General features: G+C 43.0%; 3 protein-coding genes and 3 pseudogenes across 7 annotated transcripts; 4 read left to right on the top strand and 2 right to left on the bottom strand.

Annotated features, from left to right (window-relative positions):
• Positions 1–3377: 3377 nt before the first annotated feature.
• On the bottom strand, positions 3378–19735 carry Trim6 (tripartite motif-containing 6). 5 transcript variants are annotated; one of them, XM_006508365.4, is made up of 9 exons: positions 19647–19726; positions 17232–17325; positions 12550–13023; positions 11626–11721; positions 10154–10384; positions 7780–7802; positions 6641–6741; positions 6391–6417; positions 3623–6163 (listed from the first exon to the last, which is right to left on the bottom strand). In XM_006508365.4, exons 3-9 carry the CDS (start codon positions 12970–12972, stop codon positions 5598–5600), a joined length of 1467 nt encoding a protein of 488 aa, XP_006508428.1. In that variant the 5' UTR covers positions 12973–13023; positions 17232–17325; positions 19647–19726; the 3' UTR covers positions 3623–5597. The 5 variants fall into 5 exon arrangements, with proteins under 5 accessions (NP_001013637.1, XP_006508428.1, XP_006508429.1 ...); NM_001013616.2 differs by lacking the exon at positions 17232–17325 and having other exon boundaries at positions 3378–6163; positions 19647–19735; XM_006508366.4 differs by lacking the exons at positions 17232–17325; positions 19647–19726 and adding an exon at positions 19337–19631.
• On the top strand, positions 15749–16197 carry Gm8667 (annotated as a pseudogene).
• On the bottom strand, positions 31524–32501 carry Olfr650-ps1 (olfactory receptor 650, pseudogene 1; annotated as a pseudogene).
• Olfr649 (olfactory receptor 649) lies at positions 48325–49263 on the top strand. The gene has a single exon (NM_147055.1). It carries the CDS (start codon positions 48325–48327, stop codon positions 49261–49263), a length of 939 nt encoding a protein of 312 aa, NP_667266.1.
• Positions 49264–58123: 8860 nt separating this feature from the next.
• Positions 58124–59074, top strand: Olfr648 (olfactory receptor 648). The gene has a single exon (NM_146751.1). The coding sequence runs from the start codon at positions 58124–58126 to the stop codon at positions 59072–59074; it is 951 nt and encodes a 316-aa protein (NP_666962.1).
• Positions 70188–71152, top strand: Olfr647-ps1 (olfactory receptor 647, pseudogene 1; annotated as a pseudogene).

The raw sequence follows: 71657 nt of genomic DNA, 5'->3' as shown, positions 1-71657 counted from the left end.
AGTTCAATGGATGACTAGGAGCATCCACTTCTGTATTTGTCAGGCACTGGCAGAGCCTCTCAGGAGCCAGCTATATCAGGCTCCTGTCAGCAACCACTTGTTGGAATCCACAATAGTGTCTGGGTTTGGTGATTGTATATGGGAGAGATGTCCAGGTGGGGCAGTCTCTGGATGGTCCTTCCTTCAGTCTCTGCTCCATACTTTATCTCTGTAACTGCTTTGAGTGGGTATTTTGTTCCTCCCGAATTAAGATTTCTTTACATTGAATTATTTTATTCTTGAGGCTCCTTTTAACTAGCCATTTGTATTCAGTTTCCATTTTGCTCATAAGGTGTAATCAAGTTGAAGTTCTCAGACTCTACTTCCCAGAATTAATTTTCCATAGCTGACACTAAAGAATGTTACTAATAAGCCAAAAAAGTTATGGTTGAATTACTTGTACCCTGTTAACTCAATGTTCTGAAATTCCTCTGTTCCCTACCTGCCCACCACCTCTTACCTCACTTAGGACCAATCAGCTAAGGTTGGCTGATAATACTTTGTCTAGTTAGCCAAAAAGCATTGTACCACTTCACTGCTTGCCTCCTAAGTTTTGAGCCTCCTTTTCATATAAAAAGCTTACCCCAAGGACAGTCTGGTGCAACAGTTAAGTTTTTTTCTTCTTGTTGTCCTAGATGTCCCATATTATGGTGCACATTCAATAAACTATGCTTGCTTAACTGAGATTGGTCTAAGTATGGTTTGTGTGACAATTCCCAGACCCCCAACATTCATGCTTTAGAAAAAATGTAATTGACACTAAAATGAAGTAACTCTTCTTCAAATAATACGCATGTAATAAGTTTTTTTTTAATTATTTAAAAGTATTTATTATTGAGAAAGGGTCTTACTATGTAACCCATGGCTGGCTTGTAATTTCTTATACAGACCAAGCTAGTGTTGAATCTAGAGATCTGTTTGCCTCCCAAGTGCTGGAATTAAAATCAAGGGGCTTTTATTTTTATAAATGTGTGTGTTTGTGTGTAGGCAAGTACATGAGAATGCAGTGTCTAGGGAGGCCGGTGGAAAGTGCCAAGTCCCCTGGGACCAGCAACAGGGGATTGTGGTGTTGCAGGATATTTGATCACATTGTGAACCCCAAAATTGTGAACTGGAAAATCCTTGTTGTGGTGTGGCTCAGCCCTAGTACACACCTTCACCCTAAGAACTTTCTGCAAACAAGAGCTAAATAAAGTCAAGGATAGGTCAAGAAGCAGAGCAAGCAACCAGTTGAGAGGGAGCAAAACTAAGGAAGCAAAAAGGAAGGCCTGCCTGTGATTTGAAGGGTGTTTAAGAATGCATGGAGGAGGAGCTTCCTCCTGGGATGCCCATGGAGTAGGAAGGTCAGCTGGGTGCATTCTCTGCATCTCTGAGCTAGGAGGCTTTCACCACAGCATCTGGCTCCTGAGTCTTAATTGGTAAAATGAATGGTTGGGATTTTTGTTTTAAAAATATGGGGCTGAAGAGATGGCTCAACAGTAAAGAACACTCATTGCTCTTTCAGAGGTCCCAAGTTCAATTCCCAGCAACCACACTGTGGCTTACAACCAACTGCAATGTCTTCTTCTTAGAGAAAACTAATTTCTATTCTAAAAATAAGTATGTCAAATCAAAGAACTAAACCCAGAATAAAATAAATGACAATACTGTGGGCCACTACTTATGAACTACATATTCTATTATTTAATCTCTTTATACCTCAGAGAAACATCACTGCATGACACAGGGGTTAGTGGAGAGCAAACAGAGCCTACTGGAGATAAAATGAATGAGCAGGCTAGGACCTAAAACAAACTCTCATATATAACCAAGTCTGTGGCCAAATAGGTTTTCTTTTTTCTTTTTAAAGATTTACTTAATGTATATGAGTACACTGTCACTGACACACCAGAAGAGGGCATCAGATCCCATTACAGTGCTCTTAATGCTGTCCAGCCCTCACAAACAGGTTTTCAACAGCAAGCAGTTCTGGAAAAAAAGTATCTATATAGACAAAGAAAGTGATTTTAGGCCACACCTTGCACCATTTATGAAAGTTATCTCAATGAGGATCCTGGAGTTAAAGTGAAATTTAAAAATTTTAAATATATTTTTACAAATAAGAGATGTTCTTGATCTTGAATTAAAGACTTTTCTGTGACTCATTCTTTCCTGTCTTTATTTCATTTTTAGTTTTTTGAGACAAGGTGTCTTTATGCAGCCCTGGAGCTATGTACACCAGGCTGGCCTACATAACCAGGAAATCCACCCTTCTCTCTCTTTTCATTTTCATGTAGTAAGTTCCAGGCCAAAGGAGTTAGCCTAAGCCCCTCTAAACCTTATTGCTTGAAGATTCCAAAGATGCATCCAGAAAATAAGCCTAGCTCAAGAGATCCACATGCCTCTGCCTTCTAAGTGCTGGGATTAAAGGTGTGTGCCACCATTCTATGCTGCTATACTTATCTTCTATCTTTTGAATTAGATTCTTGCTCTATTGCTTGAGCCACCACGACACTCACATTAGATTTTATTGAGAAATAGCATTCCTTTAGTATTTCATCTACTTCATGCATTTCATCTTCACAGTAGCTTAACTTACTCCATAAAGAACAACATGGGACAATTTCTACTTTAAGAGTCCTCTGGAAAAGGTTGGGGCTGAACACTTGTTCTAGCTGTCTGTTTAAGCAAGCCTTCCTGGAGTCTTAGAGAATTACTTGGTTATCTTGGGTCACTTTCTGGATGCCTCTTTGGAGCCTTCAAGCAAACTTAATTACAGTCTAGAGGCTTTGACCAACTCCTTTGGCCTGGAACTTACTGCAAGAAAAAAACAAGAAGGGAAGAACTTCCTGGACAGATCTTTCTTCTCTCTGAACTGTGCTGGCCCATCTGCTCACTCTTCAGGGCAGGGCAGGATGGGAACCTGTACCTTGAGATGCCACAGAGGTCTCATGTCTCAGAACAAACCCGTACTAGGCTTTTACCAGAGTCCCTCAAGAGCAGAAATGTTCTCCAGACATGATACCTCTCCTCCCCAAGCCCATGTTTCCCAGCTGTGTTTAATCATGGTCTTTGATGCCACACCCTCGGGAGTCTGGAGAGATGGCTCAGGAGTTATGGGTATGCTTTATTTTCCAGAGGACCCGAGTTTCATTCCCAGAACCCATGTCCAGTTTCAGAGGACCTGAGGCCTCTGGCCTCCTCACTTATACAAACACATATGTACTCGATTGAAAATAAAAGTTTAAAGCAATCTGCGCCCCCTCCCCCAACAACAACAACAACAAAAAACCTCAGGGCTTGGGGGTGAGTGTGCAGATAGGTCCTTTTATAAACAGATGCACCTTCAAGTCTCCCTTGGTTCTCTGGCCAAGTCTTTATTATTCTAGGGTTCCCCCAAGAATAGAAAGTTCATCTTGACAGTAGAAGTGTAACAGAAGCCAGTTAATGTATAACTGAAAATTTCCTAGTACCCACATTTAAAACATACAGGGAAAACTGCCTGTGGTGGCTTATGCCTTAACCCCAGCAGTTGAAAGGCTAAGGCAGGAAGCTACCACTACAATTTGATGGCGAGCCTGGGCTACAGAGTAAGAAGACTCCATCCTGAAATAAAACATTTTATTTAAAATATATCCAAAATACCATCATTGTAAGATAATAGATTATTTTACATTGCTTTTATGGAAATTCAGTATTTCACTGTTACAGTACATTGGAGAGTACCAAAAGCCACGAGTAGCCCTTGTCTGCAGTGTCAGAAGTCCAGCTGCACCTCCCCCGACACTCATTTCCATCTTCACAGCTATAACTTTTTTCACAGTTGAATATGAAAGTTTGTTGCACCTTTCCAGCAAAGCCAAAGCGGTTCACTCATTTGCAATTTGAATATGAGCACAAAGAGAAGGTCCAGGCTAAGATGAAAAGTCAGTATTACCCTAAACACCTAGTTACTCAGGATGCTGAGGCAAAGCTTAAAGTCAGCCTGCACTTGATAGCAAGCTCAAGGCCAGCCTGGGAAATGTGTTAAAACCCTGTGTCAGCAAAACAAAACAAACAAACAAACAAACCCCAATAATAACAATACAAAACACAAAAATGGGGTTAAGCTTGGTGCTAAAATGTCTCTGCTTGAAGTAAAAAGCCGAGTTCAGTACCTAGCTCTACAGAAGAAATAAGAGGGGCTGGGGGGACCAGAATAACTCACTGTGAGAATGGGTAACTGAATTTCTTCCTCCTCCTAAATAATAACTGATACTGGTTGATTGAAGTCTTCTCCTTATCTTACTTTATCTCCCTTTCAAGAGCATTTTCTAGTTTTTATTACCACTCTTAAAATTTTATGCTGAAGGCTGAAGGTTGTGGTAGCATTTATTGTTAAAACCAAAGCTACAATCTCTTCTTGAAACCATCCAAAGATTTTATTATTTTTACTGTAATCCTAAATATACATACTTAGGATTTATTGTGATCCTAAATACACATACATAAGCCCTTCCCCATAATTTCTTTCTGATATGCCTTGACAGATAACAAAGAATGCAAACTTAGAGGTAGTTTGTTTATAAAGAGACAAAAACCAAACCTAGAGTCAGCAAACATAAAGTGCTGAATGTAACACATGACAGTTTTGCTTCAGGAATCAGTGGTAAACGTAACAACTGAGACAACTCAGTGAGGCTGACCCAGGAGCAGAATAGAAAGGATACACAAGTATCTCAGTAACTAGAGAAAAAAAATTACTGAATTCAATATTTATTAAAAAATTCCTATCTAATTCAGAGGTTCTTTACATTTGACCACAGACATTAGTAAAGAAAAAAGTCGTCAAATGTGCTCAGTCAGGCGCTGTGAGGTAGAGCTATAATCAGTATTTGAGAGCTCAGTCAGGCGCTGTGAGGTAGATCTATAATCAGTATTTGGGAGCTCAGTCAGGCACTGTGAGGTAGATCTATAATCAGTATTTGGGAGCTCAGTCAGGTGCTGTGAGGTAGAGCTATAATCAGTATTTGGGAGCTCAGTCAGGCACTGTGAGGTAGATCTATAATCAGTATTTGGGAGTGAGGCAAATGGACTGAGTCTGTGGCCAGTTTGGGCTATTTATGGAGACCCTATCTCAAACAACACTAAAACAAATTCACAGCCAGGTATGGTGATGTCCACTTGTAATCGGGACTCTGGATCAGTTCTCAGTTAGTTTCTCAATCACAGAGTTCAAGGCCAGCCTGTTTCAAAAATACAAACAAACAAAAAACAAACAAACAAACAAAAAACCCAAAACCAAAACACAACTAGACTGGTGTCCCAGCACTCAGGAGAGGCAAGCGGATCTCTCCAAGTTTAAGGCCAGTTTGACCTACAGAGTTCCAGAAACCCTATCTCTAAAAATAAAAAACAAAAAACAAAAATAAACAACCCAAAAGCAAAAATACAAAAACCCCAAAACACTAAATGCTTTTCCATGAGATGGCTTAAGGGTGCGCACTCTTAGCAATGGAAGGTATCCTACTAGGAGAACAGAGAATGGAGATTCATGTGTTTGAAGGAATCTGCTTAGTTGTGGGCAGGGGTAACAGACCTCAGGAAGTTGGCCGCCGCAGGGTCATCGGGACTATACAGCTGCAGGGATTAAAATAGGGACAAAGGGCAGAAGGAAAGTAATACTTCGAGAAGGTGTAGATGGGCAAGCCGTGGTTTGTGACATTATAAAAGGAGACCGTGCCAGCCTCACAGTCTAAGAAAATCCCTATGCGTCGAGGTGGCACGGTCATGGAGAGGAGCAGGGACGGGGAGGAATCCTCATAGGCTCTGTACTCGTGCTTACACTGCAAGCCAATCACCCAGTATCCACACTGTGGCTGATACCTGGAGTAGGCGCCCTGCTTGCTGGAGTACTGGCTGAAAGAGAACATGGGATCCACCGGGGTACTGCATACACCCAAGATCCATGCCGTCTTCTTGCTCACGTCCACTTCCCAGTAGTATTTTCCTGAGGAGAAGTGCTGAGAGCCCAGGACACTACAGTCATAATGTTCTTCCAGACTGGATGGCTCGGACAGCTGGGCACCCACAAACCTCACCTGTCTCCGATTTTTCGACAGGACAAGATTTAAATTAGCCGTCTGTGGATTCAGTGTCACGTCCACTGTAGGAGAAGGTACAACAGTAACCGATAAGAATGGGCACGTGGGTCCCATGATTCTGCGAGGAGGGCACAAAGGAAATGGCTGTAGGGGGACCAAAAGCATTAGGTAGCAAGGAAAGGAGAGATGTGGACACCTAAGACCTGAGCGAACATGCATGACTGCTGAGCAGAAGCATGTGAAAGGGGCTCACGGTTATCACTTCACAGAGGGCATAGATTCTACTCACCCCAATAGCTTTGGACATCTGTCAGCTCTGTAAGAAAAGGAAAACATGTAGAAGAACACCATCCCTGATACAGGGACTACATATCATTCTCAGCGCAGCGCACTGGTCCCTCTGTGTTCGTTCATCAGCACTGTTCTCTACATTACTACATCCTTTACAGCGATCCCACATCCACTTCACCTCATCAGCACTGTTCTCTACATTACTACACCCTTATAGCGATCCCACATCCACTTCACCCCAAACTTACCTCTAAAGACTTTTAGCATCTTCCTCAGATCCGGTGCTCGAAACAAACTTTTCAGCTTGGTGGGGAGAGCTTGGGGCTTCCTCAGGGTCCAGAACTCACTCCTAGTGAGGACAGACCTTATGAGAACTCAGGGTGCTGACTAACTACTCTGTCTCCCCCAAACTCAGACCCATGGATGAACTTTAACATTCTTTCTTGAGGAAAGGCAGCATCTGCAAAGAGCCCTGCCTTGGACCAGAAGACCTGGATTAGAAACTAGCTGCTCACTATCTCCATACATTTCAGTAAATGCTAACTTTTTACAGCTTTGTTTAGTTTCTTTTCTATTGTAACTTTTACAATATATAGTGGCTTTTCCTTTTCTATCTGTGTTCTAAGAACAGGTGGCTGTAGATTGCTTTGCTGCAGTGTGGAAAAGAAACAAAAATGTTTAAAAATGTCAGTGCTGCATCAAAATGTCCACCAGGAGGCGCTGGAGATGCCCACACTGATCAGGAACCCTGCTGTCACACTAAAATACCTATAGAAGGGCTTGCTTCAAGGGTGTGGGCTTAAGTTTCACCACCAGAAACCCAGGTCCACTATCTAAGAGGCCTGAAGGGTCTGTGGGCAACTTCAGATGTCAACTCCGTAGATGACTTTGGAGATTTGATTATTAAAGAGACCTTGTTCTATCCCAGAGCCAAAGCCATTTCCCTGGTGACTCAGGTCAGTGTTTTTACTGGAACTGACATATAAGGAAATCTGAGCCCATGGAGCAGTAAGACCAGAATAGGAGAGCCAGGGAAGGAAGAGAAAGTTACAGCCAGCCTGTGGAAAGACAGCTCTCAAGCCAATATATTGATGGTGATTTCCCTCTAAGACACACAGGCAAGAATGGGAAAACCAGGGTCAAAGGCGTGTAGAGAAGTTGGTAAAAAAGAATCATGCCTCCTGTTAGCGTTCTCTTACCATACCAATTCTTCTACCATGGATGCCAGCCTGCTCCCTTATTTTTGAGATCCCTAAATTCACATACAACTCAACATTACCAGTCTCAAACCTCTCTTGCCTGTGACTTTCCCCTTCCCACGGGATTATTCTACAGGGGCCAAGAACTTTTGGAAAGCGCAAGGGCATTAGCTAATATTAACACATACCTTTTTGTAACATCACCCACATCCTAGGAAGGAAAAAAGACAGATTAAGGACCGTGTCTTCCTCCACCTTTACCATCCCATGTAGTGAGTAGGAACAAAGAAATAAAGGCCCAAGGACTACAAAGTAGAGATGAGAACTCGGAGCAAGCCAGATACAGCCTGCATGGGGCATGCCTGTGATCCTAGCACTTGGGAAGTTGAGGCAAGAAGACTGTAAGTTTGAGGCTAGCCTAAGTTATACAACAAGAATTCATCTCAAAAGAACTAAACACAAAACCCCCAAACTCCATCTCAGAGCAAAGTTCCTAACGACCCATGTACAAATTTGGGTAAGTTTCTTTATTTTTATAACTGTGGGTTTTGTTTGTTTTTTCTTTTTGGCAATGCTTGGGATTGAAACCAAGGCTTTATGTAGACAAATGTTCCACCACTGAGCTTATCACAGGGTGTGTGTGTGTGTATGTTTGTATGTATGTATGTATGTATGTATATATGTATATGTGTGTGTGTATAACCTGTAATTCAGTGTATGTATGTATGTATGTATGTATGTATGTATGTATGTATATATGTATATGTGTGTGTGTATAACCTGTAATTCAGCATGCAGCACCTGGCCCTACATTTATGATAGAGTAACTTTTACCCTTGAGACAGTTACAGGTTTTAGTTTATCTTTTTGGTTTTTCGAGACAGGGTTTTCCTCTGTATAGCCCAGGCTATCCTAGAACTCGCTCCATAGACCAGGCTGGCCTCAAATTCAAGAGATTCACCTGTCTCTGCCTCTAGTGTGCTGGGATTTAAGGCCTATGCCACCACCTGGCTTTGAGACAGTTACAGGTTTTAAACATGGTTCTCTCAAACGTCATCCCTTAGATGGTGCCTGCGTACAAAAGCAGACAGTATCTATTGCTACAGCACACTAGGGGACTGACTGTACTGAAGAGAGGAAAAGCAGAGAAAGGCTGGTAAGTGCTGACTAACTTGGTTTTGATGTGTTTTCCTGTGATGAAACAGAAAATTCCCATCGTACTACCGGAGGATCCCGCAATACCTCTCCTGGGCATATATCCAGAAGATGTCCCAACCGGTAAGAAGAACACATGCTCCACTATGTTCATAGCAGCCTTGTTTATAATAGCCAGAAGCTGGAAAGAACCCAGATGTCCCTCAACAGAGGAATGGATACAGAAAATGTGGTACATTTACACAATGGAATACTACTCAGCTATTAAAAAAATGAATTTATGAAATTCCTAGGCAAATGGATGGACCTGGAGGGTATCATCCTGAGTGAAGTAACCCAATCACAAAGGAACTCGCACAATATGTACTCACTGATAAGTGGATAATAGCCCAGAAACTTAGGATACCCAAGATATAAGATACAACTTGCCAAACGCATGAAATTCAAGAAGAACGAAGACCAAAGTGTGGACACTTTACCCTTTCTTAGAAATGGGAACAAAACACCCATAGAAGGAGTTACAGAGACAAAATTTGGAGCTGTGATGAAAGGATGGACCATCTAGTGACTGCCATATGCAGGGATCCATCCCATAATCAGCTTCCAAATGCTGACACCATTGCATACACTAGCAAGATTTCGCTGAAAGGACCCAGTTATAGCTCTCTCTTGTGAGACTATGCCGGGGCCTAGCAAACACAGAAGTGGATGATCACAGTCAGCTATTGGATGGGTCACACGGCCCCTAATGGAGGAGCTAGAGAAATTACCCAAGGAGCTATAGGGAACTGCAACCCTATAGGTGGAACAACAATATGAACTAACCAGTACCCCGGAGCTCTTGACTCTAGCTGCATATGTATCAAAAGATGGCCTAGTCGGCCATCACTGCAAAGAGAGGCCCACTGGACTTGCAAACTTTATATGCCCCAGTACAGGGGAACGCCAGGCCAAAAAGGGGGAGTGGGTGGGTAGGGGATTGGGGGGGTGGGTATGGGGGACCTTTGGGATAGCATTGAAAATGTAAATGAGGAAAATACCTAATTAAAAAAAAAGAAAAAAAAAAAAAGAAAATTCCCATCACAGCATCAGAGACATGAGAGGCCTAGTGAACACAAGTTTTCAGCTAGGGTTAGCGCTGGGGACATAGGGCAATCTTAAAGGGCTTTGGGATGCTTTGTCTAGATTAATACTGTTGACTCCTAGTGGGAAGGGGCCAGGAATTGTCCCTCACAGCTAAGGTTTATCTGTATCAGAACAAAAAGGCTCCTGGAGAACAATGCTTAATACAACAGATCTCCGAAATTCCAGATAAACTTCTGGGCTACTCTTGTTTAGGAAGGAATAACACTGGTATTTGCACCTGAACTGTCTTAGACTTCCTGTGGCCTCCTCATAGCTCAATACCTGCAGCAGTTCTACGGTGGACCCCTGGCACCGGTGCTCCAGGTCTGAGATGAGGTCCTTCAGTGACTGGCTCTGGTGGATCAGGTCACCCTCGGCCTTTTCTATGATGCTCAGCCCCTTCCTCTCTTCCACTTCCAGTTTCTTCAGTTCCCGCTGCTCCTCCCTGTCCAGGATGCTTCGGAGCTGCTTAAACTCTGTCTGGATCCGGCGTTTCTCAGGCTCCACCTGACTCTTCAGCACCAGAGAAAAACAGGCAGTTGGTTGCTGGACCAAAGGTTCTCCCTGGGGGAGGAGGGAGCAGGAAGCAGCTGCATACTGCTTCCCTGAGCCTGAGAGTAGAGGGACACAAGCCTGTGGGAACTGTTCTCAGGCCCTAAGCCTTAGGCTGTCTATCTAAAGTTAAGTAGTCTTGGGTGAGCTTAGACTCCAGGAAGCTCATCTACCCTCTTAGGCAACTAGATCAGAGTCTGCTTCTAATTTTGAGCCCTGAGAGGAATAGCTGGCTTACAATTATCATTTCCAGGAGGTCAAGTTGGAAATAGATTAAGATTCAGAATTACAAATTACAATTACAAAGAAGGCCATCGGACTGATTGGCCTTCTTTTTTCTTTCCTTCCTTCTCCTTTTTTTTTTTTTTTTTTTGAGACAGGGTTTCTCTGTGTAACTCTGACTAGCTTGGAACTCACTTCATAAGTAACGATGGCCTTGAAGTGCCAGAATTAAAGGTGTATATCACTAAGTCTGGGAAGACATCCTTTCTCTTACAATTGCCTTAAAAATCTGGGAGGGCCTGGAGAGATGGCTTAGATGTTAAGAGCCCTTGTTGCTCTTCCAGAGGACCCAAGCTTGATTCCCAGCAACCAATGGTGGTTCATCGTTGTCTATAAATCCAGAAGAGGGAACTTCTGGCCTCCTTATGCACCTGGCATACTTATGGTTCATAATAATGCATGTATGTAAAACAACCATAAACATAAAATAAAATAACATGCATTTTTTTTTAAAAAAAGCAGAACAAGGGCTGGTGAGATGGCTCAGTGGGTAAGAGCACCCGACTGCTCTTCCGAAGGTCAGGAGTTCAAATCCCAGCAACCACATGGTGGCTCACAACCATCAGTAACGAGATCTGACTCCCTCTTCTGGAGTGTCTGAAGACAGCTACAGTGTACTTACATATAATAAATAAACAAACAAACAAAAAAAAAAAAAAGCAGAACAAAAAACATAAAAAGCCCCCAACAACAAAAACACAAACCAAACCCCAACCAACCAAAACAAATAAACAAAAACAACAACAAAAGACTTCATTGACATGTTTGTTACCTAACTTCCACCCCAATTCCCCTGGCACAGGAAAAAGACCAGATCTAGGGAAGCAAGTCTACCAAGGAGGAGACACTGGGGCACCCTGGTCCTCAGCCCCACGGTCCCCTCTGTGGTCCCAGATCGCTTTCAGGAGACTCCCACTTGCCTTCCAGGATTCCCTCTTCTCCTGGATAAGAGCTTTTAGCTTCTCGGCTTCCTGCTGCTCCCTCCTCAATTTCTTCAGAGACTCCTGGAACATGTCCTGGAATAAAAGTATCAGGTTAAGAGGGGCCAGCCTCAAACTGTCTTAGTACCTAGACATCGAACAAAGTAGGCTGAGATGATGCTGACCCCAGGGGAACCCTGCCTTGGTTTTGAAGTACCTTCTCTATACAGGGAGTGCAAACACAGGAGTGGTCAATCGTGTACAGCAAATAAGCAAGGTGGCAGCAGGAAAATATTAGTACTAAGGAGCTACTTTCTAGGCTCCCAACTTCCAGGTAATCGTGAGTTCAACAAAGAAATCTGGGCTTCACGTATAGTTTCAGTTGGTAGAGTGTTTGTCTAGCATGCAAGAAATACTGGACACTTGTAATCACAGAATTCTGGAAGTGAAGGCAGTAGGATCAGAAGTTCAAGGTCATCATTAGTTATACAGTCAGCTTGAGTCCATACTGGAGTATATGGGATCTTATTTTAAAAAGAAGAAAATCTTAGCCAGGAGTGGTGGTACACCCCTTTAATTCCAGCACTCGGGAGGCAGAGGCAGGCAGATTTCTGAGTTCAAGGCCAGCCTGGTCTACAAAGTGACTTCCAGGACAGCCAGAGCTATACAGAGAAACCCTGTCTCGAAAAACCAAAAAAAAAAAAAAAAAAAAAAAAAAAAGAAGACGAAACAAAAATGGGCAGTGGTGATGCACACCTTTAATCCTAGCACTTGGGAAGCTGAGGCAGGCAGATTTCTGAGTTTGAGGCCAGCCTGGGCTACACAATGAAATTCTCTCTTGCAGCTTTTCCAGAAGAAGACAACAAACCCAAACTATAAAGCAATCAGATGAGGACATGAAGTAATGTTAAGCTTAGGACCGACCTGGTACTCCTGGGCCACCTCCTCCATGAGGAATGTGTGATGACCACGGTGCTCCTGAGATCGTTCACAAAGCCAGCAAATTAACTTCCCATCCTCCTTGCAAAAGAGCTGGAGTTTCTCTCCATGAAGCGCACAAAAAATGACCTCGAGTTGTTTTCCAGGGCACAACGCAACCTCTCTGAGCCTCTTCACTATGGCGGCCAGGTGCCGATTAGGACGGAGGTTCCCAGGCTGATAGGAGGTCCGGCACACAGGACAGCTGCTCCTCCCTCCTTGGCCGAACACTGAATTATTACTGTTTCCTATGATGCAGACCTGGCAGAAGCTATGGCCACAATCAATGCTCAGGGGTTCTGTCAGGAGCTCCAAGCAGATAGGGCAGGTTACTTCATCTCGGATGTCCACCAAGACTGTTGAAGTCATTGTAGCCACTCTCTCGTCTCCTACCTTCCCAGCTTGCTTAGAAAAAGAATCCTGGGTAAAAAGAAAGAAAAAAAAAAGGCACAGGCTAAGTTAGGAGAATGGATACTCTCGCCCCAGCTCCAACACTTTACCTCAGCTCACATCTAACACCAGCTTGCCCTCTTGTTATAATGCTTATCAGTGCCTTTACCTCCTATTGGATAGAAAGATAAATGGGGACTCTGGAGAGGCCTGGTGTGACTTGCATTTGACGGGCATTTCTTCAGCCCACCTGAGTCCTGTGCCAGGACTTTTGGATTTGGGGCTCCTGTTGCAATTGAGACCCTCCGATCTGGCATGTACACCAATGACCTCTTCCACATTGTCTTATCAGAAGGCAAGCACCCACTAGCTTTGATTTTCTTATCATGACCTACTTATCTTTGATGCTCTCAATCCTCTGAAGAAATGATAAGGCAGAGACTTTTGTGTTCTGTTCATGATTGTACCCACAGCAGTTAGACCTCGGTGAACGAAAAGCCAGAGCCCTCCTTTAGCTGACGATTCATCCCTTCTCTTGAGCTTTTCACCTCTGGCTATCATCCCCTCAGGCCTGGTCACCAGGATCACAGCTATCAAAGCTTGTGGACACCTTCACCCTGTGAGCCCACTTCACTCACGTCTTGCTCAGCTTTTTTCCAGGAAAACCAACAGACAGGAACATCCACAGCAGACACAGGTAATAGATTTTATAATATGGGGTTTTGCCTGAATGTCTCTCTGGGCCCCATGTGTATGCCTGGTGCCCATAGAGACCAGAAGAGGGGATTGGATCTCAGTTGTAAGCAGTGAGTGCTGGGAACCAAATCTGGGTCCCCAATAGAATTTCGACTTTCCTTTCAGGCAAAACCATATTTTGCAAACCACTAGTGTCTTGAGGAAATCCCTACCCCTTGAGGGAATTTATGATAATGTTAACTGCCAAAAGAACAATTGTAGTATACCCACACAATGGTATATTACTATCAAAAGACAAAACTACAGGGGTTGGAGAGATGGCTCAGTGATTAAGAGCACGGGCTGTTCTTGCAGACAACTGGGGTACATGGCTACTCACAATGGTCTGTAACTTCAGTTCCAGAGGATTTGTCTGACACCCTCATCTGGCTCTGAGGGAACCAGGCACACTAGAGGTGCACAGACATTCATCCACATTAAACTAGTTTAAAAAGACAATTGTAGTTGTATATATCTCCCCATCATGCTGTGGCCACAATCCCGGGCCTCCACTTGCTAGCATGGGCTTTATTACCCAGCCACACCCATACCCAGTTCTGCAAATCCAAAAGGAGTTTATGTGCAGTCTTAAAATCCAACACCAATCTGGACCAAAAAATAACTCACAAAGACTCTACCTTACCACCCAGGCCAGCTGTTAACATCCAGAGAAAAGAAAAAGACACTAGAAGGAAACTGTAGAGACAACCAGATTGGTGCTGACATCCAGCACTACTTATATAGTTCCTTCTGATTGGAAGAGACTTGGCTCTTTGCTGCAAGAGTAGGCTACAATATGTTTACATACCAAGTTAGGCTACCATTCACTATGCAACATGAAACCTTCAAGCCAAACTTAAAATACAGGATGCTGCTTTTAGGCCAATAGGCCAATTAAATGGAACTGCAGGTAAGTGGAAGAGCATTTGCATCAGTGAAGCCCTAGGGTTCTAGTGGGGATGAACTGCCAACCAGAACAAAGATGGTGGCAGTGTAAAGGAAATGTCTAGGAGCCTTGGGGCTTTGTGGCTTGTTACAAAGCTAGGTATGCTAAGCTCTGTGAGTTCCAGACCAGTCTGGTCTAGAGTCCTGAGACAGCTAGGGATACAGTGAGATGCAGAAAATAAACAAACACACTATAAATAAATAAATAAATAAATAAATAAATAAATAAATTGTACAGTTGTGGTTTCTAACTTAATATATATTAATTATAATTGCATAATGCTGACAAAAAATGATAATAAAAATAATACTGACAGGAAGTGAATGGGGAACAATCTCATGAGAAAAATGATTTGGGCTGGAGAGATGGCTGAGCAGTTAAGAGCACTGACTGCGGGCTGGTGAGATGGCTCAGTGGGTAAGAGCACCCGACTGCTCTTCCAAAGGTCCCGAGTTCAAATCCCAGCAACCACATGGTGGCTCACAACCATCCGTAAGGAGATCTGACTTCCTCTTCTGGAGTGTCTGAAGACAGCTACAGTGTACTTACATATAATAAATAAATAAACCTTAAAAAAAAAAAAAAAGAGCACTGACTGCTCTTCCAGAGGTCCTGAGTTCAATTCCAATAGTTTACATGGTACCTTACAACCATCTGTAATGAGATCTGATGCCCTCTTCTGGTGTATTTGAAGACAGCTACAGTGCATTCATATAAATAAAATAAATAAATCTTTGCCGGGCAGTGGTGCCCCACGCCTTTACTACCAGCACTTGGGAGGCCTCCCCCAGCACTTGGGAGGCGGAAGCGGAGGCGGAGGCAGGCAGATTTCTGAGGCCAGCCTGGTCTAAAGAGTGAGTTCCACGACAGCCAGGGCTACCTGTCTCGGAAAAAAAAACAAAAACAAAAACAAAAAAAGAAAAATGATTTGGTGCCTGGTCTTCCAATTGTACTGTCAAGTACAGCAACTATTCAGGCTACAGAGACGTGGGATATGCCTTGTCAGAAATGCATATTCAAGTTTTAAAGTTTTGAAGGAAAAAATATTTTGGCTCTTTCCTTTCTGCCACCACCATGTCATCCACACTGAGGAAGACCCGGAAACTCTGGGATCACCTGAGCCACGGTCATGGCCACCTCGGTAAGCACCGCAAGCACCCAGGAGACCGCAGGAATGCTGGAGGCACACATCACCACACGACCAACTTTGACAAATATCATCCAGGCTACTACTTTGCAAAAGTTGGTATGAGGCATTACCACTTAAAGAGGAACCAGAGCTTCTGCGCAACTGTCAACCTGGATAAACTGTGGACTTGGTCAGCAAGTAGACAAGGGTCAATGCAGCAAAAAACAAGACTGGAGCTGCTCCCGTCATTGATGTTGTTCGATCAGGCGACCACAAAGTTCTGGGCAAGGGAAAGCTCCCTAAGCAACCTGTCATCGTGAAGGCCAAATTCTTCAGCAGAAGAGCTGAAGAGAAGATTGAGGGGGTTGGAGGTGCCTGTGTTCTGGTGGCTTAAAAGCCACACTGAAGGTTAATTAAATGCTAACTCCCCCTCAAAAAAGGAAGAAAATATTTTGTAAATTTTAATTGATTTTTATCTTCATTTGTCTCATGTATTGAATTCAATAAAATAAATTAAAAATATATCTACCCATTTCATCTTTTTTTGTTTGTTTGGTTTTCCTAAGACAGAATTCCACCATAGAGAGCCCTGACCACCCTAGACATTAACTTGATTTTCTTGCTCTTGCCTCCCATGTGCTGGAATTACAGACGTAAGTGAACACGTCCCCTACTTTTTACTATGTAACAGAGCTAACTGAAAACTTAAAATTACACAGCGGCTCCATTTTCTACTTTATCAGAATCTTTGTCACTTCTTATTCTGATGGGACATATTAGATAACACTTCTTGTATGCAAACAAAGGAATTGGTGTTTCTTCTATTTTAGACTAGGATAGTCTGACGGCTCTGGAGGAGAAGATCAAATTAGTATCAAATAAAAGAGAAAGACTCCAGGGCTGGGAAGTCCAGTTAAACCAGAAGAACAGGGGCTGGAGAGATGGCTCAGCGGTAAGAGGACCTGGGTTTGGCTCTAAGCACCCACACGGCAGCTCACAACTGTCTTTAACTGGGGTGTTCCCGTGAACTGAATGCCCTCGGCTGGCCTCCGTGAGCTTCTGCATGCATGTGGCACTCACATAATCACACACAAGAGCTCCTGCATGCACATGGCACATATATACTCACGCAATCTCTCTCTCTCTCTCTCACACACACACACACACACACACACACACACACACACACAAACACAAAAGAACCAAACCAACACATTTTTAAAAGATCAGAGAGCTACACTAGAGGCAGAACAAAGTCACTGGCCTGAACTGGAACTCTGTGAAGGACCTCAGAAATGAAAAAGATTTGCAGGGCAGTCAGGGTGCTTTAGCACTGACCTTTGCCAGGTAGATACAATTTAGGGCTGGAAAAATCTGGAAAGGCGAAAGGAGGGCCAAAATACAGACTGATCCTCAGATCTGAAGTACCTGTCAGAACAGAAGCTCATGTAGGTTCCAGAACGGCCTTCAGGATAAAAATCAGTAATACCCAGGCACCGCTGTGGGCAAGGCTGCGTGGGGACTCAAGAGAGGGAGGGGGAAGAAGAAAAACTTGTTATAGACTAGGCTGGCCTCGAACTCACAGACAACCATCTGCGTCTACTTCTGCTCGGCAAGCATTCCTGGCTAATGTTTCCTTTTATCTTTATGCAGGATTATATTCCAACTTGATCTACTATCTGGAATTTATTTAATAGCAACTAAGTGAACATAAAACTTGAATATAATTAGCTTTAAGCATTTCTGAGTTTACTTTCAAAGAATCATTCATTACACATTTAAAAGATTGTTGACACCAGAAATTCCTTTTTTTTTTTTTTTTTTTTGGTTTTTTTGAGACAGGGTTTCTCTGTGTAGCCCTTGGCTGTCCTGGAACTCACTCTGTAGGCCAGGCTGGCCTCAAACTCAGAAATCCGCCTGCCTCTGCCTCCCAAGTGCTGGGATTTAAGACGTGGGCCACCACCACCTGGCTCAGAAATTCCTAAAACACTACTCTCTATATATTTTTATCTTCTTCTAGTCAGTGTTAAATAATCTATTACGTTTTTAAAGGTAGATTATATTTTGTGCAATTATTAAACTTGTGGTATCTCACTTGTAATCCCTAATGTTAAAGCCTTTATATTTTAATTTGTGTAGACATAACAAGTAGAGGTCATATTCTTTTTTTAAACATACCATAAAGCAAATTTAACACTTTTATTATTACCCCTTTACGTTTTTTTGTTCTGAGACATGTTCATAAGCAGCCCAACCTTGTCAGCAACTCACTATGTAGCTGAGGGTGACCTTAAACTTTGGACTCCCCTGCCTCCACGCCACAAGTACTGGTATTTTACACCTTGTCCCACCCCACCCCACCCACTCACTCCCCAAGAACCCTAGAGCATCACCCCAGCTCTTCTACCTTTCTTTGATGCTGAGGATCCAATCCAGGACTTTGTACAAGCACCGTACCAACTGAGCCACACACCCCAACTTCTTAGCATATTATTTCCAAAACTGGCTTGATAATGCATATTTTAAAAGTTAGGCATAGAGTTTGCCCATAATAACCTTGTTTGAGAATTTGCCATGCCCGGTGGTTTGCTGTTTTTCGACCTCTGCCCCAGTAAACGTTCACCAAAACTCTAGAATCCACCCATTGTATTGCTCTGTCCACGCTACATATTAAAAAAATGTTAAGGAGACGGCTCAGTGGGTAAGAGCACTGACTGCTCTTCCGAAGGTCCTGAGTTCAAACCCCAGCAAGCACATGGTGGCTCACAACCACCAGTAATGAGATCTGATGCCCTCTTCTGGTGTGTCTGAAGACAGCTACATTGTACTTATGTATAATAATAAATAAATTTTTTTTTTTAATGTTAAAGCTCAGAGGCTAAATAAACAGACTGGGGACATACGGCATCCAATTTTCAGGTCCTGTACTGAAACACACGCAACATAACTAGCTGTAACACCTATTTTTCTCAAATGACTGATAAAATAAATGTCCCTTTGCTGTGTCGGTAGCTCAGGCCTGTAATCGTAACACCAGAGAAGAGGGTTGGAATCAAGAAGATGGTTAGCGATAGGGTAGCTTGGGTTATAGAAGGATATATCTGAAAAAAAATTGAGTTTACATACATACTTTTAGAATACATAAATTCAATGCTCCCTATCTCAGCCAAGTTATTCACAATAAATCACCTCACTGTCTCGGCCTGCCTCCGTCAGAAGTGACTCAGCAGAGTAACGGGGCGGTAGGCACCCCCAGAGAAGGTCCGCAGATGAAGAGTACCCGGTAGGCAAACTTCTCCAGAGCACGTCCGGAAGCCTAATTCCGAGGGCCAGAAATCCTGGCTGGGGTCTGTTCCTAACTCCGCCCAGCTTGCCTCGGCTTCCTCTGGAGAGGCCCTAGGGCTCCTAGCTCCGACTGGTTGCAGCCGGTGTAGACCGGGTCGGGGCAGGTAGAGTAGCTCATCTCCCAACTCTTCCTGGAAGAAGCCGGGCCTGCTTGGGAGGGGGTTGGGGGTTGGGGGGAATAAACCTACTTCCTGGAGCTGGGGGAGGAGATGTTGACCTCTGAATCCACTCGGGACTCCGAACGGGAATCTCCCAGAGCAGTGTGCCTTTGCCTCCAAAATCCAGGTTCAACGCCCGTTTCCCGCTTAGGGCTATAGGAATACTGCCTATTCCTAGCCGCGAACATGCCTCTCCAATGCTTCCCAAACTCAAGGAAACTCAAAGAGGCAGTCCCGCAACTCTTCTTGCACGCGTGAGCCCCAACACAAATAGTAAGGCAGCACAGACTCTACACACCAGTGGGACAGCAACGACTGGTCAGAAAATGGGTTTGCTCACCAATCTGGAATCCGTGCCTGGATCAGTGCCGAGGACTTGCAGCCAAGGAGACGGCTCCTTCCAGTACTAAAGCCGGACTCCAGGAAAAAGGGGCGGGCCTGGCGGAGGAGGCGGGGCTGACCCCTGTGCTGGCTGGGACCAAACCCCGGGTCAGAAATGCGAAGATGCCCTAGACAAGTCTATGGAACAGTCTTTAAGAACATCATCATTAGAGACTTAGGCTTTCTACCGTATGCAAGTGTTTAATACACCTGTTCTCACTATCAATATATTGAAATGTCTAAAGAATAAAAGGTCTAGCCATACAATTAAAAGGTGACTGCATTTGATGGATTACAAAAATCTGCCAACTTTAAATTACCTGTGTGTATCTCTAATTTTAACGCATGGAACCAAAAGACTACTTTTATACTGAAGTACTTATACATTTACATATGCAAACTGAACTGGACTGGAACTGGACTGTAAGGGTTTTGGGTTTTTTGTTTGTTTGTTTGTTTTTAAGATTTATTTATTTATTTTATGTATATAAGTACACTGTTGCTGTCTTCAGACACATCAGAAAAGGGCATCGAATTCCTATTACAGATGGTTGTGAGCCACCATGTGATTGCTGGGAATTGAACTGAACTACTCAGGAAAAGCAGTCGGTGCTCTTAACCACTGAGCCACCTCTCTAACCCCTAGACTGTAAGTTATTAAAGGCAGGGCTACTGTGAAAAGAAAAGAATGCCAAACTTCCTGGTTTGGGAGACTGACAACCCAACTGATCTCAGAAGATGGGGGGAGGGGGAAAGACTTTGGGGAGGAGCTGGGGGTGGAGTAGGAAGTGGCTCAGCAGTAAATTGTTTGCCTTACCTGCATGAGCCTGTGAACTGGGCTGACTCACAATTGTAATTCAGCATTAGGAGACTGAGGCAGGAGGATTACTCATAAATTTAAACCAGCCTGGGCTACAGAGTGTTTTTGCCTCGAAAAACTTAAAACACAAAATGAAAAGTCAAGTCAGGAATAGATGTTTGGAGTGAGGATGGGAAAACATGGTGCAAGCATTCCTTTTTTTTTTTTTTTTTTTTTCTGGTTTTTCAAGACAGGGTTTCTCTGTAGCCCTGGCTGTCCTGGAACTCACTTTGTAGACCAGCCTGGCCTCAAACTCAGAAATCCGCCTGCCTCTGCCTCCCAAGTGCTAGGATTAAAGGTGTGTGCCACCACGCCTGGCTGGTGCAAGCATTCTTAAGAATCATAGAAAAACAGAGCAGAGAAGATGGGACGCTCAATGTCTAACATACAAGGGTAAGGTTTATTTGGTTTTGAGACAGGGTGATGTGACATGCATATTTCTCCCAGGCTGATTTCAAACTTGCTGTGTAGCTGAGAATGGTCCAGATTCTGCTTCTGTGGTGGTGGCGGTATTGCAAGCGTGCATCCCCTTGCCCCAGCTGATCCAGTGTTGAGCATTGAACCCAGGCTTTGTGCGTCCGGGCAAACACTCTGCCAATGGGATTAGCTCCTAAAAGAGATTTATAGACAGCACAAATAGGTGGCACCATCATATGGAGGAAGAATTTGGTAAGATCTCAAAGACAGGGAATGTGGGATGAGAGGATCTCTGAATGTGTGGTTCTTCAAGATTTCTGTGTTCTTACACTCCTTTGATTACTCCAGACTTGGTTGTTCTGTTACACAAAATTGCTATGGAGCCTGAGTTTGCCTGCTGGTATCATGGTTGGGGGTTCTCTGGATTGTCTCTTTAAATTCCAAATCAGTTCTCAGAATTGTAACTTTGTTTGTTTGGTTTGTTTGTTTGGACAAGGTTTCTTTGTATAACTGCCCTGGCTGCCCTAGAATGCCTTTGTAGACCAGGCTGGCCTTGAACTCAGAGATCTGCCTGCCTCTGCATTCCTGATTGCTCGGATTAAAGGAATAAACCACCATGCTTGTTGAATTGTAGCGTCTCTTCTCTTCTGTTCCATTATCCTTGAAGGAAATCATGGGGCTTTGCTCCTGAGTCATGCATACAACTCTTAGCCTTGAAGAATTGAGCCAGCCAGGAAGTCTGAGTAAGAATAAACAGAGGTAGCTGCTGTAGAGGTACAGGAGGTTGAGAAGTCTAGAACTCATTGAAACCTATTTAGCACAATAGCACAAGTAGCTGGATGATTCAGACTAGGGCAGAAGTCAACTCATGACCCCGCAGAGAAGATTTTTAAAGCCCTGCTCCCTTGTGCTATGGAGTGAGTGAAATTTATCCCTTATAGGCTTATAACCTACAGGGAGGTAAATGACCTATTCCAAGACCTGCAGTGTGAACTGAAGGTGGACCCTTTCCTTATTCTCTTTGCACTCAAACTCTCTTCAGTCTCCACAGGGCCAGGAGTCCCCTTCTCCTTGGAGAACATGACTTTGCTCTCTCTATGAAGAACATGAGCTCTGCCTGCCTTTCACCTTGTTTTGTACCATGTGTCCCCAGACCTCTGTCTCCTACTTCCCTCTTTAGTTCACTGCAGGGCAGAGGCTAGAGATGTATTCTAGCACCTCTCCAATTCATTTAGTTGTCCCTAAAGAAAACAGGAACAGGGGATGGAGTAATAAAGCAGGCTACTCCAAGTGTGTTTGCAGATCAGCCTGCTGGTCAGGAAACTATTACATCAGGTGTGGGAGGGGGAGGGGGGAGAGGGCGGCTGGAGAGATGGCTCAGAGGTTAAGAGCACTGATTGGTCTTCCAGAAATGTCCTGAGTTCAATTCCCAGAAACCACATGGTGGCTCCTAACCATCTGTAATGGGATGTGATGCACTCTTCTTGTATGTCTGAAGACAGCTACAGAGTACTGATATATAAATAAAACATTTTTTAAAAAAGAAACTATTACATTTATATTGTTACAGCTACATAGTTAATTAAGAAGCTTATATGCTGGTATCAGACAGAACTGGCTTCTAGCCTACTTCATTGAAGCTACTCCAAGGATCCACACGTGTTGACTTATGCCTGTGATGCCAGCACTTGGGTGGCTGAGTCAGAAGGACTGCTGGGAATTTGAGACAGCACGGGCTTTCAGAGTGAGGCCCTATCTCAGAAAACAAATAGACAGATAAAGAAATAAAACTATTTTTCTGGAGCCAAATTTTGCCTTTCAGAAGATCTTTATGGCACCAACTTTCATCCTTTTGACCATTTTCTGTTCTATATTCAACCGTTCCAAAGCTTCCTGGAGCTTTTCCTGCAAGGAGCTAGTTTCATTGCTTATTCATTATCCAGGATGGTGTGAATAAGATGGTCTCAGAGTTAGATTTGTTTTGTTGTTGTTTTATTTTCAATCTTAGATGGAGTGCTTTTCTTCTAGGGCACAAAGTATCTGCCTTTAACATCACTATCCCCAAGATAATGGGAAGATAAGATCTTTTAAAAATATTTTATTTAGAAGTTGGAGAGATGGCTCAGCGGTTTGAAAGCACTGGCTGCTTTTTCGGAGGACCAGAGTTCAATTCCCAACACCCACATGGCAGTCCATGGCTCTCCATAAGTCCAGTTCCAGGAGATCTGGCACCCTCACACAAATATAACAACAATGCATAGAAAAGAAAGAAAAGAAAATTAAAAACTATTTAGTGAGAGAGAGACAGAAACAGAGACAGACAGACAGACAGACACAGATACACATAGAGAGAATATATGTGTGTGCAGAGGACCTGAGGAAGCCAGCAGGCAGTATCAGATTTCCTGGGGCTGGAGATATAGGCATTTGTGAACTATATGATGTGGGCAATGGAAATTGATCTTGGTCCTCTGGAGGAGCAGTAACCCTGACATCATCTCTCCCTTAAAGAAGAAAAGCTCTTACAGCTTGAACTTTCACCCATTTACCACATTGTATTCTTTCATTGTTTTGTTTTGTTGTTTTGTATTTTTGTTTTTGTTTTTCGAGACAGGGTTTCTCTGTATAGCCCTGGCTGTCCTGGAACTCACTTTATAGACCAGGCTGGACTCGAACTCAGAAATCCGCCTGCACCTGCCTCCCAAGTGCTGGGATTAAAGGTGTGGCAATCTCTACTTCAATTTTTGATAGAGTGTTCCTCCCTGAACATAAGCTGGTTAGATTGGCTGGCCTGTGAATCTCTGGTATCCTGTGTCCACCTCCCCAGATTTAGAGTTACAAGGACACACCCGCCCACACATACTTTGCTTTCTAACACAGGTATTGGTGATCCGAACTCAGGTTCTTTTGCTAATACAGGAGACATTTTACTCATTGAACCATCTTCCCTAGACCCACTTTCTCAATGTTTTTTGTTGTTTGTTTGTTTGAGACAGGACTCACAATGCATGCTAGCTGGCCCAAAACTCTCTATGTAGACCAGACCTTGGACTCAAAGTGATTATCTGCTTCTGTGCTGGGATTAAAGCTATGTGTCACCACAACTAGCTATTCGAAGTATTGCTTTTATTTTTATTTTATTTTTCTTAGTATTGCCTCTCTCTTCTCCCCTCTCTTCCTTCCTTCTTTAATCTCTCTCTCCTGCTCTTCTTGCCGGTGCTTGTATCTATAATAAAATGGCTTCCTAATGATCTATCCTGAACTTTCCTGTGTGGTGAGAATTCTGATTTCAATTAAGGTCTGGGAAGAGTCTGCCAGCTACACTTGGCAGATTAAAGGCAATTCTTTTCCATGTCTGAGACAGGATGGCTCTACCTGAAATGTGTGTGTGTATGTGTGTGTGTGTGTTTCTGTGTGTGTGTGCATGCGTGCATGGGGGTGGGTGGGTAAGGGAGGGGATGAGGAGGAGGAGGTTAGTTAGTGCATGATACGTCAGACATAGGCTAACCATGTGGTACCAAAGAAGTCTTGACAGTTTTGCCTTGACATTAAAGAATGGAGAACTGCAAATCATAGCTGGGCGTGGTGGCACACGCCTTTAATCCCAGCACTCGGGAGGCAGAGGCAGGTGGATTTCTGAGTTTAAGGCCAGCCTAGTCTACAGAGTGAGTTCCAGGACAGCCAAGGCTACACAGAGAAATCCTGTCTCGAAAACAAAACAAAACAAAACAAACAAACAAACAAAAAAGAATGGCAAATCATTGAAAGGATTTTTAATTAAATCAAACTTCAGATTTATGATTTGAAAACTGAATCTACTACAATCACAGAAATCTGGGAAAAATTCAAAAGAAGTAAGTTTAAAAATTAGTGCCTATATATGAAGTATATTCATTCATTGTAGTATAGCTTGAGATCTGGTTGTATTTGAGATAGTTAACCCTTGAAAATGGACAGTGTGATGGGTGTCTATGCTTTAAAAGGCAAGAGGGGAAAGATGGATGATTCCTAACATTTATTTAGCTCTGAATGTACAAAACAAACCCACAGAAAGATAAACAAGATTTATTTACTAGAACATGGACAAATTAAAGATTATATTATGACAAATTCTAACAGAAGTTTATTCCAAACTTTTGAAAAGGGTTTTGATTCCGGGCAGTGGTAGCACATGCCTTTAATCCCAGCACCTGAGAGGCAGAGGCAGAGGCAGAGGCAGAGGCAGAGGCAGAGGCAGAGGCAGAGGCAGAGGCAGAGGCAGAGGCAGAGGCAGAGGCAGAGGCAGAGGCAGAGGCAGAGGCAGAGGCAGAGGCAGAGGCAGAGGCAGAGGCAGAGGCAGAGGCAGAGGCAGAGGCAGGAGAATTTCTGAGTTTGAGGCCAGCCTGATCTACAGAGTGAGTTCCAGGACAGCCAGGGCTACACAGAGAAACCCTGTCTCAAACAAACAAACAAGCAAACAACAAACAACTCCCCCAAAAACACAAAAAGGGGATTTGTTGTGGCTAATGTCCTTCCTTCCTTTCCTTTTTTCCTCCCTTCCTCTGCCCCCCCCCACTTCTCCCTCCCTCTCTCCACTAAGTGAGTACATACGTTCATTCCTACCCTTCCCTGACTTTCTGATCTTTTTTTTTTTTTTTTTTTTTTTTTTTTTTTTTAATAAGTGAGTACACCAGAAGAGGGCATCAGATCCCATTACAGATGGCTGTGAGCCACCATGTGGTTGCTGGGAATTGAACTCAGGACCTCTGGAAGAGCAGTCAGTGATCTTAATTGCGGAGCCATCTCTCCAACCCCGACTTGAGAACATTTAATGACATGAAAGCATGTCTCTTTTTTTTAATGAGACACATAAGAAGTATGTAAAGTTGGGACTTTCACAATTGATCTCAGCCAAAAAAACAACTTGGGACTTTTTCTGATGTGATTTTGTAAATTGAGGATCTTCAGAAAAGGAACAGTCATTCACATATGATAGCCAAGCAGTTAAACAGACGTCCTGCTAGACAGACAGACAAGGGAAGAGGCCATGGCTAATGAACAAGCCAGCTCAGTCAGTCAACAGGGTCTCGAAGGAGGGAGTGAGGATGGAAAAGAAAAAGAATTAGATAACACTATAACACGACTTCAGCTAATTTTGAAGCTGAAGTGGGTTTTTTTTTCCTAGTCTGCTTTTATATCATTTCTAGGTACATACAAAGAATATGGTCAGTTCTAAGGCATAAACAAAGTAGTCAAGGAACAAACAAGGCAATAAACAAAATAACCAAACAAGGCAAAAAATAAAGTCCCATGTCACTGTGTCTAGGGGTTTATCAGAATAACCAAGATACAAGGAATACAATATATACCTTGGCTGTATTAACTTTGAAACTATTTCCTTGTCCTAGCCCAATGTCAAATTCCTGTCAAATTCCTAGAAGCAGCCCCAAAAGTTCCCAACAAGTAGGTAATAAAGATGGTGAACTTCCAAGATGGTCCCTGATAAAATACTGGCCCAAAAAAGTCAGGGTTGTGGGCCAATAAGCCATCCTGTCTTCTTCACATTGACCAAACTTAAGGAGAGGCCTGGTGGGTGGGGTGTGCGGGAGGAAAACACTTTAGAGACTTTGAAAACTCCCAGCACTCAAGCAGCTGCATTTTAGCTTCCTGCTCATCCCCTATGCTTTGTGGAGGGTCTTTCTTTATCTTTGTATATGGTTTTTCACCTCTAATAAAAACCTTTCTATAACTGCTAATTATTTCCACTGCTGTTTGTTGCACTCTTTTTTTTAATTATTGGATATTTTCTTTATTAACATTACAAATGTTATCCCCTTTCCCGGTTCCACCCCCCCCAAACCCTTATCCCATCCCCCCTCCCCCTGCTTCTATGAGGGTGTTCTTCCACCCTCCTACCCATTCCCGCCTCTCCGACCTCGAATTCTCCTATACTGGAGCATAGAGCCTTCATAGGACCAAGGGCCTCTTCTCCCATTAATGCCCAACAAGGCCATCCTCTGCTACATGTGCAGCTGGAGCCATGGGTACTTCTTGGTTGGTAGTTTAGTCCCTGGGAGCTCCAATCCTTTCTCTGACTTCTCCCTTGGGGACCCCATGCTGTTTGCTGCATTCTTAACTGGCGGGGGGGGGGGGGGGGGGGGGAAATGCAATCAAAATCCCCTAGATAATAACACATATACATAACAGAAAGGAATTAATTTTTAGGGTTACCGAGTCTAGTAAGGCCACATCTGCAAGGTTGACCTGCAAGTTTCTGGTCCGGAAGAGGAGATGCAGCCACTCAAATTCAAAGCCTCTTTGAAACACAATTCCCTCTTGGTGGTCTAGGACCAGTCTTTCAATCAATTTGGGATTCAGAAAGAGGTCCATCCAGAAAGAGGAGAGAAATGAGGTTTACTCAAAGTCCACCTATTTAAGTGGTAGTCTCGTCATAAAAAACAAACGAAAACAAAAAACAAAAAAACAAAAAACCATGTCAAACATGTCACAAACATGTCAAGTTACCAAGACAAGTTGACCTATAAGATTAAGGGTCGCAAGGCTCACCAGAAACATTTAGAATAATTATCTAATTTCTTTTTCTAATTAGGAGAGGAGGCCTGGGAAGCATCTGCACCCTGGAATCCGAGGAAGCAGGACTCAGCCATTAAATAGGAAAGGCTTGGCCTCCAAGAAAAAGAACATCCTAAGAATCTGCTGCCCTGGGTGGATTTTAACATTTATTAATGAATTCACACACACACACACACACACACACACACACAAAACCCTGTGAGAGCCCACTAAGAACTGAACAATGACTGGTGTGGTGGTGAATGCCTTTAATCCCAGCACTTGGGAGGCAGAGGCAGGCAGATTTCTGAGTTCGAGTCCAGCCTGGTCTACAGAGTGAGTTCCAGGATATCCAGGGCTACACAGAGAAACCCTGTCTCGAAAAAAAAAAAAACAATAACAACAAAACAAAAAAACAAAACAACAACAACAACAAACAAAAAAGAAATGTCATATGACATAGTCATTTTGAGTTTGTATTTTCAAGACAGGGTCAGGCTGGCCTTGAACTCCTGATTCTGTAGTCTTCATTTTTCAAGTGCTGGCTTGCAGTGCTCTATCCAGTCTAACAAAGTGGGAATGCAAACTAGAATATAGGCTCCCTAGGAATGTGAATTGGATTCCTGTCTGTGAGATGGGTGTCAGCAGAGATTGCTGAAGCAGTTTGACTGGAAACGAGCTAATGGCACTGTTGTAACATTAATGTGTAATAGGTAACATACCTCTGGATATAATAAGAAAGTCAGTTATATTCAGTGCTTTGAAAAAAGACTTGTATGGACTGGAGAGATGGCTCTGTTGTTAAGAGTGCCTATTGCTCTTGCCAATCACCTGGTTCATTTATCCATGATGACAAAGAGAGATTACTGAACTAGACCAGTCTGTGGACAGAAAGATTTGCTGGGGTTCAAACTGCCAAGGCCATCTGGGGTAGGGCAAAATTGAGGAGAAGTAAGCAGATATTACAAGACAGCAGGGTAGCGAGGGATCTGAGCTAATACAAGATGTAGGGATTGGTCCTGAACTAGGTGCCTTGACAGGCTCTTTTAACCTTTTGGTGGAAGGTTAAGAGAGGTTCCTAGAAAAACAGTTGGAGTCTCAACAAAGATCTTGGTACCCACTTGTTTACAACTTTCTGCCTCACATTGGAAGAATCATAATGGAATTCCCTTTAAATCATATTGTGATCGTTTCAAGGATGTAGAGATCTACGGTGTCTTAGTCAGGGTTTCTATTCCTGCACAAACATCATGATCAAGAAGCAAGTTGGGGAGGAAAGGGTTTATTCAGCTTACACTTCCATACTGCTGTTCATCACCAAGGAAGTCAGGACTGGAACTCAAACAGGTCAGGAAGCAGGAGCTGATGCAGAGGCCATGGAGTTCTTTACTGGCTTGCTTCCCCTGGCTTGCTCAGCCTGCTCTCTTATAGAACCAAGACTACTAGCCCAGAGATGGTTCCACACACAAGGGGCCTTTCCCCCTTGATCACTAATTGAGAAAATGCCTTACAGTTGGATCTCATGGAGGCATTTCCGAAACTGAAGCTTCTTTCTCTGTGATAACTCCAGCTGTGTCAAGTTGACACAAAACTAGCAAGTACATATGGCAAAAAAGGTGTAAACTATAGATCCACAGACTGCTTACTATGCTATAGATTTATTGTGTTTACATCATTCTCATTTTCTTTACAGATGAGTAGACAATTAAGTCCATTGATAGACTTACAGTTTCATTAACAAGCAGTACACCTGGGTTTTGAATCCACATCTCGGCACTTTTCACAGTTTTCTGTCTGCACACATGGATTATCACGTCATTGCCTTCCAAGATGGCTATTTAGGTGGTACAGATGGGAAAGGATAACTACACATATAGGTGTTCCACCTAAGGCTGCCATTGAGGAAGCAGCCTGATGAGCAAGTCTCTGAGCTCAGAGCAATTAGTGTTAGCAGCTAGAGGTATGAGAGCCATGGTTTTCTGTAGATCCTATATCATAGGGGAAAATAGCCAAGAACTGAGAACTCTCTTAAAGAAGAATGACTGGAAAATAGAAATTGTGATGTCAAATTCTTTAGTAGAAATTTGCATGGGTGTACATGTATATTTATACTAAGTCTCTATTTTAAGTAGGTTGTCATGTTTTGAGGGGATGAGAAAAAAAATCCTTGCAAAGTAACCTTTCTCAAAGAACACAGCTTAGATAGAAGTTAAATAAGTCACATGCATGAAATAGTAATAAGACAAGAAATAGAGCCAGGCACAGTGGCACATGCTTTTAATCTCAGCACTGGGGAGGCAGAGGCAGAGGCAGAGGCAGAGGCAGAGGCAGAGGCAGAGGCAGAGGCAGAGGCAGAGGCAGAGGCAGAGGCAGAGGCAGAGGCAGAGGCAGAGGCAGAGGCAGAGGCAGAGGCAGAGGCAGAGGCAGAGGCAGAGGCAGAGGCAGAGAGGCAGAGGCAGAGGCAGAGAGGCAGAGGCAGAGAGGCAGAGGCAGAGAGGCAGAGGCAGAGAGGCAGAGGCAGAGAGGCAGAGGCTGAGACAGGTAAATCTCTGTGAGTTCAAGGCCAGCCAGAGCTACATAGTGAGGCAACCCTGTCTCAAAAGTGAGGAGGGGCCGGGCGTGGTGGCCGCACGCCTTTAATCCCAGCACTTGGGAGGCAGAGGCAGGCAGATTTCTGAGTTTGAGGCCAGCCTGGTCTACAAACTGAGTTCCAGGACAGCCAGGGCTATACAGAGAAACCCTGTCTCGAAAAACCAAAAAAAAGTGGGGAGGGGAGGGGGCTGGAGGGGAGAAGATAAATGAATGAATGAATAAATATATAAATAAATAAATAAATAGAGTTGTTGATTTTTTTTTTCAGATAAAAAGTGGCATTAAAATCTCTAAAGATGGGTCTTTCACTGTGGACTGAGCATAAAACCATGAATGACATGACTGAGATGTGAACTGTGTTTTTAAGGATGAATTAGTCAGTTTTGAGCTAAAATTTGGGGTGAGTTGTTCTCTATCACAGCAGGCTAGGCTGGTGTTAATAATTACTGATAAGTGACTAAGTTATTAAAACACATGTCAAAGGTTATTTTATTTAACTAGTAACTAAATAATACAGATATTCAAAGATATTAGATAAAAGTAGACATTTCATGTGTATGGACTTATGCAGTTGCTAAGCAACAAGAATACATCTCAGGGGACTATATATATTTGGTTGTGACAGTTCTCTGTCACATAGGAATATGTTGAACCAGCACACAAATGTCAAAACTACACAGAAATAAGAAAATATTAAGGAGCCAATCAAATGGTTGCTGAGTAAAGTCTTGTTTAGATGGTAAACTCAGAGTAAATTACCATGGACCTCTGAGTGACTGAAGCAGTAGGGGAGGAGACCACATTTGAAGACTAGAAAAATAGAATGGGTACTATTAAAGTTTTCTAAGAAAAGCCGTCAGAGGTTGGTTTGGATGGGAATCATAGCAGTATAACTGAGTGTAGATGCAAGTGTCAGACTCCAGGGAGCCTTAGCTTACTGTGGACCCCCTGAGTGAACCACGAGGAGCTGGGATCAATGCAAAAAGCAAGAGGAATTTATTGTTCCAGTTCACTGGGGTCGTCCCAGACCTGAAGGAGAGGTGGCAACCACCAGCACCGGTTCGTCAAGTTTTTATATGGTTTCCAGGAGCCGAATAGAGCATCAGCAACTAGGCACAATATGATTGGTAGAACAGTGCGCCCTTTAAAGGGATTGGTCTTTAGAGAATGAGGTGATAAGGACTTCCCTTGTCTGAAGGTGGGCAACAGTCAGTCCTGCGGAATGTGTCCCCACCTGCAGGTCGGTCCCTGCCCTGGGGTCTGAGAAATGTTAATTAGTCTCTCCCTTCCAGAGGGGTAACTGTTTCATGACTTTCCCAAAATTCCTAATCTGACATTTTTACAAGGATGTGGTAAACACAGGGCATTCAATAGATACAGAAAAGGAGTCAGCTGAGGCCAAATTGTGTGCATTTACTTAAATTCCTTGGTGATATTTGTAAACATTTGCTTAGCTCCTTCCAGTATCTGCTTTGTTCTTACTCCATAAATCACAGGATTAAGCATAGGCGGGATGACCACATAGAGGTTGGCCAGCAGGATATGGACATAGCGTGGGATGTGTTTCCCACCAAACCTGTAGGCAAAGACAGAGAAGAGGGCTGGGATATAGAACAGCAGGATGACACAGACGTGGGATCCACAAGTGCTTAGGGCTTTGGACCGGGCTTCTTGGGAAGAGAGGCGGAATACCGCTCAGAGGATGTGAACATAGGAAACAGCGATGAGGATGATGTCCAGGCCTGTAGAGAGAAGAGCAGCTGTCAGCCCATACCAGACATTAATGGAAATGTCAGAACAGGACAGCCGGGCGATACCCATATGCTCACAAAATGTGTGCTCAATGACATTGATTCGGCAGTAGTGCAGCCGCTTTAGGAGAAAGATACATGGGAGCATGATTATAAAACTGCGTGTCAGGATAGCAGCAGCCATCTTTCCCATGACCTGCCTTGTTAGGATGGTGGTGTAGCGCAGAGGAGAGCATATTGCCACATAGCAGTCAAAAGCCATGGCCAGCAGGACAGCAGAGTCAGCCACGAAGAGGAAGTGAATGAAGAACATCTGCGTCAGGCAGCCGTCAAAGGAGATGTGGCTAGAACCTAGCCAGAAGTTGGCCAGGGTCTTGGGCATGGTGGAGGTAGAGAGCAGGACATCAGCACTGGCCAGCATAGACAGGAATATGTACATAGGCTCATGGAGGCTTGACTGGGAAAGGATGACACAGACGAGAACGCTATTGCCTACCAGGGCAGCTATGTACATAATACAGAAGGGGATGGACAGCCACATTTGTAGGTGCTCCAGCCCAGGGATGCCGGTGAGGAGGCAGCCTGTCACGCGAGTGTCAGAGCTGTTCACAGCAGCCACACCGGAAGCAGGTAAGAAAGCCATGACTTTGCGCAGAGCCTGTGTCAAAGAAGGAAAACATACTCAGACTTTGACCACACTCATCAGAGTGTAAGCAAGCTTGTAAACAGACACAGACCTGCTCATGCGCACCGACCCTCCAACAACTATGCACCTAAGCACATGTTCCATACCCCAAACCACCTGGATTCTGCTGCCCAAAGTGCCCTATTGCAGGCCTTTCTCACAGATCAGCCCTGCATGTTCATTCAGGAACTCTATGCAGCTGTCAGTCATTCAGGAAGCTCCTGAGTTAAGGCATGCTGAATGGGTTCTAAACGACATCAACAGCTAAACACAGAAAGCAATCTCTAGAGCTGCAGACATACCAGAGGTAGACATAGCACATCAACTTTTAAATGGATGATAAAAAACAAACAAACAAACAAAAGCCATTAAAAAGCCTGAGAGATAGCTCAGGAGTTAAGCACACTACTTGCTTTTGTAGAGGGCCGGGGCTTGATTTCCATGCATATGATGGTTTACAACCATTCATAACTCCATTTCCAGCTCATTACAACTTCGTCTGGCCTCTGCTGGCACTTGCATGCATTTTATACATACATGCAACAAACATACATACAAAATAAACTTTTAAAAAATTAAAAGAACATCCTTCATGTTTTTATTGACTGAGAAGCTTCATTATTTTGAAAAAAAATTTATGTGTGATGAAAAACAACCTTGTCTGAATGGCGGTGGCACATGCTTTTCATCTCAGTACACTGGAGGTAGAGGCAAGCAGATCTCTGAGTTCAAGGTCAGCTTGGCCTACCAAATGAGTTCCAAGACAGCCCAGGGATTCACAGAGAAACCCTGTCTTGATAAAACAAAAGGAGAAAAAAAAAGTTCCTATATAAACTGGGATTCTAAACATTGAGTTGTATTTTTAATTTTAATTTAATTTTATTATATGTATATGTAAATGTGCCCGAGTATACTTCTGTGAACTATGTGAGCACCTGTTGTCCATGGAGAAGAGGGTGTCAGGTCCCCCAAGGAATGGAGTTACAGATGGTTGTACCCATGGGAGTGCTGGGTATCCATCCTATATATAGACACTAAACCCAGACACTATTGTGGATGCCAAGAAGTGCTTCCTGACAGGAACCTGATATAGCTGTCTCCTGAGAGGCTCTGCCAGTTCCTGACCAATACAGAGGCGGATGTTCATAGCCAACCATTGGACTGAGCATGGGGTCCCCAATGGAGGAGCTAGAGAAAGGACACAAGGAGCTGAAGGGGGTTGCAGCCCCATAGGAGGAACAACAATATGAACCAACCAGATCTCCCAGAGCTCCCAGGGACTAAACCACCAACGGAATAGTACACATGGAGGGACCCATGGCTCCAGCTGCCAATGTAGTAGAGGATTCCCTTGTAGGGCATCAATGGGAGGAGAGGCCCTTGGTCCTGTGAAGGCTCGATGCCCCAGTGTAGGGGAGTGGCAGGACTGGAAGGCAGGAGTGGGTGGGTGGATGGAGGAACACCCTCATAGAAGCAGGGGGAGGGAGGATGGGTTAGGGGGTTGACAGGGATGGGAACAGGAAAGGGGATAACATTTGAAATGTAAATAAAGAAAATATCTAAGAGAGAGAGAGAGAGAGAGAATTGGGAAAAGCAGTCAGTGCTTACAACTGTTAAGATGTCTCTCCAGTTTCCAGGGATTTTTGGTTTTGTTTTGTTTTTTAATGCGGATGATGGCTAGGGATCAAACCCCATTCCTTACATTAGTTAGCAGAGGAAGCCCTTTACCAACCGAGCTTCCTCCCCAGCTCCCATTTTCCAGATTTTTAAGATGAGTATTTCTACCTTGTTGGCATATTTTAAATTAACTTTTATCAGGTGGTGGCTCACACCTTTAATCCCAGCACTAACCTACCTCCTCCTGCCCTTCCCCAAAACCCCACCTTTATCTGTGTTGCCCTCAAAGCATCTGGTATGTCCCAGGGGGCAATGTGGTGCTACTGCCCAGTGCAGGAAGGGAGGCATATTGTCTTCTTCTACAGTATGATCCCCAGACTCCTGGCATTAGCATCGTAAGGGAACTTGTGAATTCTTTGGCCTGAATAGAAAGAAACCTGCTGACCTAGAAAATAGGGGCTTACCGGATGGATAGCAAGCTGTGCTCTGGTGATGCTGACTCAGTCCAAGTTTGTGACCCCGGAATGTAAAGACTGTGCTTTTTCCTTATGCAGTCTAGATGCCCTCACTTCTCTGGGCATCACTAACTTTTCACTCTTCATTGATTTCAGCTGTATCAGCCCTGAGCATGCTCAGACTTCAGTTGAGTGTAATGGCTTCAGTCTCAGCTTGGAGAGGCAGGGTACAAAGAAAAGGCCATCTATAGTCATTATCTTAACTATGTATTCGGTTCCTTGAATACTCCTCAGTCCTCTTTAAATTATTTGAAGTCAATGGTCTGAATCTCGCTTCTCTCTCCGTTGTTTTTATAATATGTGTCTGTGTGAGTGCATGCCGTGTGTGTACACATGCACCAGAAGGCCAAAAGAGTGTTGGATCACTAAGACTGGAGTCACAGTTGGTTGAAATGCCTGAAATGGATGCCTTCAGGTCCTGTGAAAGAAAAGAACACACTCTTAATTGCTGAGCCATTTCTTCGGCCCCACCCCACAACCTTTTACATGTAGTCATTACCTGTGTAGGCACACACACTCTTACTAGTTTCTCCTTTCAAACTTGTCAACCAGTGCATCTGCTCTCCTCCTCCTCTGTAACACTCCGTGTCTTCTGGTTCCTCCATGCTCAGTGTCTTACTTAGGAAAGTCTAGACCTCTTATGCTGAAACACTTTTCTCATCCCAGAGTGACTGAATTAGGTAGTCTGCTATGCCCCTGTATTCAGTCTCTCCCCACCTTCTGCCACTCCTCCTCCCTTCTTTTCTTTCCTCTAAATCCACTGGTCAGTTTTCAGCTGTCCTTTATGGTATGCTCCCGAGTCAGAACTGTGTCTTCTTGATTGATTCCTGCCTTAGAATTGCTATGTATGTTATGTTGAGGGGGAGGATGCGAGAAGAGGTGCATTTCCCTTCTCTCAGCCAAATTCACAGTGAGAGTGCCCGTGGATCCCACAGAACTAACTGACAGATTGATGATTGCAGTCTGTTCTGTTCTATTCTCTGCTTCATGCCATTTGAGCTCGCTCTTACCACAGTGTACTGGTCATCTTCCTCACTGTAGATGCCCACCTTGTGGGTGACCTCAGCACTCGTACCAACATTCTTCTCCACCTTGATGCTGCCTCTTCCCGCTGAACTACAGCTCCAGAGAGTCCCAAGCTCCCTGCATCTCCCTCTCTAGCCCAGTGATCTCTGCACTCTGCTTCAGGAACCCACTGACCCACACCTCACACTACCCAGCAAGTCCAGCAACCCCACCTTAAATGTACATCAAGCAATCCTTTCTTTCCAACCCCTCTATGTGCCCAACACTTTCATGTACAGATTCCTCCTTCAGTAATATCGAAACCTCCTCTTTCATACCGTGTGTCTCCTTTACTCAAATATTTCACTTAAAGTAGAAGCGGAACAGAGATAGATTCCTCAGAGTTAAATAAGTAGACAACTGGTCTTATCGTCTTTCTCTGAGCGCTTGGCCAGCCTGAGATCCAAAGAAACCAATGTTCCCGACTTCACACTTTCCCAAGGCACCAATGATTCCCCAGTCTGGCTTCTTGTCTGTTTCCTCTTGTAGAGTGTAGATTCCCATTTCATAACTGCTTATATCTCATCTATTACAAAGGTAGGCAGTTACTGGGATTTCTCTGACATCCTCATTTTCCTTGTTGATTTCTGAACCAATGTTTGTTGGTCCTAAAGCTTTCCCCTCTCTTTTCTAAGTGAGCTCTTTTAGTAGAAGTTTAGATGAATGGGCACAGCCTGACTTATTTTGTTTTCTCTGTGTCCTGCTCAATAATAATAATAATAATAATAATAATAATAATAATAATTGTATATGACTATGTTGACACAAATGCCACAGTGCACATGTGGAGGTCAGAAGACAACTTGCAGGAGTTGGTTCTCTCCTTCCACCATGTGGGCCCTGACGATTAGCTCAGGTCTTTAGGCTTGACTGCAGTCACCCTTCTCCACTTCACCATCACACCACCCCTCCTCCATCGTTTAGTTTTCTTTCAGCTGGAATAGATTTTTTTTTTCCTTCTACTTCTACTATTCCATCCTTCACAGGACCAGCCTGGTATCCACCTTAGTGTGTGTCCTCTCTGAACGGGCCACAGCACCTTGCCCTCTCCCTCTGCTCTTCCTCCATGTCTAATGGTAGAACCTATATGATGTTTATGAGCTTCTAAGGGTCAGCTACCCACCTGTCTCTCCATCCTCACTTGAAATGTGACCCTGAAACTACTCTCCACACTCCCTCTCAGGAAAATACCGCTCACTCCAGCTACCTTTCACCATACCCTCCGTCCCTCTTTGAACACCACCACTTCTGCTAGGTATTTTCGCCCTTTCCTCTGTTTTGTCTTCCCGCCACCCGAGAAACCTCTTCAAGACTTACCTCCCACTGTGGCACCTTCTGATTCGGTTTCCCTGTTCCACACTTCATCTGTAGCTCAGGCTTCTTAAATATATGAGTATAGTCTCTGGCTTACTTACTCACACAGTGTTTATCCTCTCCTGTCCTTTGGGGGAAGTAATTCTCCTGGTTCTGTGTATCCCTCTGTTCCTCAGCGTCAGCTGCCTCTCCCAGCATTGCAGCCATCCCACTCATCAGAGACAGAAAAAGCACAGGTGTAGCTTTGGCATGGAGCCAAGTGGAACAGAGTGCTTTTGATAAACAGGCCAAACATACTATGTGAAGGACCTACGATGTCACCTAAAGTTTTTAGCAAACTTTTGAAGGTACAAATTCAGTACCCATTCAAATCTTTTTCTCTCTGTCTCTCTGTCTCTCTGTCTCTGTCTCTGTCTCTCTCTCTCTCTCTCACACACACACAGCTGTTATACAAACAACTAAAACTCTCACCTGAGTACCTCTGTTTTAATCCTTGTGCTTAAATTCCGTGTTAGAACACCATCCAAATAAATGCTAACTTCACTTCCTACTGATTGATCCTGAAATCCTTTCCTGTCAATACTCTCATCTTCACCTGAGTGGAGACCCTTGTCCTCCTGCCACCAACTCTCCACTTCACTGCTCTCTTCCCCATACTTTCCTCAGGGACCCGAGGAATCCCTTACACTTACATGGTGTGTACTGATTGTATGCGCCACGGTCTTAGGACAAAGCTTTGGGCTTGTTTGTGAGGGCTTGCCAGATAAGATTGAGGCTAGAGGACCCACCATATCTGGCAGATCAGACATAAAAAGGAAGATGAGCTGAGTTCCAGAGTTCATATCTCTCTGTGTCCTGACTGTAGATGCAATGTGACCTGCTGCCACCATATACTGGAGCCAGAATAAACCCTTCTTTCCTTAAGTTGCTTTGGTTTGGTGTTTTATTGTATTAGCCAGACAACAACTAATGCAGTGTTTTAAGCAAACAATAGGGAGGGTTGTTTTGTTCATTTAAATATTTGACAATTTTTTTTTTTTTTTGAAACAGGCTTCATGTAGCCCAGGCTGGCTGGAAGTCATCTATATAGTTGAGGATGATCTTAAATTTTTGATCTATTCTCCTGCCTCCACCTTTGAAGTGGACGATTACAGAGGTATGACAGCATCCCTGGTTAATGAGGTACTAAGGATTGCACTTGGGGCCTTGTGTGTGCTATCGACTGATAGGCATTGCTAGTCCCTGCTGTTATTTTTAGTGTCATTATGTTTTCTGGTATGAGTTTTCCTTTCCTTATGATCAAAAGTCAAAGCAAATTTCTCATTATATGCGGGAGTGGTTCACTCTTCACTCTCTTATCTCTATCAGTCACTGCTTAGTTATAGAGGAGGGCCTGTCTGCAGAAGTTCCCTCTCAGGTGTGCACCGCCCCCTTTGGACGGGCATTGACAGCACTCTCTGGGTGCTCCATTAGCGCCACCTACTGACCAGTTGGTGCCAGTTGCTGCTGGGTTCTTCCCATCCTTCCGAATTCCCAAGTGATTTTTGAGGGAATTCTTACATAATTTCCCTAATATTGGCTCTCTAGTATTGGACACTGCTGCTTCCCTGATGAATGCTTAGATCTTTAGCATAGTGTGCTGTGCAAAGAAAGTGTTTTTACATTTGTCCTGACATGGAATAAGTTTTACTTCATCAGAAGTTTGGGATGCTGGGCTATGAGCAGGGCTTCGAGGATGAGTTTATGGATACTGAGAGAATTATCAGACGTTAGAAGTATGGAGACATTGCTGACAATCCTGGGAGGAATAAGCCTCAAAAAATAAAAACTTTGAGGAAGGGAAATGTGGGGAAGAAGGGAAGAAAGCCTCCTAATCTTCCTTTTTTCTTCATTTCACACCTATGACAAGGTAGGGCACAGGGAGGGCATTCCACTTATTTGGATTTCAGTGCATCTTTTCCAGGATTAATAGTCAGATGTGGGAAACTATGCAATTTCCTTCTTTCTTTCTTTCTTTCTTTCTTTCTTTCTTTCTTTCTTTCTTTCTACTTTTTAGAACTGTATACAGTATATTTTCCCATATTCTTCCCTTTCCTCCCACCTCTCACTTCATGTCTTTTTCTTTTAAATAAATAAATAAATAAATAAATAAATAAATAAATGCCACTAAAACCATAGGGTCCTATTTATGTTGGCCGTCTACTCCTGAGCATGGCCTGCCGTGGAGTGTTGTTGATACCCACAGCATCTCTTCATTGAGGAACACTGCTTTCCATCTCCTGAAAGCTAGAAGTTGTAAATAATGGTTTCTTGGATGGGAGTGGGACTCACACTCACTTTGCCTCATTTGTACTAGCATTTTTGTCTCTCTTGACCTTGTGCAGGTCTTGTGTGTGCTGACACAGTCTCCGTGAGTTTGTTTGGGCATTTTGTGGAATGTTGTGGAAACATTCACATCCAGGCTGAGAGTTTTGAGGTCTCTCATTTTCTGCATGTTGTCCAGTTGTGAGTCTCCCCTGATAGTCACCATCTGCTGAAGAAGCTTCCGGGATGAGGGCTGTGTGTTGCACTGATCTAAGTGTTTAGTGATTTGTTCATAGGAGTCATTTCATTGTTATGTTCATTTAGTAGAATAATAGTAGTAGGTTTTCCTCTAGTGCTATTCTCAGGTTCTTAGCCTTGTTAGTTATATCAGGTACGGATTTTATCTCATGGAGAAGACCTCAGACCTAATGAAAAAGTAGTTACTTAGCCCTATAACATGTGAGTCACTATTGTACCAGTGGGCATGTCTTGCAGGAAATTTGTTGTTACTGCTTGCAGTGATGGTAGCTGGGTGAGATTGATTATTCTCTTCCTCCCACAAAATCCAGCTATACCACTCTTAGGCATACATCGAAAAGACTCAATATCATACCAAAGAGATACTTTCTCATCCATGTTCACTGCTGCTTTTTTCTTAATGGCCAGAGTTTGTAAACAGCCAATACGTCCATCAACGGATGAATAATGAAAATGTGGTACAGTTACACAACGGAATATTATTCAACTGCTAAGAGAAATAGAATTATGAAATCTGCAGGTAAATGAATAGAGCTAGAAACATCTAAATGATAACAATGACCATCCTGAATGATCTAACCTAGACCCAGAAAGACAAACATGTTTTCTCTTATACATAGATGTTAGCTTTCATGCTATCTATCTATCTATCTATCTATCTATCTATCTATCTATCTATGTGTGTTTCATTTAGAATACCCACAGAGGGGAAGGAGGTTAGATCAACAAGTCTAACAAGGATATAGTGTATGTGTATAATATACATATATACACATATTAATATACATATATTATATATATTAATTATAGTATTACAAAGGGACACTTGAAGAAGAGGACTGAAGGGGGTGACAGATGGGAGGGTGGTGTATTTAGAGAAGGAAACAGGGAGAGACAACTAACACTAAGGTCCTTTTGAAAAGTATAGAAACCTACTACTGTAAAAGCTTCCTAAAAAGTATACATATAAAACAGAATTTTAAATGGAGCCACTATAATGCAGAAAACAACCCCCAATTAGAGCTCTGCAATTTGATTTACTTTTAATTCAATAGTGAACATGTGCCTTTAGTATAGAATACATTTATGGTAAAATTGAAAAGGTGAATATTAAAAACCCTGTAGAACAATTTAACCTAAATCGCCAATGTTTTCTATTTCCATAAAACTCAACTCTGCAATTCTTTTCCTTTTAAAGATGTTTATGTGTAGATAGATATGTCTGTGTGTGAGTGTGTATGTGAACATGTTTCTGTACACAGCGACTTGGTTGAGTGTCTTTTATCACTCTCTGCCTACTTCTTTGAGGCTGGGTCTCCCCCTGAATCTGAGGCTTGCATTTTCTCAGCTTGGCTAGAATCCAACAAGCAGCCATAATCCTCCTGTATCTGTTCCCCTTGGAGCTGGGGTGACCAGCGTGTTCAGGCTACTTGGCTTGCTATGTGGATGCTGTGATCTGAACTCTGGTCTTTCTGCTTGAGTAATAAATATTCCTAACCTCTGACCCCTCCGCTCTATGACTCTTGTTAGCTGCTGTCCCTGCACCCATTCCCCAGCCTCCATGTTTACCTTTCTCCTTTATTCCCTGCAGCCACAGACATAAATAAATGTAATAAAATGTTATCATACTCCAAGGATGCTGCCAAGCTTAGAAATTGGAGTGATGGTGGTAAATGATGTGACCAAGGGAGATTAAAAAACAACAACAACAACAACAACAACAACAACAACAACAACAACAACAACAACAAAACAGATCCCAGAAAGAGCCTGGTTGCATCTCTGAAGCTCAGGTGCAGCTCAGATTGAGTTGGGTTTCAAGAGGATGAGACACAGGTTGGTATATGCTTGTCTTCCAGCTTTCAGGTTGACTTGTAGGGTTTCTGAGTCCCAAGGTGACCACACTCCTCCTAAGCTGGTTTGAGGCTGCCCATATGATGATGACTTGACTGAAAAAAAGGTAGTTTTTTTTTTTTTTCATTGATCCTGGCATTTTTCTTTTTTAAAGATTTATTTATTTATTATATGTAAGTACACTATAGCTGTCTTCAGACACTCCAGAAGAGGGCATCAGATCTTGTTATGGATGGTTTTGAGCCACCATATGAGTGCTGGAATTTGAACTCAGGACCTTCAGAAGAGCAGTCAGTGCTCTTAACCGCTGAGCCATCTCTCCAGCCTGACATTTTTTCTCTTAATTTTGGTAGTTAATCAAAGATTCAACCTAGAAGTCAGCTTCAAAATGTTGTATTAAAGAAAGTATTTTTTTTTCTTTTTTGGTTTTTTTGAGACAGGGTTTCTCTGTGTAGCCCTGGCTGTCCTAGAACTCACTCTGTAGACCAGGCTGGCCTCGAACTCAGAAATCCATCTGCCTCTGCCTCCCAAGTGCTGGGAGTAAAGGCGTGGGCCACCACCACCCGGCTTAAAGAAAGTTTTAACTAGCTTAAAAACTAGGATCTCCTTATTCTAACTTGTTCTGAGGTTTTGATGCCATCAAAAGTTAAGTGTTTAAGAGTTGGTAAACAAATATTATCCTTTCCCCCTTTTCTATCTTATAACCCCACAGAACTATGGCCACATCATGTGTGAGAAGGTAGGCACAGAAAAGCACGTGGCACATAGAACCCTGAAGGTTGGAGTGTTGAGAGTGGAGAGGGCACTTGTTGGTATGAAATTCTCCCGAGACTTTCTTCTCTCAGGACACGATCTGTCCTGGAAGAGCTGAGACTGCAGCGGGGACCCAGCCTTTGGGATCTCAGGTCCTCAGCAGCCATACCCTTGGGATAGGTGTCTGTGCAATCCCCAATCCACTTGTGAGCTTCGGACGTATGGTCCCTCAGGGGCTTGCAAGCTCAGTGTGGGCCTCTCTGAAGGTCTAGGGCAAAAGAATAAGAGGACTTCATCCAAATAGTGCTATTTCTCTTTGTCCTTCAGCCTCCTCAAGGGCCTGAGGTTTGGGAGGTGTTGGGTTTGGACCAGGCAGGTAAGATTGGCAAGGCAAAGTTGGAGTGAAGGTCTGGAGGCGAAGCAGTGAGAGGAAGACAAGTTAGAGACATAAGGATGGGCTTTGTCTAGTTCTTGTAAGTAAGTTTTTGAGGCTGAGGGTCAGATTATAAGGTGTCAGAAAATGGATTGACTACGGATAAATGGAATAGAGAAACAATGAGGCTGGGTAGAGAGTTTGGGTCCAGAAGGATGGACTCTGACCCTAGCTCTGAGGATTTTTACCCATTCTGAGGATGTCTAATATCCATACATATGTTTGGTATGATGAAAGTATTGCATAAGTTTACTATTTATGAAAATTTAAAATTTTATCTTTTGTATGTAGGAGAGGGGGAAAGGAGAGAGAGAGAGAGAGAGAAAGAGGAGGAGGAGGAGGAGGAAGAAGAGGAGGCAGAGGAGGAGGAGGAGGAGGAGGAGGAGGAGGAGGAGGAGGAGGAGGAGGAGGAGGATGTGGTAGTGGATGGTGTGTGTGAGGTGTGTGTGTTTCAGGTGCCAGAGCATGCATATGGAGGCCAATGGATCACTTGTGGGGTCAGTTCTTTCCTTCCACCTTACGTGGGGATATTGGGGACTGAACTCACGTGGCAGGTGTCTTTACCCACTGAACCACTCACCTGCCCCAAGCTTTTCTATTTATTAAGAGCTTATTAGCTCCCCACTTCTATGGAAAAACACATTTGGGGGATATCAAATCATGTGTTCTATATTACACAAGCAGGACACATAGATCAAATTCATATCCAGCTTATCTCTAAAAGTTATTTTTTTAATGGTCACTTATTTTACTTTATTTATTAGATTCGCACTCTATATTTTAGGCTGGTCTGGAACTCACTGTTTGATCCAGTCTGGCCTTAAACTCAAGGAGACTTCCAAGGACTCAGATTACAGGACATAGCTTGTCTGTATTTGGTTTTCTCTGTACGAGACTGTGACTGTAACTTTTGTGAGTCCACATGTATTGGGCACATTTGTCCTTGTAATGTGCATTTCTACTCCCTTCTGTATTCACACATTCATTTTAGCCATCCACTAATTATAATGGAGCTTAAGAATGGATGGGGGTTGGTAGGAAATGGTCAATGGGTTCTGTGTCAGCAAATGTCAGTGTAGTGTTATCAGTGTTTTATAGCAATTGAACTTTAAGTACGACAATAAGGCTGTGAATGTGGAAACATCTCAACCTTTAAGCAAGATAGAAGACTAAAATCAATGAACAGAGCAGTGCTGAGCGCTGCTGTATACTAGTGGGACACTTTGTGGAGTTCTGGGTGTTAAGACACTTTTGGGGAAAACTGTCAGCTAAACTAAAAAGAAGGGGATGAGCAAAGGTAATCTGTCCTAAAAGTGTCTTATGTTGTTGGTGAGAATCTCTTGGGACCTGTCAATAAAATGACAGTTATGACCTAACCTATATCTTTAATGAAAATTTCATGTTTTTGTGGGGCTTGGTACATACTGGCTTCTAATTTGCATGGGCTTATTTTGCTTTCCATAGAAAGTAACACAGACTTAACATATAAAAATTTATTGCCAGAGACACTTAGACTATGAGAATATTCATCTTTATTTGGCTTAATTAATGACATTCAGTTTATAAAAGCTCTTGGGAGGCACTGTTGTATGGGCATTGAGGATATTATTGAAAATGAACAAAATTGACATGTTTTTGTCCTTACAGAGGTTATAGTCTAGCCTGAAAAAGAAATGTTAAATACGTAATACAAGTATTAAGAATTTTATAGTAGAAGAAATATAGTTTTCTAAGCTAGAGAAATCTGGAAACTGTTTCCAGAGATGTATTCTTTAAGTGCATGGAGTGGACTAGACTTGCCTGAGGTTGCAGTGATGAGAGGAACATAGCTTTGCTGGAAGCACAGGGGCTGGGTGAGTACTTGAAAGGGTGGGGGAGGGATATGTGTTCAGACTCACTAGGAATGGGCAGGTATGAACATATACCTCGCTGTGTTTGAAAAGCCTCTGCTTCCACTTCCTTTTATCAGTTTTGGTGAGTTTTGAGTTGTAATGCTCCAGACTCTGTCTGGCTCTGGAATTGGATTACAGTATGACACTTCAGTCACAGGATGAAGAAAGACATATACAACTTAAAAAAAAAAAGATCTATCTATCTATTTATCTATCTATCTATCTATCTATCTATCTATCTATTTATTTTACATAAGTACACTGTAGCTGCCTTTAGACACTCCAGAAGAGGGAGTCAGATCTCATTAGGGATGGTTGTGAGCCACCACGTGGTTGTTGGAATTTGAACTCAGGACCTTCGGAAGAGCAGTCAGTGCTCTTAACCACTGAGCCATCTCTCCAGCCCTTAAAAAAACTTATTCTTTACATAAGTTACATCCCGAATGCAGTTTCCCCTACCTCTACACCTCCCAGTTTCATACCCTATCTCTCTCCTCTCCACCAAATCCACACCTCCTCCAATTCCTTAAAAAGCAAAGCAAAGCAAAGCAAAGCAAAGCAAAGCAAAGCAAAGCAAAGCAAAGCAAAGCAAAGCAAAGCAAAGCAAAGCAAAGCAAAGCAAAGCAAAGCAGGCCTTCCAGGGATATCAACCAAACATAGCATAACAAATTAAAATAAGACTAGGCACAAATTGTCATATCAAGGCTGGGTGAGGTGACCAAGTAGGAAGAAAATGGTCCCAAGTACAGGCAAGAGTCAGAGGTAGCCTCCAGTGCCACAGTTGGAGTCCTGCAAGAACACCAAGCTAGTAACCATAACATACATGCAGAGGGCCTAACTCAGACCCACACATACTGTCTGTGTTGCTTCAGTCTCTGTGAGGCCCCATGAGCCTGATTAGTTGATTCTGTGTTCTCATGGTGTGTTCTCAACCTCTCTAGCTCATAGAATCTACGAAGAAAGTCTTTTAAAGAAAAGATTCTATATGGTCACAGACATCTACAGTTAATGAATAGATGTCAAAAAATTTGGGGAGATTTTCTTGGAGGATAATAATGAAACAGGAAACGTGGCTGCATGGATGGTACATCACTGGGGACAGTTAGTTCAAATAATTACATGACAAAGGAAGATTCACAAAGGTTGGTTAGGTGGCTGATAGGCAAAGATGCTTGCTTAACAAGCCTGTGACCTGAGTTGGATCCCTGAAACCCATAGAAGGAGAGAACAAACTCCATAAAGTTGCCTTCTGACCTCCACTTGGGTGCAGTGGTCTGCCTACACACAGTAACCACAATTAAATTCTAGGAAATGCCTGTAAGTGATATGACTTACATTTTCATTAAGGAGTGTTCCCTTCAATGGTTTACAGGCCCCTTTTCTCTGTGTAATGGTTACATACTAATTTCCTTAAGATATTTTTAAGTTGCTCTATTGTGTGTGTGTGTGTGTGTGTGTGTGTGTGTGTGTGTGTGTGTGTAGTTTGCAGGAGTCAGTTTCTCCTCCCACTCTTTGGATCCCAGGCATCAAACTTAAGTTACTGATCTTGAAGGCAAGGGCCTTTACCTGCCAATACTTCTCACTGACCTCAAAAGTGCTTTCTCTGATTTCCATTTTGCTAAGCTTTATTTTATCATATTTAAATTTATCCAAAATATGCCTATTTATCCTTTTATTTTATCTGTTCTCCATTATTTTGTGTGTTTCACATGTCAGCAACATATAATTGGATTTTATTTGGAAAACCTTTACTGAGTGTGCAGATTTTAAAATTGAAAATTTGTTCAGACAATGTTGTAGTCGTTAGTGGTATGTTTATTATACTGTTGGCAGGTTTTGCATTTTTTAGTTTGCTATGTGTTCTTTACACTATGCAATCCTCTGCCTATTGCTATTCTGATAATACGTATTTTCTGTTTTCCATAAAATTACCGGCTGTGTAGTGAATTTTGCTTGTGAACATAGAGGTTTTGGAAAAGGCTTGGTGTTTGATTTCGACTATGAGACTTATTGTTCAATTATTGTGTAGTCTTTGGAAGAGAGTGTGTTGCTCTCTGGGTTAGTTTCTACATCTGCAAAATATGGATAATATTATGATGTGTCTTGTAGGTTTTGTTTGTTTCTTAAAGAGAGGGCCTCATATATCCCAGACTGGCCTCAAATTTGCTATTTAGCTCGGGATGAATTTAACTTCTGATCTTCCCTAGTGCTGGGATTACAGGCATGTGGTGGCACCAGGACGTGGGGGGAGGGTGATAAATCTTCTTTCTATAGGCAAAGCAGGCACTATACCATCCAAGCCAGGCCCCAATCTTCTTAGATGACGTTTAGGAAAGTTACAAAAGTGGTTTCATGCTAAGATTTTTCAATTGTCGAATGCTGAAAATTCTCAAAACAAATCTGAGTATTGGGGGGGCGGGGCGGGTATTGCTTCAACTCAGCATTTAGAATAAAAAAATTCTGTGTTCACCCACTAGAGGTCCTTCCAGCATTATATTTAGAAAATACAAAGACTCAGTCTTCTCCAACTCTTAAGCGTTTTCTCCTTCATCCTTAAGGTAGATTGGAGGCTCAGCTTCATATCTACTTCACGAGGCGGCATCAGGCAGTCCTGTCTCAGAGAGCTTGTTTCTGCAGGTTCCAAGGAGGACAGTGACCGAAACTGGGGTGGGTTGGTGTTTTGACAGATCTGGGTTCCGCTTAGGACTGTTCCTTTTACATCTTAAAATCTCTTGTGAATCCTTGCCATTTCACAAGATCTGCATGTACCACCAGGTAAAGGGTGACCCCATGAAAGAATACTGGTCATGGAATCTAGTGATTTGGCTCCTTGGCCAGAGGGATGACTTGAGTTTCTCAAAACAAAACAAAAGAAAAAGAAACAAATCCTTCCCCCCACCTCCCCCAAACAAGGTATAACTGTGTATCCTTGGCTGTCCTGGAACTCTGTAGACCAGACTGGCCTCAAAATTACAGATTATCTGCCTGCCTTCGCCTTCAGAGTGCTGGGGTCAACGGAATGCGCCACCACCATCTGGAGACAAAATTCATTTTTAACGAAGGGTTTCTAAATGAGATAACACATTAGACATGTTGGAGTAAAGTAGGCATCCAAAATTGTTAAATTACTTCATGTTCCCGATAGTGGGACATTCTCTTTAGTGTAATCCTATTCCTGAAGGCAGTTAGAATACTTTTCCCTATACATATCCATGCAGTGATGAATTATATAGACTCAGGGAAAACATGGTCATTTAAATAGGATTAGCATTTTATAAACTGGACAAGTTATTTCTCTTGATTTGGTTTCTATTGAAATGTGGGAATTAACACCAGGGGTCTGATAGCTCTTTGTTAAAGTCATGACCATGACTCTCTTTGGGGTGGAGGGGAATTTGTTTGTTTATTTATTTACTTTGTATGTGAGTGTTTTGCCTGAATGTATATATGTGTATTTATTATGTGTGTGCCTGTTGCCTGCTTAGATCAGGATGTGGGACTGGATTTAGCAGGTGACTGTGAGCCACCATATCCACAAAATAAGTGTCAGAAATCGAACATAAGTCCCCTGGAAGAGAGGCCAGTGCTCTTAACCACTGAGCCATCTCTCCTGCCCATGAGTATTGCTCTTAATGGTAATCGGATTTTCTTTTTCAAATATAGAAAACAGAACTGCTCCCAAAGAGTTTGTGGAGAAAGAGTGAGTGCACAATTGCTCATGCTCACCATACACGCTTGATTTTAGGACAGAAGAACTAATTATTCTTCAGATCTCAATGGTTATGCACAACGTGAGTAGCTACAACACTGGCCCCTTCACTCTCTCGGGCATCCCTGGACTTGAGCAGTACCATGTCTGGATCAGTATCCCTTTCTGCTTTATCTATCTCGTGGCCATCCTGGGCAACAGCATCCTTCTCTACCTTATTGCAGTGGAACACAGTCTTCATTCCCCCATGTTCTTCTTCCTTTCCATGTTGGCCATGACTGACCTCATATTGTCTACCACCTGTGTCCCCAAGACCCTTAGCATCTTTTGGTTTGGTCCTCAGGAAATCAGTTTTCCTGGATGTCTGACTCAGTTATTCTTTTTACACTACAGCTTTGTCTTGGACTCAGCTATCTTATTGGCCATGGCATTTGACCGCTATGTGGCCATCTGTTCACCCTTGAGGTATACCACTATTCTCACACCCAAAACCATTGTCAAAATTGCTGTGGGAATCTCTTTCCGAAGTTTCTGTGTTTTTGTGCCATGTGTTTTCCTTGTGAATCGCCTACCCTTCTGCAGGACACACATCATTGCCCATACCTACTGTGAACACATTGGTGTTGCCCGGCTGGCATGTGCAGATATCTCCATCAACATCTGGTATGGGTTTTGTGTCCCCATCATGACAGTGATTATAGATGTGATCCTCATAGCCATCTCCTACACTCTCATTTTATGTGCTGTTTTTCGCCTTCCCTCCCGAGATGCACGCCAGAAGGCCCTGAGCACCTGCGGTTCCCATGTCTGTGTCATCCTCATGTTCTATATACCAGCCTTCTTCTCCATCCTTGCTCATCGCTTTGGGCGAAATGTCCCCCGCACTTTTCATATTATGTTTGCCAACCTGTATGTAATCATCCCACCTGCACTCAACCCTATTGTCTATGGAGTGAAGACCAAGCAGATCCGGGACAAAGCCATTCTTCTGCTCTTCCCCAAATGATCTCAGTGACTGAAGTCTTGGATCTTGGGCCATTTCATAAAGTATAGTAGGTAAAAGGCTGAACCAGCAACCACTGACCTCCAGGAGACGACACATGGAGCTATTGGGGTTTTGCTTTCTTAGTTATTTTATGCAGAAGCCTCCTCAACCATTTTAGTTTTAGGAAAAGAAGCTCAGAGTTTAGAAGATAAAGGTATTTATCTCGCTTCTGAAAATAAACAACTTATCTTAAGGAGAATCTTTCAATTCTTTTTGGCTGTGCTAAGGTAATAAAGACTCATTGATAACAATGGAAGTTGCTGTTCTGTTTTCACTTAAAATATTTGTGACAAATCAGTTATTTTTTTACACACACCTTAATTCTGTATTTATGCATCATAGTAAGGTAGAAAATTTACTGCTGATCCTATAGATTTCTATATTAAGAAAATTAAATTTGTTCATTTGTGTGTGCATACATGTATATGTGTGTGTGTGTGTATATCAATACGGACACGTGCATGACACAGTTTTCATGTGGAGGCCAGAGGACAACTTGTAGGGAAGGTAGTCCTCTATTTCCACTATGTAGGTTCTGAGGATCAAAGGTAGGTTTTCTACCTTGGGGACAATGACCTTTACTTGCTGAGACATCATGATGTCACAAGTTTCTAGAGTTTGTTTGTTTGTTTTTAAAGATTTATTTATTTATTTAAATGCACGTGAGTACACTGCTGCTCTCTTCAGACACATCAGAAGAGGGAATCAGATCCTATTATAGATAGTTGTGAGCCACCATGTGGTTGGTGAAAATTGAACTCAGGACCTCTGGAAAAGCAGTCAGTTCCCTTAACTGCTGAGCCGTCTCTCCAGCTAAAGTTTCTAGAATTTTAATATGGTTGTTATTATTTATTTCTAAACAACATTAGTTATGTGTCCTGATAACTACCAGGTGCATAGACAATGTTTATCAAGTAATTTCATAGAAAATCTTAATGAAATCATTAATCAGTATTGCAAATGTTTTTCTTAGGAGAGGATTAGAAATACACACACACACACACACACACACACACACACACACACACACATTTTATGTGCCTAGCCATCAAAAATAGTAACAAGGTCTCAAATTAAACAAATTGCTCAATACAATACATGTAATTGAATTTATTGGAGATTTTATTTTAAGACATTTTACTTCATTTGAACTCCTCCAAGACAAAGAAAGAACAGGGCCAACTGCCTGTCAGGGTGCCACTCCTTGATCCTGCTAAAAGAATTCTATTCATGCATAAAATAATAGGTTTTTTGATGTCATTTAACTGGAGGCAAATGCCAGGTGACATATTTTGAAGATGTGAGTTACACATATAGAGTAGGGTATTGAAGCATATGCATATTTTAGTCCAGTGAAAACCATTTAGACATACCAGGACCTTGTTTATATTGGCTGGGGATGTAATGACAAAAGAATAAGAAAGAGCGTTGTTTATTTTATGAAGAGATAGAGAAGTTAAGGAGAAGAATTACAAATGTCCGAGTCTTAAGCCTACCTTGCTATTCATACAAAATAATGACCCAAGGAAAAGTGACTGGTAATATATTTTTTAAAAAAATCTCCATGTTTGACTGACATTTAAATAATTATCCTGTAATATTAGATATGGAAAAAAGACACTTTAAAATGTAGTTATTGGCAATATTGTGTGTCTAATCAGAAGGAGACTAAATTAAAGTAAAAACTGTGCTGGGGAGTTGGCTCAACAGCTAACATCACAAGTGTGACGACCAGCGTTTTGATCCCCACAACCAATGCAAATGTTGGGTATGTGTGTGAAAGTGTAATTCTAGCTTCATGGAGATGGGATCTCCAGAAAAAGCTGGCTAGTGATACTAGCCATATCTGTGAGCTCTGTGTTTGACTGCGAGATCCTGCCTCAACTGTTAAAGTGCAAAGAGTTGATAATTCCTGATATCAACTTTAGAGATGGCTCGGTGGTTAAGAGCACTAACTGTTCTTCAGGACGTTATGAATTCAATTCCCAGCAACCACACTTAAAGCTTACAAGCATCTGTAATGGGATCTGCTTCTAGGGACAGGTGACATTTTTTGGGGGGTTGAGGTTTGCTTGTACATGTATTGTGATAAGTATGTGGAATAAAGGCTACACCTGTATGCTTGTCTGTCATACCGCCTAGGTTTCCAACTCAAGACCTCACTCACCAGGTAGAGAATTTGGGATCTCCCTGTAATAATAATGACATCAGAATAAACTTCTGTCTAGAATTTTTCTTATCTATTTGGCAAAATGGCACACACACACACACACACACACACACACAGGAATGGGATCTAATAAATCTTAAAAAAACAGAGAGGTTTTAAGATTTATTTATTTTATTTATATGAGTACACTGCAGCTGTCTTCAGACACTCAGAAGAGGGCATAGGATCCCATTACAGATGGTTATAAGCCACCATGTGGTTGCTGGGAATTGAACTCAGGACCTCTGGAAGAACAGTCAGTGCTCTTACCCGCTAAGCCATCTCTCCAGCCCTAGAAATTCTTCTTCTTCTTCTTGTTTTTACTATCTTTTTATTTTATTTTATTTTATTTTATTTTTTTATTAGATATTTTCTTCATTTACATTTCAAATGCTATCCCGAAAGTCCCCTATACCCCTGCCCTGCTCCCCAACCCACCCACTCCCACTTCCTGGCTCTGGCATTCCCCTGTACTGGGGCATATGATCTTCACAAGACCAAGGTCCTCTCCTACCATTGATGGCTGCCTAGGCCACCCTCTGCTACATATGCAACTAGAGACACAGTTCTGGGGGTGGGGTACTGGTTAGTTTATACTGTTGATCCTCCTATAGGGTTGCTGACCCCTTTAGCTCCTTGGGGATTTTCTCCTTCTTTAGGGGCCCTGTGTTCCATCCAATAGATAACTGTGAGCATCCACTTCTGTATTTGCCAGGTACTGGCATAGCCTCATAAGAGACAGCTATATCTGGGTTCAGTCAGCAGAATCTTGCTGGTGTGTGCAATGGTGTCTGGGTTTGGTGGTTGTATATGGGATGGATCCCTGGGTGGGGCAGTCTCTGGATGGTCCTTTCTTCCATCTCAGCTCCAAATTTTGTCGTTGTAACTCCTTCCATGGGTATTTTGTTCTCCATTCTAGGAAGGAACGATGTATCCACCCTTTGTTCTTCCTTCTTCTTGAGTTTCATGTGTTTTGCAAATTGTATCTTGGGTAGCCTACCTTTTTGGGGTAATATCCACTTATCAGTAAGTGCATATCATGTGTGTGCCTTTGTGATTGGGTTACCTTACTCAGGATGATATCTTCCACATCCATCCATTTGCCTAAGAATTTCATAAATTCATTCTTTTTAATAGCTGAGTAGTAGTAGTACTCTATTGTGTAAATGTACCACATTTCCTGTATCCATTCCTCTGTTGAGGGACATCTGAGCTCTTTCCAGCTTCTGGCTATTATAAATAAGGCTGCTATGAACATAGTGGAGCATGTGTCCTTATTACAAGTTGGAACATCTTCTGGGTATATGTCCAGGAGAGATATTGCTGGGTCTTCTGGTAGTACTATGTTCAATTTTCTGAGGAACCGCCAGACTGATTTCCAGAGTGGTTGTACAAGCTTGCAATTCCACCAACAATGGAGGAGTGTTCCTCTTTCTCCACATCCTTGCCAGCATCTGTTGTCACCTGAATTTTTTATCTTAGACATTCTGACTGGTGTGAGGTGGAATCTCAGAGTTGTTTTGATTTGTTCCACTATGTTCATAGCAGCTGAATTTATAATGGCCAGAAGCTGGAAAGAACCCAGATGTCCCTCAACATAGGAATGGATACAGAAAATGTGATACATTTACACAATGGAGTACTACTCAGCTATTAAAAACAATGAATTCATGAAATTCTTAAACAAATGGATGGATCTGGAGGATATCATTGTAAGTGAAGTAACCCAATCACAAAAGAATACACATGATATGTACTCACTGATAAGTGAATATTAGCCCAGAAACTCAGAATACCCAAGATACAATTTGCAAAACACATGAAACTCAAGAAGAAGGAAGACCAAAGTGTGGACACTTAGATCCTTCTTAGAAGGGGGAACAAAATACCCATAGAAGGAGTTACAGAGACAAATTTTGGAGCAGAGACTGAAGGAAGAATGAATGACCATCCAGAGGTTGCCCCACCTGGGGATCCATTCTATAAACAATCACCAAACCCAGACACTATTGCAGATGTCAACAAGAGCCTGATATAGTTGTCTCCTGAGAGGCTCTGACAGTACCTGAAAAATACAGATGTGGGTGCTCACAGTCATCCATTGGACTGAGCACAGGGTTCACAATGAAGGAGCTAGAGAAAGTACCCAAGAAGTACCCAAGAAGCTGAAAGAGTTTGTAGCCCCATAGGAGGAACTACAATATGAACTAACCAGTATTCCCAGAGCTCCCTGGGACTAAACCACCAATCAAAGAAAACACATGGTGGGACTCATGGCTCCAGCTGCATATGTAGCAGAGGATAGCCTACTCAGTCATCAGTGGGAGGATAGGCTCTTCCTTGCTCCTGTGAAGGTTCTATGCCCCAGTATAGGGTAATGCCAGGGCCAGAAACAGGGGGAGGGGGAAGTGGATAGGGGATTTTCAGAGGGGATAGGAAAGGGGATAACATTTGAAATGTAAATAAAGAAAATAACTAATTATAAACAACAACAACAACCACAAAAACTAAAATGGCATAGTCGGGCTGGAGTGGTTGCTCAGCTGTTAAGAGCGCTGACTGCTCTTCAGAAGACTGTGAGTTCAAATTCCAGCAACCACATGGTGGCTCACAACCATCTGTAATATGATCGGATGCCCTCTTTTGGTGTGTCTGAAGACAGCAATTGTGTACTTAGATATAATAATAAATAAATCTTTGGGTCAGAGCAAGTGGGGTTGATTGTTGACCTAAGCGTGTGGGGCCAGAGCAAGCAGAGGTCCTGAATTCAATTCCCAGCAACCACATAATGGCTCACAATCATCTGTACAGCTACAGTGTACTCATAAACATAAAATAAATAAATCAATCTTAAAAATGAAAGAAACGGCATAGTCAGGTATACACTCTAGAGAGAGCCATCTGTCAATAGTGTGGGAAGTACGTAGAGAGACCAAAGTGGGAGTCAGACTGCCTTCTACTTATTTGTTTTAGATTCATTCTTTTAATATATATATATACATATATATATATACATACATACATACATTACCTGCATGTATGTCTGCATAGCACATGCATGCCTTGTGCCTATATAGACCAGAAGAGGGTGTTAGATCCCCTAAAGCTGGAGTGACAAATGGTTGTGATCTGCCATATGGGTGTTGGCAGTCAAACCTGAGTCCTCTGGGAGAGCAGTCAATAATCTTACACACTGAGGCATCACTTGAACCATGTCTTTTTCCTGTGTGTGTGTGTGTGTGTGTGTGCCATTTTGTCAAATAGATGGAAAATTCTGGGCAGAGTTTTATTCTGATGTCATTATTATTACAGGGAGATCCATAACATCATCCCAAATTCTCTACCTGGTGAGTGAGATCTTGAGTTTGAAACCTAGGCAGTATGACAGACAAGCATACAGGTGTAGCCTTTATTCTATATACGTATCACAATACATGTACAAGCAAACCTCAATCCATAAAAATGCCGCCTGTCCCTAGAAGCAATGTCACATGTAGAGTTAATAGAAACTTCTCCACTTTTCCTTTGAGACAGAAAGGAGATAACATGTGTGTCCCTCAGGCTCTACCTCTGTTTTTCTCCTGTACTGATGAAACAGTATAAAGGGGCCTGGTAGCCACCCTTGCAAGTCTTCATCTTCTCCACTTGTCATTGTTGCCCCTTGTAGATCTTCTGTGTGTCCTTCCACCATACTTTCTTCTTTAGCCTGAATCCCAAGATTAGGTGAGTGCTGGCTAGCTATTTGAATGAACTTGTCTGCAAGCAGGATTTGAAGATGAGAGAGAGAGAGAGAGAGAGAGAGAGAGAGAGAGAGAGAGAGAGAGAGAAAGAGAGAGAGAAATGAAAAGCCATATGGGTGTACACTGAGGCGTCACCTCAGCCACTTCTTATATGGGTTTTGTTTTTTTTGGGGGGGGGGGCGTTTTGCCAACTAAATGAAAAATAAGGTATGGACAGAGGTTTATTCTGATGTCCTATTATTATTACAGGGGCTGTGTCTCTAGTGCCTGTGTTATTGCTCCATTGAGTGGATGTGTAAAGATTGAAACAAATGAACAGTTATGTAGCTGAGTTAAGTATGGCCACACTTGGTGTTCTGGCAACTTCTCTGCTGGGACATATAGGTAACCTAAACCTAGAGTCAAGTGTGCAGGTGCATGTGTCGCCCAGAGGTGCTCTTGTTAATTTTTTCTCTGCCTGTGTTTCTCTGCCTTTGTTCAACAACTAATGATAACTATTTTTTTATGTGAAGTCCATACAATCTGATAAGGGGGCAAACCTTCCTACAAGCTAACTGCCCCAGACAGTGTATCTTGGAGGCATATTTTATTTTGTCATAATATATGCCAGGAGGATCAGAGATGTCAAATTCTTTAAAAACTGAAGAGTCTAAGAATTATGTATTTCACATAGTTTTCCAAATTCACACAGATAAATGCTTGGAAGCAGGATAAAAGTTAATTATGGAGCCTGGCTTTCTGTCTCCACAGCATATTCTTGTGCCCTTCCCCCAGCCTTGAGCAGGCTGGCTCAGACCTCACTTGCCACAGCTGGCTAGCCCACCTAGGGTGGAGTCTTCTGACCTAGGTAAAGTCTATTGTCCTGCCACATCTGCAGCTTTCCTCCAAGACGCCACTACCTGCTGAGAGGCTGAACCTGTTCAGATACGATCCTGACAATGCAGAGATCCTGACAAAGATTCTGGCATGGTGGGGATGGGTTTCCACCCCCCGCCCCCCCTCACCCTTTATAAGCTCGGACTCATAAGTAAACATTGGCCTTGATCAGAAAACTTTGTCTTGGCTCGTTATTTCTCTTGGAGCCTTTCCCATCCAAAACCCCACCTTTACTTTAGGAACTCAGTAAACTGTGGCCGAGGGCAGCTATATATAATCTGTATGATTTTTTTATAAGTTTTTTGGCACATTTGTATGTGTGTCTTATAATTTTGTAACATTTGGCACATCCTATGAAATTAACAGACTCCTTTAAACCATGGACTAGCCAGTCCTACTTAGTTTACTCTTGCCCAAGCTAGTATCTCTCCGGCAAGAATTCACTCGGACAACCGGATCCTTCTACGGCAAAGCTTTTATTGCTTCTTCAGGAGGGAAGACCCCAAACCCGGAAAATGGTGCAGGTTATATAGCCCACAGCGTGACGTTTCAGCACCTGATGTGGCGTGACAGCACCTGATTTGTTGCTCGCCCATCACCCCATTACTACTCCCCGAAATGGGCAGAGACTAGGTGTGAGTTCACTCTCGTACCTGCGTACAAGGCTTGTTTACTAGTTAGGCACAGCGGAGGCCAGCGCCATCTTATAATGGCGATTGCTCGCGGCACGGCTCTCCACAGTTTACATTAAAATTTCCTCACTTTCTATTCCTTTTCTCTTGTTTTATGATAATAAAAGACATTTATTTGTGTATGCCAGTGTGTGGGCATGAGTGACCTGATATGCCTGTGGCAGCCAGAGGACAGCTTGCTGGAGTCAATTCTCTCCTTCCTCTGCGGGTCCTCAGAGTTAAACTCATGTTCTCAGCTTAAACAGAAAGATTGCTTTTTAAAAATGTCTCTTCTGTCAGGTGATTTTGGCACACTCTTTTAATCCCAGTGCAGGCAGAGGCAGAGAGGCAGAGAGGCAGAGGCAGGAATCTTAAAAATTTTTAACTTATATAGTATTACTAAGCCCAAGAATCAAGATTTTACATACTTGTATAATGTACAGTGTGGTGGGAACTCTCTTCTTCCTCTTATTTTGAAGTAAAGGGCCCCTGAGTTCCAGCTGAGGAACTTTCCAATTTAAATTTTAGTTACATATGTGATCCAGCATCATGTTGGAATTCAACTAGAGTTTACTGATCTTAATCAGGCTCCAAATTAGCAGTACAAGGTTTTGTCCTTAGAAATCTAAGAGCCGTGACTTCAGTTCCTTTTGAAGCAAGTAGTTGCCTGGAGGCAGAGGTAGATATTCTACATCCCTGCATGACTCTACCTATATACAGATCTGGCAGTGATTTAGAGTTTGACAGCAAGCTCCTCTCATTGGCTTGGACTGAGAGTTTGGGGGAAATCTTATTTGAATGTGAGAGGACTTGGTGCTGTTCCTAAGTGGCTGATAGCCACACCTCTCCTGTGAGGGTTGTGGGGGCGGTAACTCCAACAGGAGCCAGGGTCCAGGAGACATGAGAGAACTCCTTCCATCCCATGTAAATGAATTATCACTACTGGGTCCTGGGGTTCAAGATCTAGCTTCGACTGGAAAACAGGCTGTCTGCGTGTAGCCCATTGCCCCACAGTCTTGTAGTCTGTGGCTCTACATCAGAAGTGTATAATGTGGAGTAAAGAGAGTCTGGAAAGTTCTAGAAAGCCAGTTAGAAGGTAATTGGAGGAACAGAGGATGTTTCCTAAGATTGAGTAACCACGGTGTATCGGGATGACCTGATGTAAGCTCATTGCTGTCATCATTTATCACTTCATAAAGTTACCCTGGATGATAAATTACTTTAGGAAGGCATAAGGGTACATGGTTGCAAGTAACAGTGACTCCAGAGCTGCTGAATGTTGTTACCATTTTCTGTTCTTAGGCTAGGTGACAACGTGGCCTGCTATGATTACCTCTAATGTGAGCAGTTACAACCCGGGGCCTTTCCTTTTGGTGGGGATCCCAGGCTTGGAGCACTTCCACGTGTGGATTGGCATTCCCTTCTGTGTGATCTACATCATAGCTGTGGTGGGAAACTGTATCCTTCTCTACCTCATCACAGTGGAGCGGAGCCTTCATGAGCCCATGTTTTTTTTTCTGTCCATGCTGGCAATGACTGATCTCATCCTGTCTACAGATGGTGTGCCTAAAACACTCAGCATCTTTTGGATGGGGGCTCGAGAAATCACATTTCCAGGCTGCCTCACACAAATGTTCTTCCTCCACTATAGCTTTGTCCTAGATTCAGCCATTCTAATGGCCATGGCATTTGATCGCTATGTGGCCATCTGTTCACCCTTGAGATATGCTACTATCTTGACCCCCAAGACTATCGTCAAGATTGCTGTGGGCATCTCCTTCCGAAGCTTCTGTATCATCTTGCCAGTTGTATTCTTGTTGACACGCTTACCTTTCTGTAGGACACGTATCATACCTCACACGTACTGTGAGCACATAGGTGTTGCCCGGCTTGCATGTGCGGATATCTCCATCAACATCTGGTATGGGTTTTGTGTCCCCATCATGACAGTCATCTCAGATGTGGTCCTCATTGCTGTCTCTTATACTCTCATCTTATGTGCTGTTTTTCGCCTCCCCTCCCGAGATGCACGCCAGAAAGCCCTGGGTACCTGCGGTTCCCATGTCTGTGTCATCCTCATGTTTTACACACCTGCCTTTTTCTCCATCCTCGCTCATCGCTTTGGACACAATGTCTCCCTCACATTCCACATCATGTTCGCCAATCTCTACATTGTTATTCCACCGGCAATGAACCCCATTGTCTACGGAGTGAAAACCAAGCAGATCAGAGAAAAGGTCATCCTTCTATTCTCTGTCAAGAGCATAGACGGTTGATTTACTGATCTGCAGAAGAGGCAGGGGAATTTCACAGTGTGTATAGTTTTAGTAAGAATGAGATAGTGTGGCAAAAGCAAAAGAGAATTCTATTTATGGTCAGAACTGCTTATAGTTGCTTTGTGTACTAGTCAGGACTATGCAATACTTAGTCTCATGGATAAAAACCAATCCTCAATAACTTCCTTTGTTGTGTAATGGCACTGACAGGAGAGAGAGATGAGGACAGAATAGAATTAACTGAGATGGAAAAAAAGTCAATATGATTTGGAAATTGAAGTTGGCAATTCCAATGAGAGAAATGTGTTAAGACAGAGACACTGAAGAGAAAAGACTGAATGGAACAAGTTATGTGAAAAATCACTCATTTAAGGGATTAGCAGGTAGATACTAGGCCACTCACAACAAAATTCAGTTATATTTACTGTACATTTTAGGTTTCTGACTAGTTGACTTTAAAATGTGTCCCCCACAACTTTCCACAGCCCTTTAGTGCAACATAAACAGCTGGGCACAGAGATGAGAAAATTAGCATGCATATCAGTGCCAGGGGTGCTTGCTTGGCACTGTGAGAAAACAGTCTCTGGGCTGCCAGGTTCATTCACAATGTAAACTGAAGGGATCTTTTTAGGAGAATAAAACCCTGAAAACCGGTTGGAATTAGGGGTGAGGATTCTCACAGTGCATGGACCTCAAGCCAATCTATTAAGACACTAAAGTGAAAATTCATTCATGCCACTCAGAGGACTCTAGGGTCTCTCTTTTACACATGGGAATATTCTGGGGCTTCGACTCAGAGGTACTATAGAGATACTTGAAATTCATGCTTGTTGCTACTCTATTCATGATAGCCAAGGGTTGGAATAAGCCTAGCAATCCGTCAGTATATGAATGCTGGCATGCTGGGGTGGTGGGGGGGGGGTGGAGGCAGTGCTGCAGGAAGGAGAGGGAGAGGGGAAACGAAGTAATTGTAGTCTCCAAAGGGAAAAAGTGAATTTAAAAAATAGAACTTATGGGACCTGCTACGCTCTCTGGTCGAGTCAACTGGACAAGCCGAGAGGCTTAAAAGTCACTCATGAGGCAAAAGAGTTTCAAGGAAGCTCTCCTCCTGGAGTCTAGCGTTTCCTACCCATACAGTAATCTTTCATTCCTGCGTTCCATTCCCGCGTTAGTCTAGTGTATGGATCCACGTGCTCTCTTTCAATATTTTCCTATCATAAGTGCCTTTTAAGATTGAATTCTGACATAGCTAAAGCCGTCCGCCAGTGTTCCAACAGTCCTAGTTCGTCCTTAGCAAGACCTTGGGCTTAGAATTCAGTGCTGCCCCTGGTATTACACTATCTCTTTGAGTAAAAGTTAGGTTACTGCCCTTCACAGGAATTTACCATCACTAAGGAAGAAAGAAGTTTCTGACCGTAGGAGAAACCAGAATAAATATTTAGAATTATAGCTGAGTTACACCTATATACAGGAATTTACAATGGTTTAGGAAGTAGATCCAGCTGTGGTTTTAGAGTATTGCATTATTCATGAGATGGTTAGCTAGAACGGAACTCCCTAGTTAGAACCATGACTTGGGTGTGAAAGCCCTTGCCCTAGGAGTGAAAAGTTCTCACACCTGGCTTCTAAGACTATAGCTGACCTTAGATAGGGCTGACTCTGTCTCAGTTATTTTATTGCCCAGTTCCTGCCAGTCTTTGCGTTTTCATTTCCTCTGTTCTGTGTAAGAGTCATTAAGCATCCGGTTACCTCATTTGTACCTTGTGGGTATGTCACCCAACTACCTTGTTGTCTTCTGCATAAAAAGTCTGATGTTCGATTTGACAAATTACATTCAGATTCCACACAAACTCTCCTGTGTGTGTGTCTGTCTGTCATCCATCCACGCTTTGCCCACCCGCGTCGAGAGACCCCGTTCCACGCAGACACAGGGACCCAGAAGGTCTGCGGCAGGGACCTACATAATGGAATTTTAATCGGACATAAAACAAAACAAGAAATTTCCAGAAACATGGAGCTTGAAATTATCAATTAAATTATAGTAAAGTTGCTCAGCTTCAGAGAGACAAACGTTATGTTTTTCTCATGAGAATCCAATATTTTAAGGTGTGTGTATGTGTGTGTGTATGTGTAAAAACACTAGAAAGAGGATCATGAGAAGGAAAAAGAGGTCTTTTCTTCTCCCCTTAATTTGAATTAATTAACTACATTTAAAAAGTCCAGGTTATGGGCTGGAGAGATGGCCCAGCGGTTAAGAGCACTGACTGCTCTTCCAGAAGCCCTGAGTTCAATTCTCAGCAACCACATGGTGCCTCACAACCATCTGTAATGGGATCTGATGCCCTCTTCTGGTGTGTCTGAAGACAGTATACCCACATACATGAAATAAATAAATCTTATAAAAATAAAAATAAAATGTCCAGGTTACTCACACAGATGAAGCTCTACAAGACTTGTTTTGAAATCCAGCTGGCTAGCCTGCCCAGCACCTTTCCGGCTCCCCAGACACTGGTGCACTTTGCTGTATTTCCTGGTAGTGACATGCCCTGGCCCTGCATAATGCACTTATATTTTCTTGGGCCATATCTTCAGTTTTCTTATTATCTGTTGACACTTTCCCGTGGAGGAGAAGCACCTGGCTTGTTTCTCTTTCTGCCTTCCTTTTGGGACACTGTCTCTGTTCTTCCCTTTCCCACACCTTAGGGCTTCGTGTTCTTTTGAGAGAAGAACTCTTACTCTCTAGCCAGTGCTGGCCTGGAACTCACCAGCAGAGCGGACAGCCCTCCAATTGCAGGCAGTTTCCCTGGACCTGCAGGCCTGCATCTCCACACGTGGCTTTACAGGATGATTTTAATTTCATGATGCTCTTTTCATGCATATGCCATTATGCTTTGTTCTCAGTTGCTTTTTGCTCCTTTTATCCTCCCTCCTCTACCTAGCTCCTATTTCCTTCAGGAAGTACCTCCTTTTCTTTCTTATTAGATCTATATTCCATTGTGTCTTTGGAAAAAGAGGTCTTAAGTGGAGGAGATATGGGGTAGGGGGAAAGAAGATTATAGAGTACATGTGCCATGAAAGCAGATGAGAAAGGATAAGAAAGGAATTAAGTCAGTAGCTCAATGTTATTTAAAGACAACAGAAAGACCAAACAAAATGCAGAGATAGGCCCCCCTCCCTCTCCCAACAACAAAAACAGCACAACAACAACAACAACAACAGCAACAAAAACAATAAGGGAAATCCTCTGGGACATAGAGGAGCAGATTCTGTTGGCCACCATTATCCAAATCTCATTATCTGAAGAGCAGAACCTACACCTTGAAGTGACTTTCTAAGGTTCTTAGCAAATTTCACTAGTGCAGAGCTGGCATAAAATCTTGGTGACATTCCCACTCAGCCTAGAATCATGGAAAAAGAATAAGGGTGGGAAAAATGCTCAGGGGTTGCAGGGCTTGGTTTTATTATTATTGTGTTTTTGACAGTAGTCTTTTCAAAATTTAAATTGTATAGTTACTATTTTTTTAAATTAAGAAGTTATGTATCTTGCATTGAAGCTTTTCTGTAGATTAAAGAAAAGAGAAAGAATTAGATGCAGAGTATAATGTATATTGCTGTACATACATATATTATGAAATGATTAAATCAAAGTAATTGGCAGATTTATGTATTTGCAGCAGTAATAGTTTTAGATCTATCTTTAAAAATATAATTTTGAAGTACGTAATGCATTATTTTTACAACCCAGTCTAATCACAGTGAGGTCACCAGAACTTATTCTTTTAATGTCCAGCTCTATAGACTTTGCTTTCAAAGTCATATCTCCTTGTTTACTGCCCCTTGCCACTTTTAGCCAAGGCTATCCACTTTTCCTCTCTATGTCAATTAGAAGTCGAGTCATCAAAAATCAAGGCCCATTATACTCTACAAGGATTCTGCTTTCTGTGCTAGACTGCTAAAAATATTTACAGGAATTTTCTGGTAATTTCCATTTTGCTGAGAACTTAGATTAGCTAAGAGCTGATATTTTAAAAGCTTTCTGAGGATTTAATAAATAAATAGATTCAGAGTTAAGATAACTTGAAAGTACACACTCTATTTATCTGGGTAGGAAATAAAACCCACAGTTATTCACTGACATGCATGGATGGTTTCCATGAAAGACTAATAGAGTTAGAAAACAAAACAAAGAAGAGAAGAGACTATTGTGTGCACTGTCTCTCTTCCTCCTCCCACTCCGTGTCTGCCCAGATGGCTGCTATTATTTTCCTATCTTCCCCAAGAGAATGCACATTTCTAGAACTCTGTGGTCTCTGTCAGTAATCCTATATGAGCCTTGGTTTTTATATGTGATCTTTCCTTTAAAAATTTAAATTAACTAATTAACTATTAATTAATTATATACAATGTATTTTGATCATATATGCCACCTAACCTAGCTCCTCCAGGTTCACCCATCTTCCCTTCATGCAAACCCAACTATGTGTTCCTTTTTCTTTTTAAACCCATCAAAGCCAATTTACGCTGCCCAGATACTTTTGGGTATGTGGTCATTGCTGATGTATTGATCTACTAGGGGCCACATCATTGAAAAAAAACCGATGGTCTCCTAGAAGCCATCAGCTTCCCTGGGAACATTGGCTTTCTGATCTTGTAGGGTCAGTATTACAGGAGAGCGATTGTGTTAGATGCTCTGTCAGTATCTATACTACTGTTGTTACTACTCTTCAGACCCATCAAGTTGAAAACTGAGAGTATAGCTGTCAACACCCCCCCCCCTTTATTGTTTATTCAAGGAGAAAAAAGGCCCAGTTTCTCTTCCTGTAAGATCAGATTTACGACCCTCCTCATCCATGGCTGTTTGTGGCATGGAAGGTTGTTGTGGATAGCCTGGGGCTAATTATATTTGATGTTAATTCCGTTCTTCTGTGAGTGGCTTCAAACAAGAAATGAGTCAGCACTCAGGTAATTTCCTGTAAACCTGCTTCCCTCCTTTGTTAAATAAAGGAGAGCTGATGATTGGGAAGATAAAAGGGAAGGTAGAGGGGGAAGTTGGGGAGAGAAGAAGGAGAAAATAGAAGAGGGAGAGGATGCAGAGGAGGAGGAGGAAGAAGAAAAGCAGAGCAGAAGCACATGGCCTGGAGAAACCAAAAATTCTAAGGGGTATTATAGATGTGGAAGATGGTAGTGTAGTGGTAGATCTGCCCAATCTAGGCACACAGCATGTATTCATATTAATTGAGTTGTGTTTTCATTGCTGGGGCATATTTGGGATGGAGAGAATTATCGCAACAGAAGGTTACAAACGTTCTGTTCCAACATCAGATCATTCATGAAAAATTTATGTTCTGTTTTGTTCTGAAAGATAATCATTACACAAAAATCGATGACTTTTCCACAAATGAATAGTCTAATCCTGTGTATTATTTTTTGTGTGTGAATTCTTCAGCTATAGTCTTCTATTGGTTTCTGACATATAAATGTATGCACAAAATATTATGATTGGAAACTACAACCAGCTATAAAATTGAATTTCTATGGTGACAATGAGAACCATTAAGTACTTCAAAATGGGAAATTGTACAATGTTTGAGGAAAAGGAAGTTTTGTGAACAGTCATGTTTATTATGGGCATGCAAGGACCTCCCAATGTAGATGTAGCTGGCATGTAAGATAGGTAGAGTTTGCCTTCAAGCTCCTCTTGGTAGGTCACACCACCTGTAGCTCTGTGTCAATTCAGGTGAGTGAAAGGTACTTGTAGGATGCTTTGCTTATGTCCCCTAAGTAGACACAGCCACTTTTGGGGGAGATGTACAATCCTCATCACACCAAGAAAACAGTAAGCTTGGAAGAGTGGAGGAGAGTGCTCAAGGCTGCATGGTAGTGAAATTTTAGTTCAGTCTGGAAAAAAAACCATCCAGGCTGTTTCCATGAAAATATCTCCTGACAGAGTTTAAGGCATGAAAACTGTCCTTAAGAACAACAGTAACAGATTTCTTTCCTGGGGGAGCGTGTGGGGGACTTTTGGGATAGCATTGGAAATAAATGAAATAAATACTTAAAAAAAAGAACAACAGTAACTCCCCAGTGACAACTGGCTTTACCATTTGTCTAGAGTAAAGAGAATGTCTATCTGCTTTTGCTGCTTTTACATGCAGTCAATCTTTGGGGACCTCTTGGCCCAATTTTCATTTTTCCCCTAGATTCTGAGTATGCCAGGCATGTAAACCTGGGGCCGAGGAAAGTCCACAGTGATAGCTTCGAACTGTGGCTCGGGCCTCACTAACACTATACAGCTGAGACGTCAGGCCCACAGGAGCTTGGAGTTCACTGGCCCTGAGAGCTGCTCACAGGAGAAGCCCATAAATCCTGTTCACTTCAACCTCAGAAGCACCCTCAGGTTCCTAAGATTCTGGATAGTGTGTAAAGACAAGGTACCTTTTCCTCACCTTAAATACAGCACCCACAGCACAGAGGTGAGAAATCCATGTCTCATGAGCAGTAGCAATTTAGACTTTAGACACAATCCGAGGACTCCTGTTCTTCTGAGACCTTTCCTACTATACTCTTGGTGTGCAGATGCGATGACAGTCTTTCAATCTACCTTAAATGAAAAACAAAACACAAAATGTAAGTTGGATATTGAAGCAAAATATTATTAGCAGCTGAATCGGTCGAAACTTATTTGTTCCTTTGATTCAAGGGGAGAATAAAAGATTTTGATTAGATCAAAGAAAAAATTTCCTTTGACAAAAGAGCCTGTTGGGATTGGGCTGGTTACAGGATCATTGCTAAACAAACAAAATTCAAAATGGGATTCTGCCCTCACATGCCACCTTGTCTTACCATTCTGACACAAAACAATGATACAGAGGGAGAATAATAATGCTTTGTGCAAAGGTGAGGGCCCAGCAGGAAGCTAAGTGAAGAATGTGGAGGAGCACGTACAGTGTGGAGGAGCATGCACAGTGTGGAGGAGCATGCACAGTGTGGAGGAGCAGGTACAGTGTGGAGGAGCATGCACAGTGTGGAGGAGCATGCACAGTGTGGAGGAGCATGTACAGTGTGGAGAAGCACGTACAGTGTGGAGGAGCAGGTACAGTGTGGAGGAGCATGCACAGTGTGGAGGAACATGTACAGTGTGGAGAAGCACCTACAGGGCAGTGACACTTACTCAACCTGCTGCCCTCTCGTTCTGTGAAAAGAAAAACTAAAGTCCTAACTACCCCTTATTTATTACATCACAGGCACTGTTGAGCCCTATATGATTATATAGTTTTGGTTTGTGGTTTGTTTTAGTTTCTTGTACTACAGGTGCTTGGATCTAGGGTCTCATACAAACTAGGCAAGTGCTACCACTGCGCTATGTCCTCAGTCATTCGTCATTCATATATATATACATTCATTCATATATATATATATGAATGAATGTATATATATATATATATATATGAATTATATATATATATATATATATAATCTCCATACACAGCGTCATGCGACAGAGTGGATGCATTTAGGATTATCCTCATTTTAGAATAAGAATAGGAAGGCTAAGAAGGCCTGAAGACCTTGTGTAAAGTCTCAGCTTTTGTGTCGCAGAAGTTGGGTTTGCAGCTAAACAACCTGGCTTCAGAGACAGCTTGGAAGTTTGTCATTGTGCTGAAGGAAGAACAAACAGGAAAGAGAAAAATATAAATGGATGTCATAGTTCTATCCTTACTGCTTCTGAAATCAGGGGAGAACCCACGATCAGACTAAATTATGGTTCGAAAGTAATCGATTTTCCTCACATCATAAAGAAAAGAAGAATGAACAGAGAGTTACGATTTTTTTCTTGAACCCTTCCACCCTGCCTTCCATGCATCTGACTGGACTCCAGAAGGTTCTGGTGTTCTCTTCTGCCCTGGAGGTCCTTTTTTTTTTTTTTTAATAAACTGAAAAATAAATTGTATTTACTTATTATATACAAGATGATATTTTAAAATATGATGCGCAATTTTCCTTTATTTATTTATTTATTTATTTATTTATTTATTTATTTATTTATGTATTTATATTTTTTCACTTCACATCTGCCCCACTCCCAGTCACTACCTCCCACAATCCCTCCTTCCATCTTCCCTTCCCCTCTCCTTCCCCCTTGGTCTCCCCTGACCCTGGCATATAAAATCTGTGCAAGGCTAGGCGCATCTGCTCCCACTGAAGCCAGAAAGGCAGCCCAACTAGAAGAACACATGCCACGTGCAGGCAACAGCTTTTGGGATAGCACCTGCTCCAGCTGTTTAGGACCCACATGAAGACCAAGCTGCACATAAGCCTCTCAGGCAGGAGTTGGTTTATAAAGCACCTGGAGAGGAGGAGCTCTAAGAACCCAAGATCACCCCAAAGAGCATCACCAGAAAAAAACAGAAGAGATGGTAATGACCTCATGGTATCTAGAGGTAGCAGTGAGTAGAGCCAAACCTTGGTTCCTACCTGGTTCATGAACCACCATGTCCCTAGGCCTAATGCTGGAAAAGACAAGTGAGTCAGAACAGAGACACCGTCTAGGAAGGGATACACAGCCAGATAAATATTCAGCATCTAAGCAAGTGGTGTGGGCAGCTTCCAACAGAGGGAAAGCACTGTCCTGAGAGGAAGGGGCTAGGGATGGGGGAGGAGGAACAGTCCTGGACTGGATCTGGGGGATCTTGTGTGGCCCCAGCCCTATGTGACCATGACCTTTCTGTACAGGCATTTTCTGACCCCAGAAAGCAGCCTGAGTAGTTTGACATGTCTGCAGTAGTGTCTCCATCCCACAGATATAGCTGGACTCTGTGCCACAGCCCAGAGCCAGTATAGTGCTGAGAGCTAAGGGAGAACACTGATACTCCTTTCCTCTGTTTGCATGCCCTTCGATGAATGGGACTGAGCTGCTGAGGTTGCCATGCAGGATGATGGCTTGTGGTGTTACAGTAGAGCAGGCAGATAGAAAATTAGAAGAGTACAGCAATGCTGCAGAGTCAGGACAGGGCAGAGGTAAGGCCCGAGCAGTGGTTCTCAACCCATGGGTCAAGACCCCTTTGGGGAGTCAAATGACCCTTACACAAAGGTCACCCAAGACCACCGGAAAACACGGATATCTACATTATAATTCATAACAGTATCAAAATTACAGTTTTGAAGTAGCAACAAAAATAACTTTATGCTTGGGGGTCACCACAACACAAAGAACTGTATTAAAGGGTCTCAGCATTGGGAAGGTTGAGAGCCACTGGGCTAGAGGAGGCAAGGAGGGTCCGCAACTTTCCCCTCCCCACCTTCACTTAGTGTGTAGAGGGAAGTTGAAGGAGAAGTATGTGCTGTGGTTAGAAAGGGTCCAAAGCAGTTGTCCTTGGAAAGGTGCCAACAGGATGTGTGCTGGTAGAGCCCTCACCCTGAGCACAGGACTTCGTTAAGGGGCCCTCTCGTGGGTACAGGTTGTGCTTACCCTGTGGTTTGGGGACAGACATTCTCAGCTACTGAGGGAGTTGATATCTTAGGTTCTTTGTAGTCCGTCCTGTGTAAAGGGGCCCAAACAGGATGTTCTCAGCTTCCAGAGGAGTCTGTGGGGCCCAATGGTAAGGGGACAAGGCTGGGTGCCATGACTTGGCAAAGCATCACCTTCTAAAGGGAAGTTCTGGTTCCTCATCAGTGGCTCCTATGTGGGAAAATCTATTGTGAATATTAACTTCTCTGCTCTGTGGGAAGCTGTGCAGCTGAGTGACCACCCCAGAAGTAGCTCTGTTAAACTTGACGACTCTGCTAAACTGTTCTCTGGTCGCCTGCCCCAGATTCCTCAGTCTACAGCTTAATAGTCTAACAGACCAGATTCCACCACTCAGAAAACTGAATGACAAAACTGGTCTCCGAGTAGAGCACAAAAGAACTCTATTTTACTGCAATTCTTTCCTCCAGGTTGCTTGGTGTGGTGTGGTGTGGTGTGGTGTGGTGTGGTGGTAGTGTTGGTTTGTATGTATGTGTATGGGTGTGTTTACATGGTATATGATGGTGTTGGTATCTGAGATAGCCTATGGTTAGAATCCACAATCTCTTTGCCTTACCCTGAAAAGTGCTGGGATTACACATTGGTACTATTATTTCTGACTCAGGTTTTTCTAGTACTTGGGAGGCAAAGCCAGGTAGATCTCTGGGAGTTTGAAGGTAGGCAGGGCTACACACACACACACACACACACACACACACACACACACACACACACACACAGAGAGAGTCTGTCCTCCCTCCAGCACCATCATCTTAATTGGACCACCAACTGATATGAAGATACCCCTTCCACTGCTGTCCCAGACTTGATGATCTTTATCCTTAGTGGTACCAGATTTCCCCAAACTCATTCTATAGAATCTACGTGTCTTCCCATGGACAAAGAACAGAGGAAACAGGAACCACAGAGTTGGATTTGAGGACTCTCAAGTGTTAATACTGATCAAAGAAAGGGTTACATTCCACAAAATTAGGTACTTTTATGTTATGAAGTTATGTTTTGGCAGCAGGAAAGCATCCTGTACAGAGCTGGGGGGAATGTAACACTTGAGAGTGTGGTTATGAACTTAATGAACTCTTGAGAAAAGGATTGTGGAGCAGGAGATTCCCCTTAGCATTTGTCAGTTAAAGGATTAGAAGAGATAATTCCTGACTGCTTCATCCTGATCATGCTGATGTGCATTTTCCTAGGGTGGAAGGAAGATGTAGTTTGCTTGCCATCTAATAAGAACAATTTCCCCACATGCCTGGACTATTGCAGGAGCATTCCATTCAGAGTAAGGGACACTCAAAAGTGCATGGTATTTAGGCAGATGAGATTTGACTCAACTCTCCTGTTTAGTAGTTATGTAACTAGGCATCTGTTAGTTCTTTGTTCCATCACATGGAAACACTAACAACCCCACAACACTGTTGGGAAATCCATTGTGCAGCACAGCAGTCCATGGTATAGCAATCAGAAAATGTGGCAGCAGCTTACCCCTTCCTATCCGTAAACCTAACTTCACCCAAATCTCTGTAAAACTACAGGTGACACTTACAGGACTCCTTTATGCCCTGTAGGGACAGAGCCAAGTGGAAGCAGAAGATGGAGCTGGATCCTGCGGTGCCTGCCCTTAAGAAGACACTTTCTGAGCCTGGGCCCTTTGTCCTATTGGGTGTGGCAGAACTTGAGGGCCTGCATGCCTGGTTTTCTGTGCCCATGAGCTTGCTGTATCTGGTAGGGATGATAGACACCTTCTCCTGGGGGTGGTGGCAGTTGACACAACCCTTCAGGCTCCCATGTACCAGCTTTTGGGGGCTTCTGGCAGCTGCTGACTTAATTCTGGCCACATCTCCAGCACCTAAAGCTCAAGCTGTGCTCTGGGGCTTGTTTGGAGAAATCTCCTTTGGAGGCTGGTTAGCTCAGTGCTTTGTTGTTCATGTGGCCTTCACTGCTGAGTCCTCAGTGCTGCCAGCCATGGCAATGGATCACTCTGTGTCCATCAGACAGCCTCTATGCTATGGGGCTTTGCTGAGCCAGCATGTGGTGGGCATAGTGGCTGCAGCAGCTGTGACTCATGGTGCCCGTGTCATGGCACCCCCTGTGGTCCTTCTCCAGACACTCCCTCACTGTGGGCATCGGGCTTCGCCTCACACTTACTGTGAGCATATGGGTGTGGCTTGTCTAGCATGTGATGACACATGTCCCAATATTTGGTTTGGACTGGCTACCACACTGCCCTCCCCAGTCCTGGACCTCGGGCTCATAGATGTTTCCTATGCCCTCATGCTGTCAGTCGCCTGCTATGCCACAGCGCCCATTACAAGGCCTTGGGTAAACATGGGACTCATGCTGCTGGTCTCTTTTATAAACCTGCTCTCTTTTCTTTCCTGGCTTACTGTTGTGGCCTCCATACAATTCCCAGCCACATCCACATCCTACTGGCAAATCTCTACGTGGTAGTTCCTCCTGCCATGGTAGTTCCTCCTTTTCTTAAACCCGTGCTCTATGGAGTGCGCATGCAGCAGATCACTCAGAGGCTTAGGCTCGTGCTTCAGAGAGTGAGAAAAGTGGGCGCTGGCAGTCAAGCTGTAGCACAAGTTTTAACTGGGTGAACCCAAGTGTTGATTGACATGATCTGCCACCAGGTGGTACTGTGACCACACTACCTCTTCTAAGCATGTACATAGGCAGAGTACACTAAACTGACCTCTCTCCACCTGTACAGTCTGAGCCTTAAAGTTTTGTTTCCTGTGACAAACCATAACAATATAAAAGAATTTGAGCCCTTAAGGAGGCCCAGGACACATCGGTGAAACTACAATCTCTCTCCACTACTCTACAGAGTCAGATTGGTCTACTGTGGCTTTGCGTGGCCAACATCAAGCAAGAATTCCATGTCTGCTGAAGGGATGAAGACAGGAGGAGCTAGAGAAACAGTAGAGCATGGATAAAGGGACAGTGCTCTGGAAACTGCTTTCTGACTTTGGGCTCCAGAAAGGTGTGGAGGGCACAATACTGGGGCTGCTTCCCTGGGAAGTTCCCCACTTCTGATCAGATTCGTAGGGAGTTCCT

The sequence above is a fragment of the Mus musculus genome, chromosome 7 (genome assembly GCF_000001635.26).
Source record: "Mus musculus strain C57BL/6J chromosome 7, GRCm38.p6 C57BL/6J".
In the NCBI taxonomy this organism is placed as follows: domain Eukaryota; kingdom Metazoa; phylum Chordata; class Mammalia; order Rodentia; family Muridae; genus Mus; species Mus musculus.
The sequence above is the reverse complement of the archived record's forward strand: the minus strand, read 5'-3'. Positions and strand labels throughout refer to the sequence as shown.

Bases quoted from the DNA above. Each gene is read 5' to 3' on its own strand.
- Trim6 (NM_001013616.2), bottom strand. From the start codon at position 12,972: ATGACTTCAACAGTCTTGGTGGACATCCGAGATGAAGTAACCTGCCCT. The intron at 7,803-10,153 runs GTATTGAGCTAT...TTTCCTTCCTAG, and splicing joins CCACCGTAGAACTGCTGCAG to GATGTGGGTGATGTTACAAA. The intron at 6,742-7,779 runs GTATGTGTTAAT...TGTCCTCACTAG, and splicing joins GTGGGTGATGTTACAAAAAG to GAGTGAGTTCTGGACCCTGA.
- Olfr649 (NM_147055.1), top strand. From the start codon at position 48,325: ATGGTTATGCACAACGTGAGTAGCTACAACACTGGCCCCTTCACTCTC.
- Olfr648 (NM_146751.1), top strand. From the start codon at position 58,124: ATGATTACCTCTAATGTGAGCAGTTACAACCCGGGGCCTTTCCTTTTG.